The following is a 72,089-nucleotide window of genomic DNA, read 5'->3' as shown; positions in this document are numbered from 1 at the left end:
AAGGCCAGTGAGGTGTGGGGATGGCCAACAAGCCATTCCCTGCCCTCAGAAGCAAAAACACAAGTGTTTGGGGTACAACCAAGCACAAAACAAACAGGTCGAGAGGTCTTGAGGCAAGTCGCGCGATCGAAACCTCCGAGAACTCAAGACGAACACAAACATGGATGATCACTGAGTGTTCAAACGATGACGTCCAAGTCTTGAGGACGGTCAAAAATGGGGTGTCTACAGTTGCCCCTCTTTGACAGAACTCGAAAGTCATAACAATGACGGGAGTGAATGTCAAAGCCCAGAGACGACCCATTTTTGACAAGGCCAAAGACTTAGACAAAGCATACAAGCTAGCAAGATATGTGCCCGTAGGCAGGGGCAAGATGCAAAAAACATGCATGATGCCGAACATAACTTATGATCATCCAAAGGGAGCTGTAACGAAGCAAATACATACAATAAATGCAATAGTTTAAGCAGGCGGATACAAATCTAACTACATTACATGTAGAAAAGGTGAAAGAGAATTATTCAATTCTCACTACGTCTCACGCGGAGAATACAATACCTGCGTGGTTCGTCTGGTCGTGCCAGCTTCAAATGAACCGTACATACAATATCATGCCTCAAAAAGAAAGAAAACTTAACAAGTACAGTATTGTTAGAAACATGCATAGCAATGCAAGTGAGAAGTGCGCGACAACGCAGGTGAAGTGTGCATAACAATGCAATGCACTAACAAGCGCAGGTAGGGTGTGCGCAAAATAGCGCGACGCGCAAAATAACGCAAAATAACTCGATTGAAACGCATGCAAAATGCAATGAGGTGCACAAAACAGTGCGATGTGCAAAATAGCGCGATTGAAATGCATGCAAAATGCAATGAGATGCACAGAATAGTGCAATGCGCAAAATAGCGCGATTGAAATGCATACAAAATGCAAGTAATGTGCACAAAACAGTGCGATGAGGTGCGCAAGATAGCGCGATAAAATGCATGCAAAATGCAAGTAATGTGCACAAAACAGTCCGATGAGGGGAGAAAGGGGGTTATTAAGGGTTAGTTACGTCCACACGCGGCACGCGAATGGAGAAAAAGGGTAGATACGTCCACACGCGGCACACGAGTGGAGAAAAGTTAGATACGTCCACACACGGCACGCGAATGGAGAAAAGTTAGATACATCCACACGCGGCACGGGAGTGGAGAAAAGTTAGAGACGTCCACACGCAGCACGCGAGTGGAGAAAAGTTAGATACGTCCACACGTGGCACGGGAGTGGAGAAAAGTTAGAGACGTCCACACGCGGCACGCGAGTGGAGAAAACTTAGATACGTCCACGTGCGGCACGCGAGTGGAGAAAAGTTAGAGTCGGAACATGTTCCGAATGCTCTTAACCAAAGAGGGAGAAACATAGGGACGTGTCCCGGTGTTTCGGAAAGAGAGAGAAACATACAGACGTATCCCAGTGTTTCGGAATAAGAGCGAAATATAGGGACGTATCCTGATGTTTCGAAATAAGAGCGTGCATAACAATGCAAGTGAGAGGGGTGCAAGACAATGAACATGAAATATGCAACAATGCGAGAGATTGACATGCATGATATTGCAAATGGAAGGTGCATGACAATGCGAGTTGTTCGAAATACATGACAATGCAAACAAGAGATGCATGACAATGCACGTTATTGAAATGCATAACAATGCATATACTGAATTGCATGATAATGCAGAAGAGACATGCATGACAATGCATGATAAGGCAATGCATGACAATGCAAGAACGAGAATGTATGACAATGCATGAACTGAAATGTAGATGAAAGATACATGACAAAGCGTGTGATTGGAATGCATGACATTGCATGATTTATTGAAATGCATGACAATGCAAATGAGACACGCATGACAATGCATGGACGAGAATGCATGTCATTGCATGAACTGAAATGTAGATGAAAGATGCACGACAATGCGTGTGTTTGAAATGCATGACAATGCATACTATTGGGATGCACGACAATGTAAATGAGACACGCACGACAATGCATGGACGGGAATGCATGACAATGCATGAACTGAAATGTAGATGAAAGATGCATGACAATGCGTGTGATTTGAAATGCATGACACTGCATGATTTATTGAAATGCATGACAATGCATACTATTGGGATGCACGACAATGCAAATGAGACACGAATGCGCGACAACGCATGTTTTTTTTTTTTTTTTGAAACGCATGACAATGCCAATGAACTCAAATGCGTGACAACGCACGCTTTTTTTTTGAAACGCATGACAATGCAAATGAACTCAAATGTGTGACAATGCACTTTTTTTTTTTGTTGAAATGCATGACAATGAAAATGAACTCAAATGCGTGACAACGCACGTGTTTTTTTTTGTTGTTGAAATGCATGACAATGCAAATGAACTCAAATGAGTGACAACGCACGTTTCCTTTTTTGAAATGCATGACAATGCAAATGAAGTCAAATGCGTGACAACGCACGTCTTTTTTTTTTGAAATGCATGACAATGCAAACGAACAGTGCATAACAATGCAAGTTGTGCGTGTTACAACGCGTGTAGACGTGCATAACGATGCAACCTATGTATGTTTATCATAAACAAGGCAAGACATTGTAATACAACGCATGTAAAGTAATTTCCGAATCTCTCAAGAGACAAAAGGATACAAAAAAAAGGATACATCTCGTACGTATCAAGTGCCACGCACAGAAGACACGGTTCGAGGTCAACATGGAGACCGGTTAAGCTTTGAAAATGCACTTTCTTGCACTGTTTTGAATAATGAAGGTCTATAACCACATAAATGACCCAAATAAGGGTGTAGGAGATGCACCAGCCACCGGGGAAGACCACCGGCCATGCATCGGCCACGAAATAAGGTCACCGGCCAAATATTTAGCCGACTGGCTAACAATTTGGCCGGCCGGCCAAAAATTGCTATATCAGGGCAGTTTTGTCCTTTGGCAACGGTTCTTTAAATATGGGGTTCCAAACCCCATATTTTCACTTCTCATAAGCTCGAAAATCTCTCCCCTCTCTCTCTAGGTGATTTTCTAACCCTCGGTCAGAGTTTTTACCATGTTTTAGAGCCCTTTTCGTCGTTCGATTCGCGAACAGCTCGTCGTTTCGCACGTTTTGAATCGAACAAATCTTAGTTTCGGCGTACTTTTCTCGATTTCCACCACTTGGGGTTTGTTTCCCCCAAGTTTACCTCGATCTTTGTGCCTTTTCCACACTCCGACCTTTCTGTCCATTTTTCACCCTCTCGGGGTTGACTTTTGGGTTGACTTTTCACATTGCCCGATTTTCACACTTTCGGCCATTTTTGCACTCTCTTTGAGATGGAAGACGACATACCACAGGGTGGGGCTCCCCCGGAGATGGATGTGGATCCCGAGGTTGAGCTCTTACCTCTTCATATACGGCCGTTCGATTCGGCGGCCTACAGGCCGGCGATACATGTACTTCCCCCTGTCAGCCTTCGCCACTTCCGGAGCCATGCACGAGGCGCGCCACCGGAGCTTTTGTTGCACGAGCCAGAGTCTCACCTGTCCTTCGGTGCTTCTGAGGTACACTCTTCTTTGTTTCATTTTCTGCAATGTGGAACACATAACTGCGATAGTCGATTATGTTCTTTAACTACTTAACTCATGCACACTAGTACATTACATGCTATATTTGATTGCAAGCACATCCGCACCCGATATCTGTTTGAATCTGAACACGTGTACACACGCTGTATTTTCCACTGAACCACTCAAACACACTGACACATCACATGCTGTAGTTCACTGTGAGGACACTCGCACCCGATAGCTGTTTGAATCTGAACACGTGTACACACGCTGTATTCTCATCAATTCTGAGTGCATTCAACACTGTGTTTGTAACACAGCTTCGCAACTGTTTATTTTGATCACAGGGAGATTCCCATGCCTTCTGGGGGTATGGGAACACTGCCGCCAGAGGTTGGTACATGGAGCTACCTGACGCGGTTCATCGCATCGTTGACCGAGCTGGTTTTGGGACTTTTTGCATGGGACTGTCGCGCCTCACTGCGAGTAGGCCCCTCCTTGCTGCTCTGGTGGAGAGGTGGTGGGATACCACCGACTCCTTCCATCTTTCTGCCACCGGGGAGATGACGATGACTCCCTTTGACTTCCCCATGCTCACAGGCATCGGAGTGGGGGGTCATCTGATCCCCTTTGATACCGACATGGACGAGTGGGATGCCGCTCAACTCTACTTGCTTGGCACTCAGCCACCTCTCGCTTGGGCAGGGTTCGTGCGATATTCATGGTTCGAGGATCATTTCTGGATCCAAGCGCCTACTACCCGGGAGGAGGAGGGGCAGTACGCTCGTGGTTTTATTATGTTCTTGCTGGGGACCACACTCTTCGCCGACCGGGCGAACACTATCGCCCTCTATTTGCTGAGCGCGCTTGTGGATGTGACACAGATCCGCTGCTACGACTGGGGTGGCACGGGCTTGGACACTCTTTACGTGTACATGAGCTCATCTTCTTGCCTCAGCGGGCAGCTGCTTGGAGGCTATTGGCGAGCCTGGGAGGTACGCATTCCCTTCCTGTCTTTTCAATTCTGCCTTTCATTATCTGTACACCATACACACTGCATACACGCAATCTGTTCTACACTGGCTGTACATTGCACACATTGCACAACACACCGCACACATCGCACAATACACTGCACACTGTTCTCTGATTTCTGCTTTTATCTGTATACTGCTTTATCTGATAAGCCTACTCATGTCTGCTCCGTTATGTTCTGTAGTTGTGGGTGCATGCCTACTTCCCTAGGTGTGCCCCAGTACCAGATGAAGAGATGCTCCTTGGCATCCCATTTTCTCACCGCTTCGACGTGAGGTGCGAGCGGAGACCACGGGAGTCCCTCATGTTCTTCCGCCGCTACTTTGATACCATCACTGCAGCCGAGGTATGTCAAACATTACAGTTTATTTAAGCTTCGCTTTACATTGTTCTTTCAATATCAGTAGGTAACAAACCGTGTTTTATTTGCAGATCACCTGGCAGCCTTGGGCTCTGTTGCCTGACGCAGTTCGGGACCGGTATGCCGATGCTCGGGAGACTGCCTGATTCAGAGTTTTGCTAGAGGACCCAGTCTGCCATGCTTGGTACTTGGGTGAGCGCTTCTTGCGGCAGACCCTTGGCTTACCAGAGCAGGTAGTTCCAGCACCTCCTCCTACGATTATGAGGCAGACCGAAAGGTACACCCCGCAGGAGATGGCCGATTTTACAATTGGTTGGGACTCGGAGGGCTTTAGAGATGAGGGCATCTACACTGAGTTTATCCAGGCCTATCTGATGCCGCCTCTGAGTAGTGCTCGTCGAGCTGAGAGGGAAAGGCCTACGGTGCCAGCAGCTGGAGCAGGAGTACCGAGGGCACCGAGGGCACCTCCGGCTCGAGACAGGAGTGGGTCTCGGAGAGGGTAGGGAGCTAGGTGGCCTGAGCTGCCTACTATGATGGCATGCCGAGGGCAGGGTAGGGAGACTTACCAGATCCCCATCGCTCCCCCTCCGCCCGATCACGAGCTAGTCGGATTCTACGGTTTGCCTCCGGTATGTATTACTGCATTTTGTATCTTGTACAGTCATTTCATTTCATTTCTCTTGATGTTCTGCAGAATACTGATGTTTCTAACACTCTTGCAGACTTCTGCCGAGTACACTCGCCAGTCTTTGGAGTTAACTGCTTCCATGATGGGGATGTTACAGCGGTGCCTCAACCTGCTGGCTATTTACAGTATCCCGGTAAGCCCTTTCAACGACAATCTCAACCTGTGCATAATCTGTTCCACACATAATCTGATGCATCGCACTGTCAACATGGCACTTGATACGCGGCCCTCACGACTTTGATACACTATAACCCACGGATTGTTCACAGCATTGCTCACGGCATTCATGCACTACACCCAGTCACTACATCCTATACTGACACACTGTCCACAGCATTCATACCATGTACTCATACACTGCATTCTGTACTGACGTACTGTTCGCAACATTCATACACTGTACTCATACAGTGCATTTTGTATTCATACTCTGCTTTGCGTAGTATAACTGATGTATTTACCATTTGTCCTTTTCAGCCCCCATTCCAGATATCGGCTGCAGGGGGTGCTCCAGCAGGACCATCCGTGTCTGCCCAAAGAGGAAGGAGAGCAGGACGAGGGACCACAACACCCCCCGCACTAAAACGGGGCGCACTCATGTTGGGAGAAGATCACGGGCACCGATTCCAGATGATGATGAGTCCGAGACGGAGGCAGAGGCAGAGGCAGAGTCGTCCGAGGATGAGACTGGAGATGACTCGGGCTCGGGCTCAGATGGTGGAGCCGGCGACGATGCTCCTGGACCTTCGTCCAGGAAGAGGATGAGGACAGAGTCTCATGCCTGAGACCAGTTGACGTTGATCCAGACTTTTGCTGCTTTTCTTCTTCTTGTTTTATTTTCCTTTTACCTAGTAGTTTGAGCACTTTGTACTGCGCCAGGTAGCTTTTATTTTCCTCAAAACTATGTACTTCAAAAGAGGATAGAATGAAACAAGCTTTTTGTTCAAAAAAGGGTTGTATTTGCACATTTCAATCATCGCATCGCATCACTTTACACAACAATGTAAATGAAATTGAACTTTTGCCTGAAAATTAAACACTTGTATCGTAATAACCAGGTAGTGAACCGACTAATAACAAAGCAACTTATACAACATATTGCTCATTCTGAACACATGACTCATAACACAGCACTGAGTTCATTCGGCATACAGCTCATACACACAGCTCATACAACGTACTGCTCATTCTGAACAAACATTTCAATCCGAACAGACGGGATGCAAAGATGGGATTGGCAGAAGTTAAAGCACACTCAGATGCTCCAAATGTGGAAGAACAAACGTGGAGAACGACACAGCACTTTGAGCACAAAACGATTCATTTTGAAAATCGAGAAATGAATTCTGAATCGGGTATTGAGCCTACGACTGAACACAGCGAAAAAAAAGGACTCAACAACAGAAAACAAAAGGTATACAACCTAAAAACAAACACAGACACCTAAAACGACTCAAGACAAGGATTGAGACAAACAAAACAAAAGACACGACACTCGGACGTGTTACAAAGACGAGAGGCCTCTCAATTCACGAGGAGCCAGTTTCTCCGGGTATTGTTTCCCACCCTTTCTCATTTGTGATTCTCACATCACTCGGCCCTCAGGCTCTGTTTTTCTGAAAAAGCCCTTTTCTCACTTTTTCTCAATGCACATCTCTCTATTCTTCAATCTCTCATTCTTTTATCCCTCCCTTGGGTGGTTTGATGGATAAACAAGAAGTTGTGGTTCATGCCCAACATTACCATCTGTGACTATTTCTTCCGGTGATGTCTAGTCAGTGTCACGGATAAGGGAGTGGAGTATCTTGATCCATTCCAATTCGTGCTTCGCGTTTGGCTTGACACCACGCTGCTCAGAGGATACGAGAGCTTTCGGCCCTTTTCTGTTAGCTTCCGCTGTGCCTTCTTTGGCAGGTGGAGTGCCCTTTCTGGCAAGTATGTTGACAATGGGGGAAAAACAGAACACCTGACTCAACTGTGCCCCTAGTTCATCATTCTGACCATTTTTTGTTTTGGTTCTCTATTAAAAATTTTGACCAATATGAAAGTTAGATTAACATGCTTGTTCAATTTTCTGATTTAAAATCATGCAAGTTAGGTTATGAGCACTGAAAATTTTTCTTTTTCGGTCCAAGAAAATTGTCCGGTTTCGGAAAAATGGAATAATTTTCGAGAGAATTAGTCAGCCTTAGTAAAAATTCTCAAAAACTATTTTTGCAAACGGCCACAACTCAACGAGCACGGAACCTACTCTCAACATGCGCAACCTCGAATCGGAAGCAATGGAAAATTGCCCCTTGTCTGAAGGACACTGCACGGCAACGGAAAGTTGCCCCTTGTTTGAATATCATCGCAGCACACTGCATGGCAACGGAAAGTTGCCCCTTGTTTGGATAGCACCGCAGCGCATTGTAATCAGCCTTCAGAATGACGATCACAACCGAACTCTCGAATATAGAGAAAACAAAGATGATCAAAACCATTGCATGGTCACAGTCGATTTGGAAGTGTTTATGGCTGGACTTCAAAATGAAGTTGCCTACGTATCCCAAACATGGGAATCAAGCCTTACGTAGTTCGGGTTTAAGGTACACTCGGGTATTAACCTCTCCTTTTGCGTTCTAACTTTTGCCAAGGCCGCCCTTTCTGGGTTTTCAACCTTGCGAGCTTTGTTCTTCTTTTCTTTTCAATTCTTTTCATTTTTTTCTTCTTTTTCATCTTTTTTATCTTTTCTTTTCTTCTTTTTTTTTCATTTTCTTTTTCTTTTTCTTGCTCTAACTTTTGCCTGGGTCGCCCTTCCGGGTTTTCGGCCCAGCGAGCCTCTCAAGGGTAAAAGTGTACCTTTGTCCATGTCAAATGGTTTTGAGATCTCAAAGCCATCTGAACCCAGGAGAGTGGCTGCTATTTGCTGATGATGTTGGAGTCCATCCAATGGGGGCTGAATTTGCCCCTAGTGTTGTGGATAGCAACTCGGTTGTTCTCCGGCGGTGTTTTCTTCTTTCCTCCCTTCTGGGATTTGGCATTCTTGCCGATCTTCGTCTTGGACTCTTCGAGTGCATTATCTGACGTCTTTTGCCCCCTGTTCGAGAGGTGCTTCTGATCTGGCCATACAAGCCTCACATTGCGGTTGACCGTTGATCATTCTGAATACAAGTCCAATTTTTTGAAAGCAAAAGGGGGGTCGAGTCTCGAGGCTGAGAGTGATCCTAAGCTGTACGATCTCAAGAGTGATTCCACACAGGTCTTCGCAGGACCGCGCAAAACATAGTTTTTTTTTTAAAAAAAAAATTTAAGAAAGCGACTAATCGCTCGCGCTGAAGACAGTGTAGAACCAATCTGGATCAAGCCAGGATCTTTTTCAGTACTCACGTTAACAAACATGATCTCATTCATCAAGGGCTTATCATGCCTCTCTTTCTCTCAAGTTGATCAAATTTTGCAAATCCCGAGGAATTCCTTCCTCTTCATTTTCATCACAGTGTTCAAAAATTTTGAAAAACTTAGGTCAATGCAATGACTTCAAGGTACAGAAGAGTAGGTGAAGCGTACTGCCGTTTCATTCTAAACTTGCTGGCACAACAGGCTCAAAGCAGCAATAGGCACAAAAACATGATAGTCACAGCTATTTCGTTCAAATTTCCTGATTGCAACTGGCTCCACAGCAGAGATAGACTCAGAAGAAAGCAAAAGGTCAAACACAAAATAAGCAAATGATGTTCGAGGTAACACCCCCGGGACCACCCGACTTCTATATAATAGGACTGACTCGATACAACAAGGCAGACCCGATTGTCATAGTACAAAAGACTGACTATATACAAGACAACAAAACTGACTGAATACCCAGTCAGAAAACAAAAAACTAGCATTCGCAAATGTTCAAAAATAGTGCGTGCCATACGCCACATTTGAAGTAAACTGGACGCCATCTGCAGGTGGACCTACCCTTGATCACATACTTGTATTATCGTCGAAATCCACCGATCCAGTGCTGACAAACTTTGCTGAGCTCAGCGGGAGGATGACTTCATTGTCAATCAAATCTTGCACTTCGTGGTGATGGCGGAAGAAATTGTCGGTGTTGTGACCGGTTTACTGGTGGTACGCGTAGTACTGAGTAGCATCATGTGAGAGAGGAAGGTTACTTGGGAGAGGTCAAAGCTTGAGGGGTTTAAGATACCCCTTTTCAGCCAGGATTTAATGTGCTTTAGACAAAGGCATGTAGAGGGCATGGAAGACCCTGCGACCTCGAGGTTGATACTTCAAGGTTTGTGGATTTTTGCTGGATGTACTAGCAAAGGGATCGGCAGGCGCTGCCTTGGTTCTCTGATCTTTTTCGGGCGTAGGGTTAGGATTGGCAGGAACAGTTCCGGTGCGACGGTCCTTATCCCGATTTTCCCTCTGGCTTGAACTATTCTCGGTCTGAGTGGGGAAGATGACATCCACAGTCTTAGCCAAAACCACGAGTACTTGTTGCTTATTCAGCCCCTCGGCTTTTAGAGCCTCAACAGCTTGCTGAAGTTGTTCGCAAGGATCAGCGTCCACCTTCATCTTGTTCTTTCCACTAGCCTCAGCTTGGTGGGAGGTTTGGATTGTTGCTTCAGTGCGAAGCCTCGTTGTCATTGATACGTCATTGCCGGAGTTTGAGACAGCTTCAGGTTGGCTGAGCTCAATTACAATTCGCCCCAGTAGCGGGGGCTCCTGTGGCATGAAGTTCCCAGCATACGATGTGGCTGATGGCGAAGCCGACATTCCATAGGCGAAGTCAGCCACAGACCTTTGGAGGTCGCCGATCATTCCCATCAACCCAAACGTGGTGGGCTCACGAGTTTGAAACAACTGGGCTGTCCAGATCGGGTGCGCGACAGGCGACCTAGGCGGATGCGGTATTTCAACATTGGTCTCATCCTGTAAGATGATTCCTCGGTCTAATGCGGCTGTCATAACCACAATTTCCTCTGAATTTTATGTCATCATAAGTCTGCTGAACTAAACGGAGATGATGTAACCGGTGACTAACAGAGCAGGTGAACCGGCAAGCCTTGACTAGTCTTGCCTCAACAAAGGAGAACTCTGGCTGCTCTAAACTGAATCTATGAACTAAAAGAGAAAAGAGGCAACATCTCAGCCCAATTTTACTAGAACAGACATAAGTTTAGCTGAATAATTGGATTCGACCACTGATCACTGTTCCCCAAAATTACTATCCCAAATCTGAATCTGATACTCGTAGATATAACTGATTCTCAAAACACTGATGCCCGCAAGCTTGATGCCCCGACTTGCAGACTGATATGTGTATTCCTTGTAGAGGTCAACTCTAAAGCACATAACAAATAAGTGAGAGTAAAAACACCCCTATGGAGGCGTAGGGTTTCCCTGTCCTATTTTGCCAGGAGCTAGGTTTTCACTACGCACGCAGCGGTTTCAAACAACCTATAATCGGGTAAGTAACCTGTCCTAGTTTGGAACGGTCACTACAGTTTCCGATATGCACTAGGTCGAATGGTCACAAAGGGTGCCCCGATAAAAACTGGGGTTTGTGTCTCCATCGTAGCAGAGCCCGTCACCGATCAGCCTTATGGCACGCAGCCTCCAGCAAACTGTTCAGGAATAGCAGATGGCAAACACGATGTCCTAGGTGCACCAATGCACATGCAATGCAAAGAAACACATGAGTGTAGTCAAAACAAGATATCATGAGTTCGAGTCAAGTTCTCCAACTCCCCAGCAGAGTCGCCAGAAGCTGTGGACACGCCCCGAGGGCTTCATGCTTTTCCACAGTTCGGACTCATTATCACGGTCCTATATCTAATCTCACGAAGTGCAATGCAAGACCGATGAATCATCAAAGAGTATAAATCCGACAAATCGTTTTGAAAAACAGATTTTTAGAAAGAAGTGCCAAACATGGACTGCTTTGCCAGATACAAAGTCGCCACCTAAATATTTATTTTGGGGGATTTAGGAAACCCTGACTCTTTGCCTAAGGCCATGTGTCCGTCATCACCAAAGTTGCCTCGGCTCGAGAACTTGGGTACGATTGGGGAAGGTCATCTATGAGCACCCCCACTCGCCCAATCCGAAGATCGGCCTCTACTAACCATGATATCGAGTTTTGAAAACATATGTGTTCTTATTTTGATTAATTAGCTAATCTTACTATGTGATGCGCACAACACACAAGTATAGACTAGGTCGCCTAATTTGGAACAAAACATCGCATATCCGTTCGTTTAGAAAATGGTTTGAGGTTTGCTACTCGCGAGTAGGCTAAAACACAGATTTCAATGAATTGTTCCAATTCAAGCAATCCAACCTTCACCCACAGGCATTCAGGTAGTTAAATCACATAAGCAATTAGCCTCATGGTAAACATGCTTTCATGTTAACACTTACACACATGCAAGATGCTAAAGCATAAATACTCACAGTGTACTCCAAGCCAAAACAAGAACATATTAGTAATCAAAATGTATGATCCAAGTCCATGTTAAGATGGCTAATGCATCGCAGGCAAAATGCAACTAGAATAGGCTCGGCTAATCTAAAGTGGCATATGAGATGCGACAATTTGATACACATATTCAAATTTGAATTGAAATACTATACAGTTAGTATGATGCGCCGAGACCGGTGCATGCAATACAGATGAATGATACAAACATGCATAGCATAAAGATGCTAATTGAAACGTGCCCTAGAACTAACCATCGTAAGCAGTTAAGTAAAAGGGAGAAAGACGTGGGGTTGGAAGACATTCACACACGCACGTACGCTTATTACACAATTGCGCCCTCTCAAGGGAGGGACCGAATAAATAATACAAATCAACTAACTAATCAACTAACAAGCTAATTAATTAATTACACAATACTTAGCTAATTAATCTAATTAATTAAGCTAAGAAAGCTGGAAAAAGGCCTCGGGAAGAGGGATAAATGCGTGCACGCTCGGCTCCGCTTGGAAATCCATCGACATACTCTTGCTGCCTCTATTTATACTGCTTTGCACCTCTGAACAACTTTGCAAGTATCAAGGATGCTTCTGAATCACTTCTTGAGCATTGTGGGATGTCACTGGCTAAAATTCAAGGCCACCGGCCAAGAGGAACTGGTCACTGACCATTTGTGGGGACCTTGGCTAAAAATTCATCGCCGACCGGCATTAAAGATGGTCGACCGACCATCTATTCCTGCAGAATCCTGTTTTGCTGCAGCAGAGGACAGACAGAACATGGCGATGCATTTTCAAAGCAATGTTTGCACCACCACCCTCCTTATTATGTTTGAGACTCAAAGGAGTATGGTTCTCGACCCTCGGGCCATTAATCGCACATTTCAATGCATGGTGGCCCAAGGTGCCAAGTGTGCATTTTAATGTCAAATGAAATGCGCACAAAACACATAAAGGACCCTAACCTCTATCATGGTTTATCAAGAGGCAAGGGAATGCACACTCAATGCGATGCAACTTAAGCATTCAAGCAAGCACGCAAAGAAACCAAGCATGCAACAACATGTGAGGCAAGCATGCAACTAATATGCAATAGGCGTACAACCTAAACATGTAAACTAGTATGGCATGCAACAAAATGCAATGGGGTTAGCATGCAACAACATGTAATATACTAAGTATGCAACAAGCATGTTATGGGCCAAGTACACAACAAGGCACAATTGAACTAGCACGCTACAAAATGCGATTCATCAAGTATGCAACAAGTATGTGACAACATACAAGGCAAGCATGCAAGAAATGCGGGGATGGACTTAAACCAAAATGGATAGCTCTCGAATAAGTCCAAATCAGTGGCCAAAATGCTAAGGGATAAGGGACAAAACCACATATAAACATGCATGCCAATGGCCCATCACTTTAAGCACCAAAGGGCAACCTTTAAGCACACTTAAAAGGAATGAAAAGCATGCAAATGTGACAACATTACATGCTCTGAAATGAAGCTATGAGTGACGCCAAATCACATAAACAAGTCAAACATGGCATGCTCAAGATTGAAGCCTAAGACTAGTCAAGGGACTTGAACCAAAACTACACAAAACAAAGAGCATTTGGCAAGTATGACCCAAAACAGTCCTAAATCATGGCAAAGTAAGTCTAAAACATGCAATGACCAAAGCCGAAACAAGCTAAAACAATGGGGAAAAATCATGAGCCATACAAGGCAATCAAAGAGATGTTACACTACACCTAATACAACCAAACATGGCACAATTTAAGCAACCCAAAACAGAGTTAGGACATGTCAAAATGAGCCCAAAAACCCACTTAGATGGTTTCCCAATGACCTAAGCACGATGGCATACGCAATGACACTTTCATGAGCATAAAACACAAACTCTTTAAGACATTAAAGGAGTGATAAGTGTAAGTTTATAAGCATGAAATATGGATTGAAATAACATTCTAAGTGATGCCAAACCACTGAAATGATCCAAATAGAGCATGCTAGCAACTTGGACACTAAAAGCTAACAAGCTAGATTGCATCGTGGCTATACAAAACAATGCAAGCACGACTAAAACAATGAAAAATAGAGCTTAAGCATGCTACAATAAGGCTAAAAGCTTCATGGAGTTGAGCCAAAATCATGCTAGAAACACATGTTACAACATGATGCATATTAAGGCCAAATCATGGGATTACAAGACAAGTGTATGAAGCATACATGGCATGTCTAAACCAACTCAAAACAGAGGTGTATCATGGCAAAACAAAGCCTAATACATGCTGAAATGAAGCTAAAACAAACTAAACACACATGCTACCACAAAAGCCATTTATGCAAGCATTAAAGACAACAAGGAGAGAGGATGACCCTCTCTTTTTTTAGGACCTCAAAACCACCTCTCCACCACTGAAAATCCTCTGGATTTCATTGGTAGAGAGGTCATACAAAGACCAAAACAATGGCCAAAAGGCATGGCCTAAAAGAAGGCCTAACAAGGCCTTAGAGGGGGAGACAACCCCAAACCTCAAAGTGACCTTAAACAGAGTTCTAAAGAATATAAAATTAGAACTTTTATCAGTTATAGACGAAGCTTAAAACAATAAGCAAGATAGGCTAGAAGCTTGTGCAAAAATGGGGAATAGAAAAGGTAGGTTCTCACCTTTGATGAACCTCTTCAAGAACACCACTCTAGCACCTTTCTTTGGTCAAAACTAGTCTAAGAACCCTAACAAAAACTTCCTAAGGCCTCAACAACCCAAGGATGGTGGAATGCTAGGTGTTCTAGTCCAAAAATAAGACAAAAACTCACTTTTGGGTACAAAATAAGATCAAATAAGGGAGTATAGATACAAAACTATATCTCACTCTATAACCCTAATTTTTCTGAACCCTGGAGGGGGGAGGAGGGGCTCCCTCTTTATAGAGGCTCAAATCCTCAAGCTTCCAAGAGAAGCTAAACAAGAGGCAAATCGCTCCACACAAGTGTACGGAGGGGAATAATTGTGCATGCCAGCTGTGCCAGCTGGCACTAAATATCTGCATAAAGCAGATGAACAGGGGTCGGCCAATAGAAATGGTCGATTGACCAACAAAAATGGCCAGCCGACCAAAAACATTGCTGACCAACCAAACAAGTTGGCCGGTAGTAATAAAACAGGGCCGGTGGCCTCAAGCCAAGGCCGGTGAGGTGTGGGGATGGCCAACAAGCCATTCCCTGCCCTCAGCAGCAAAAACACAAGTGTTTGGTGTACAACCAAGCACAAAACAAACAAGTCGAGAGGTCTTGAGGCAAGGCGCGCGACCGAAACCTTCGAGAACTCAAGACAAACACGAACATGGATGATCACCGAGTGTTCAAATGATGACGTCCAAGTCTTGAGGACGGTCAAAATGGGGTGTCTACAATAACCAAGCTCCACCTCCCAAACGCATCAATATGATCCAAACTGGGGTTGTGCTATATGACCTTAGTATATATATCGCCCCTTCTCACCTACCCAAGCCGGAGGTGTTCATTCTTGACAACACTGACTTGTGCGTGTTGGATATCTCCCAAACCCAACCTAAAATTGTGGTGGTAGCTGTCAAAGATAAAAGTGGGTCGACTGCGGAGGCAGACGAGAATGCAAATACAGAGCCTGAGAGGTCTGCAAGCTTCATGTACAACCCGAGCGGTTACATTACATCAGCAAGCCAGGCTAGGCCGAATGTGGAATTGCCAATGGGGGCAAGGATTTATGTAGTCTGGGAGGATGGACTCAATCGGGGGCTAGATGACTTAGCAGATCTGGAGGAGGACATCGCGAACCTTCAATTCTTCGATGAACAAGACTCGAGAGACATGACAGTCAACTGGTTTGATTCGAATAGGGCAGCGGAGTCCACTGGGTGGCTTGACGACCAGCCAGATGTTTTTGAACAACCTCAGCTAGAACAGGGTCTGTCAAGGACGGGGACATCAACTCTGGCTAGAAGGGCCGGGAATCTGGATGTATCGCCGGAGAGCGCCGGTGTTAAGAATTTCGCTTAGGATCCGAGCAATTTGAATATAGGAGATGTTGAACATCAAGCTGCATTGAAGCAATCTGAGCGGGAAAGGATCGAGGATTCTGGGAGGGCCAAAAAGGCCAAGGGCCCTGCGGGGACAGAACATGCTGTGTGCACAGGAGCAGAGCATACTGTGGGCACAGGAATAGAAGGTGCTGTGGGCACCAGAATAGTTGTGACAGAGCCAGACAAGTGTCTGTCGGCTACCGATGGCATGTGGTGGGAAGATGACGATCTATGTCTGGCCCACACAGATGAAGACTGGGGGAGTAACCAGCCGGATGATACCAGGTACATTGGCGAAGTTGATCACATGACTAGGAGCGGGCGGTATTTCAAGCCCCCGCACTTAGATCAACCAGAAGCGTCCGAAAAGGACTGGGAGGTAGACAAGCAGAAGGATAAATTGCTCGAAGAGGAGGCTGTGCTGACACAGCTGAAGAAGATACAGGCAGACATCTCCATTTGGGGACTGCTTATGGCTTCACGAGTCCATAGACAAGCTGTCCTTTCTGCGCCAAACTTTCAACAGATACCATGCCTGAGCAGCTAGTAGGATTGGTTTTTCCAAGAGGAGCTTCCCCGATGTTGACCTTTTCTAACAAGGAACTGCTGCCTAAGGGCGCAAACCATAACAAACTGCTCTACATCTTTGTGGAATGTAGAGACAAGTGGGTACCGGTAGTTCTTGTCGACACGGGATCCACCATTAGCGTGTGCCCGTCAAGGATGGCATATGCAATCGGGTTGAAGCCTGTGGACTTTGAGCCAACTGCCCAGGTGATACAGGCATATGACAATACAAGCAGAGAAGTGATGGGAACTGTACAGATTCACACTCAGGTTGGTCCAGGACATCACGAGATTGACTTTCATGTCTTGGACATTCCCGCGACCTTTAATCTACTCTTAGGGCGTCCATGGCTGCACCAAGTAAAGGCGGTTTCTTTCACCCTACAACAGATGTTAAAATACCCCCACGGGAAAGGGGTGGCCATTGTTTTTGGGAATTCATCAATCCATCCGCCGCCAGAAGTGTCTACACAGGTTTTGGAAATCGAGCATGGCACGGAGGATGTGTTCCTATCAGGATTCACCCTAGCCGAGGCCCGGGTCGTACAGAACATCTTAGCTATTGATGGAGGGGTGTATGTCAGCACTCAGTCAGTATACCTCATGAAAAAACTCCAGCACATCCTTGTGATGGGACTAGGAAGAAGTGGCCGGAAGGGCATTGCAGTATCGGCCGAAGTGCCGCACAACCCACATACTTTTGGTTTGGGTTATCTGCCCACCAAAGAGGATTGGGTGAGGAAAGGCAAGGACATGGCTGGGAGAGCCAAAGCTAAGCAAGCAGGGAAGCATTTTGAGTTGATGCACTGACCCATTCAGGGTACCATGAACGGACGCTTTGTCCGGGAGGGGGAAGACTTTCCATTCTGCGGCTTCCCAGAGCCATGGCTGAACACCGAGAAGAGACGCCTGCCGGGTTTTGAGATATTCTTTGATTTACAATTGTCTGGAGATAATGTTGTCGAAGAGCAAACAGACCCACCAACTGAGGTTGAGCAGTGTAAGGAAATAGATTCCGAGAGCACCGATATTAAAATGGGGGTAGCACTGGCTAGTCTACTATCAGATCCTCTGATCGTCCATGAGTGCTTGGGGGATGATCTCTTAGCATCTATGATTGGAAATGAAGTGGCTGCGAGCCCATCTGCAAACATTTTGGATGCGTCCATCGCACCCTCCCTTGTCTGGCAGTATGAGGAGGGATTCTTATCGAGCAACACCGAGTCAGATAGTGAGCCGAAATCTGATTCCACCGAGTCTGTAGGGTCAGAATCAGGTTCCAGCTCGTCTGAGTCCGAATCCAGTATTCCTGGGGGTGACAACTCGGATGCCACAGTCCTGTCTAGGTCGTCTTTTTCTTTTTCCTTTGAGTCTGTTGTAACAGAGGAATCAAGCGACTTGGAAGTGATTAATGAGAATGAAGTGGCTGTAGCTTTTGAGTATTTTTCTGTGCCTTTGATTTCAGGACTTTCAAAATTTTGATGAAAACGACGAGGAAGAAATTCCTCCGGTTTTACAACGATTAATTGATCAAGAGCAGTAGAGATTTGTTAAACCCTTGGTTGATGAAATCACTATCGTAAATATTGGTGCTGAGAAGGACCCACGGCTGGTCCAGAAGAAGGATGGTAGAATTTGAGTATGCGTGGATTTCAGGGATTTGAATAAAGCCAGTCTGAAGGACGATTTTCCTCTACCGTATATCGACGACTTAGTGGACTTTACTGCGGGGCATGCATTGCTCTCATTCATGGATGGCTTTTCAGGCTACAACCAGATTGTAATGGCACCTGAAGACCGAGAGAAGACTGCTTTACCACCCTGTGGGGGACCTACTGTTATAGGGTGATGCTGTTTGGGCTGAAGAATGCAGGGGCTACATATCAACGGGCTGCGACCACGATTTTGCATGATATGATCCACAAAGAGGTTGAGGTATACGTGGACGACACGATTGTTAAATCCAAGGAAATAGACGACCACTACACTGCCTTGGAGAAATTCTTTCAACGGATCAGGGAATATCGGTTGCGGCTGAATCCTCAAAAATGTACGTTCGGTGTTACAACAAGGAAAATGCTGGGGTTCTTGATTACACAGAGAGGTATCGAAGTCAACCCTTCCAAAATCAAGGCCATCTTAGAAATGCCACCATCGAGGACTAAAAAGAAGGTGCAAGGCTTTCTGGGTAAAGTGCAATTCATAAGACGCTTTATTGTTAAATTAACCTTGACTTGTGAACCACTCTTTGGTCTCTTGAAGAAAGGAAAGAAATTCCAATGGGACGGCCGATGCTAAGCTGCTTTTGAACAGATCAAGCAATACTTACAGAATCCACCCGTGTTGTCACCACCTGAGCCGGGGAAACAGTTGATTTTGTACCTTTTAGTGACTGAAACTACAATGGGCTGCATTCTTGCATAGGAGTCTGAGGAAAAAGTAGAGAGAGCTATCTACTACCTTAGCAAGAAGATGCTGGATTACGAGACCCGTTACACTCCGCTGGAAAAGGCTTTCTTAGCCTTGGTATGGACTACTAGGAAGCTGCAGCCCTACTTTTTAGCTCACTCTGTAATGTTGGTTTCAAGATTAGATCCCATCAAATATCTCTTCGAGAAACCGACACTTACGGGTAGGCGAGCTCGTTGGTTGCTTCTGCTTTTCGAATTCGATCTGAAGTATGTAACGCGCAAGTTAGTGAAGGGGAGAGCGGTAGCAGAGTTCCTAGGTGATCACCTAGTGGAAAGGGATGAAGCAGTTGAGTACCTATTCCCAGATGAGGCCATTCTGCATATCGAAGAAGAATTTTGGACGATGTACTTTGACGGAGCGTCAAACCAATACGGGTATGGGATAGGGGTGTTGCTGATAGCACCCGATAATTCTCGTATTCCTCTAGCATTCAAACTCCGATTCAAAGTCTCGAACAATGAGGCAAAGTATGAAGCGTGTATTGCTGGACTAGAAGCAGCACTGGAACTAGGGGCAAAACGGTTGGACGTCATTGGGGACTCGAACCTTGTTGTATCTCAAGCAAAAGGAGATTGGAAAGTCAAAGAAGAAAAGATGAGAATCTACCACCAGACTTTGGACTTGCTGATTCCTCGGTTTGAGAAGCTGAACTTCGCTCATCTACTAAGAGAGAACAATAGGCTCGCAGATTCACTAGCAACTCTATCCTCTGTGATAGACATCCCTTTTGGAGTCCGGATGCGTCCGATCATCATTGACCAAAAGTTTGCGCCGACCTACGAGTCGATTGCTACCATAGAAGAGGTTCAAGATGAGAACCCTTGGTATTACGATGTCTGGAACTTCTTGGAGAAAGAAGCGTATCCACCAGGGGCAAATGCTAAAGACAAGAGGGCAATCCGAAGAATGGCTGCTCAGTTCATCATCTGCGGAGGAAAACTGTATAAGAGAGGTTATTTGGGGATGCATAAGCTGTGTGTTGATGCTAAAGAATCAAAGCGCTTGATGGAAGCCATCCATGGAGGAGAATGCAGAGCACACATGAACGGGGTGATGCTGGCCCAGAAAATCCTCAGACAAGGTTACTACTGGTCCACCATGGAGGAGGATTGTATCAGCTTTGTTCGGCGATGATACAAATGTCAGATCCATGCAAACCGCATGAACATCCCGCCGTCGAAGCTATACAATATGACTTCGCCATGGCCATTTTCAGTTTGGGGAATCGATGTGATCGGGGCTGTCACTCCGAAAGGGTCCAGTGGGCATGAGTTCATTCTGGTCGCGATAGACAATTTTACAAAGTGAGTTGAGGCCCAATCTTATGCGCTGTTGAAGGCTTCACATGTTGCGAAGTTCATCAGGAACAACATCATCTGTCGCTATGGGGTCCCGAACGAGATCATTTCAGATAATGGTTCCTACTTGAAGAAGGAAGTGATCGACTTGTTGGAAAAATACAATGTGGGTTTTCACAAGTCATTTAAGTATCGGCCGCAGACCAACGGAGCAGTTGAGGCTGCCAACAAGAATATCAAGTGTATTTTACAGAAGATGGTGGAAACCTACCGGGACTGGCTAGATAAGCTGCCATTTGCTCTGTGGGGTTACCGGATGTCAATTAGAACTTCTACTGGAGCGACTCCGTATTCAAAGGTTTATGGGATGGAGGCCGTTCTACCTATCAAAATTGAAGTTTCGTCATTACGAGTACTGGCTGAGTGTCAGATAACTGAGCCAGATTAGCAGCAGAGCAGATTCGAGGAACTCATGCTCTTTGATGAGAGAATGCTGAAAGCACTGTACCATGTTCAAGGTTATCAACGACGAATTTCCAGGGCTTTCAACAAGAAGGTTAAGTCCGGAAATTTGAAGGAAGGAGATTTGGTGCCCAAAGACAACCAAGCTCCCATCCACGACCCCAGGGGCAAGTTCAGACCCAATTGGACTGGTCTCTACATCATTAAGTCTATTTGGTCAGGTGGAGCTGTCGTTCTAATGGACCTAGATGGCCTAGAGTTCTCACAGCCGATCAACATGGGCAAGTTGAAGAAATATTTTCCCTGAGAGGCTCGCTAGGCTGAAAACCCGAAAGGGCGACCTAGGCAAAAGTTAGAGCACATAAAATTTGAAATTATAAAAACTGAGCTCGCAAGGTTGAAAACCTGCAAAGGGCGGCTTGGCAAAAGTTAGAGCATAAAAGGTGAGGGTTAATACACGAGTGAACCTGAGCCAAGCTACGTAAGGCTTGATTCCCATCTTTGGGATACGTAGGCAACTTCATTCTGAAGTCCAGCCATAAACACTTCCTCGATCAACTTTGTCCATGTGATCATGTTCGGTCATCTTTGTCAATTCTGCGTTCAAGAGCTCGGTTGGACTTTGTCCATGTGATCATGTTCGTTCATCTTTGTCAATTTGAAATTATAAAAACTGAGCTCGCAAGGTTGAAAACCTGCAAAGGGCGGCTTGGCAAAAGTTAGAGCATAAAAGGTGAGGGTTAATACACGAGTGAACCTGAGCCAAGCTACGTAAGGCTTGATTCCCATCTTTGGGATACGTAGGCAACTTCATTCTGAAGTCCAGCCATAAACACTTCCTCGATCAACTTTGTCCATGTGATCATGTTCGGTCATCTTTGTCAATTCTGCGTTCAAGAGCTCGGTTGTAATCTTTGGTGCAGTGCTACTCAGACTAGGGGCAACTTTCCAGTTGCTGGGATCCGGGGTTGTACATCTCAGTGACAGATCTCAGGCGTGTCCAGTTTTGATCCACATCGAAAATGGTTTTGAAAAGTTTTAATAAAAGTTGATTTTGCTCAAATTAATCTTTTACAACTTAGACCATTTTGGACCAAACGGGAAATTTTTAGCACCCACAACTTTCAATTTTATTGATTTCAATACAGAGTTCGCCTGCTCTTGCATACAAATTGAAGTTGCTTTTCATTACATTCATTAAGAAAACTTAAAAGTTCTGATTAAGGCAAACAAATCTGGGGCATAGTCAGGTGTTCTCGCGTCCCCTCCCAGAGCTGGTCGAAGCCTCTGATGCCAAAGTGGGCCCTATTTGTGCCTCTTCATTGACCCAATCTATGCATTCATCAGAAAGTGTGTAACTGAAAGTGGGAGTAGGGGCCAGAAGCTCTCTCGTCCTCCATGCCGCGGCATGCCGAGCTAGCTGTGCGCCTCGGACCAGAAATGTAGCTGCGTACTCTATCCCCTCTGCCGGGAAAATTTGATCATGGCCGAGTTGGCGCTGGAACTGGAAAGAAAAGTATAACACACAGTGTGTCAGGCCAATCAACTGAATCCCGGTCTGCCGGGACATGCTGTAGTTCATTACCGGTACATTGAGCCAAGGACAACGCCAAGTAATACGGTCTGCGGACAAACTGCACATCCAGTCGAGCCACCATCTCTCATCAAGGGCATCGACCAGATGTCGTCAGAAGAAATAGCCGCAAGCTAAATACGTTGGGCATGAGTCCACAACCTGCAACTTATCCATCAACCACACTTGGGGAGGGATGAAAAATGAGAGATTAAAGAATAGAGAGATGTACGATGAGAGAAAAGTGAGAAAAGGGTGTTGAGAGAAAAATCGAGCACGAGGGCCGAGTGATGTGAGCAATATATATGTGAGATATTGTGGGAAACATTACCTGCAGCAGTAGTGGACTCCCTGCGAATCTGATCGTCTCCCGGCGATGGAAAGCGTCCAAGCCCATCAATGTCTTGGCTAGTGTCATGGCAATGCAGCTTTTGCCCTCTTTTAAGCCTTGGGTAACTTCGATCAAACGAGTGTTAAACCCTCCCGAGCCTGGGGCAAGCAAGAAATGGGACAGCATGCACAAGCAAAGTGCATGTTGCCGAAAGCCCTGCCAATGATGGTCACCACGGTCACCGACATCGGAAAACTGACGAATCAAACTCGGAATGTCTAGCATTCCGTCACAAATCAATGACCAAGCGTCATGCATAGTGAGCCCACACATTCGTCCTAAGGCTTAGGCGTGGCCGAAGCGAAGCTGGGGCAAGACTTCTTCGTTGCACTCGGATTCCATCAAAGCTTGGAAGTCTTCAAAGGTAGGACACATCCCTTGCCCGCCAAAACTAAAGACATGCGTTACTGGGTTTCAAAACCTTGCCGCGGCATGGAGAAATGGAAGGTGTAGTGGAGTGCCACTCAGCGTGAATAGTGCATTAATGCCGAAGCCTCGGAAGTTCAACTTTTCTGAGCCATCTAAGGTGGCAATCCAAGTTGTGGGATTTCGGATGAGAAATGCCTCTATTTTGATGTAAAACAATGTTGAAATGAGGAAAACTACGAAGCTGAGGCTTTTGTAGAGGATATGGTGGTGAGTGGAAAGCAGGTGTCAACATTTTGGAGGTGCTTGCCATTTTTCGCCGATTGGCCAAAATTAGTGCCGACCGACCATCCCTTTTGGCCGATCGGCTAAAAGTTGTGGCCAATGGCCATTTCACATGGTCGGTGGGCTTTCCCTTTGGCCGATGGCCTTCCTTCTTGTTCCTTGAGCTGATTATGTATGGAATATGCTGAGAACTTGTAACTGATTCCACTTCCAATGCCTTTCGGTGAAGATTTTGTGAAGTCGCACCTGTTACTGCAATTTGTTTATCGAATTGTTGTACATTTGCTTATCGAGTTGTATTTCACATTCTTTAAGTCTTTGCTCTGCTTATCGAGTTGTATTTACACTTGGTTAGCTTATCTAGTTCTTTGTTTCGCATTATCGAGTTGTTTTTGTCGTTACTCGATTCACTACCTGGTTATTACGATGCAGATGCTTAATTTTCAAACAAAAGTTCAAATCTCATTTACATTGTTGTGTAATGCGATGCGATGCATAAAATGTACAACTGTAACACTTTTTGAACAAAACATTTGTTCATTTCATCATGTCTTTTGCAAAAAGTACATAGTTTTGAGAAAGTAAAACCTGCCTGAGGTAGTACAATGTGCTCAAACTACCAGTAAAAAGAAAAATAAAGCAAAACAAAAAAAAAAGAGAGAGAAGTAAAGCAACAAAGTGTCAGAACAAAGCAAAAAAGAAGAAAAGCAGCAAGTGTCTGGATCAGTATCAGTCATCTCGAACACGGGAGTCCGTCCTGGTCCTCTTCCTAGACAAAGGTCCAGGATCACCGCCACCATCTCCATAGTCAGAGTCCGAGCCATCTTCAGCCTCGCCCTGGGACGACGCCGCCTCCTCGTCAGAATCGTCGGGGGAAGGCTCTCGTGAACTGCTCTCAGCACGGGTGTGCCTATGTCTGCCTCGGCTGTGGATAGTCATCATCCGCCTGGCTCCCCCTCCTCCTCGAGCAGGAACAGATGGTCTAGCTGGAGCACCTCCCGCAGCCGAAATCTGGAATGGGACCTGGAAAGGACAAATAGCAAATGCATCAATCATGCTACGCAAAACAGCATGTAAATGCTATGAGCAGTGTATCAGTACAGAATGCAATGTATGAGTACAGTGTATGAATTCTGTGAGCAACGCTGTGAACAGTATGTGGGTTACAGTTTATCAGTGTCGTGAGTGCTTTGAATCAAGTGTCGTGTTGATAGTGTGATGCATCAGATTATGTACGAAGCTGATCGTGCAGAGTTTGAGACTGCAGTTAAAAGAACTTACCGGGATATTGTAGATGATCAACAAGTCAATGCACCACGGCCGCATCCCTACCGCTGAGGCTGTCAACTCTAGGGATTGGCGAGTGTACTCGACGGAAGCCTGCAAAAGGGTTGAAGTTATTAGTATTCTGCAGGACATCAAATGAATTGAAATGACTGTACAGAATGCAAAGTGTGGTAGTACATACCGGGGTCGAGCCATAGACTTCGACAAGCTCATAATCAGTCGGAGGAGGAGTGAAGGGAATCTAATAAGTCTCCCCCCCTGTCCTCAGCATGTGATCGTCGTAGGCAATGCTGGCCACTTAGCTCCCTACCCTCTCCAAGATCCACTCCTGCCACGAGCTGGAGGTACCAGAGGTACTGGAGGAGCCGGAGGTGCCCCCGCTCCCACTGCTGGCGTTGCTGGCCTCTCTCGCTCAGCTCGACGAGCACTAGTCAAAGGCCGCATGAGATAAGCCTGAATGAACTCGGCGTAATCGCCCTCATCTCTAAAGCCCTTAGAGTACCAGCCGATCGTATAATCCATCATCTCCTCAAAGGTATACCTCTCAGTATGTCTCACATGGGTGGGAGGCGGCCTCGAGACTACCTGCTCCGGTAAGCTGAGGGTCTGCCGCAAGAAACGCTCACCCATGTAGCAGGCGCGGCAGACTGGGCCCTCTAGCAGAACTCTGAAACGGGCAGTCTCTCGAGCATCGGCATATCGCTCCCGAACTGCGTCAGGCAACGGGGCCCAAGGCTGTCAGGTGATCTATAAACAAAACACAGTTTGTTATCTACTGATATTGAGAGTACAAAATAAAGCGAAGCTTAAATAAACTGAAATGTTTGACATACCTCGACTGCGGTGATGGTGTCAAAATAGCGACGAAAGAACATGAAGGACTCTCGTGGCCTCCGCTCGCATCTCACATCGAAGTGGTGAGAAAATGGAACACCGAGGGACATCTCCTCATCCGGCACTAGAGCAAGCCTAAAAAAGTAGGCATACACCCACAACTACAGAATGCAACAGAACAGATATGAGTATACTTATCAGACAGAGCAGTATGCAGATAAAGCAAAGTGCGGTACGTACAGTGTACAAACAATGTAAAGCAGATTGTGTGCGCGCAGTGTGTGTAATGTACAGGTAATGAAAAATAGAATTGAAAAGACAGAAAAGGGAACATGTACCTTCCAGGCTCGCCAATAGCCTCCAAGCAACTGCCCGTTGAGGCGGGAGAATGAGCTCGTATATCTGTAAAGAGTGGCCAAGCCCGCTGTAGACACCCCATTTTTGACCGACCTTAAGACTCAGACATCACCGATTGAGCACTCGGTGACATTGCATATCGTGCTCGTTCAGAAGTCTCAGAGTCGCGGCCGTAAGCCCTGCCTCCGGACTTCCGAACCCTCTTCTGTGCCTTGCCTCGGTTTGCGAACCAGACTCGGTTTTCTCTGTTTCTTTTCCTGAGGGGAGGGAGAGGTCCCATAGACCATCTCTCAATGGCCGTGGGCTACATTTTGTGGCTGTAGGCCATTTTGCCCATTTCGGAGCCCGGTTTCCGGTTTTTCGGGACCGTTGGCCGTGTGCCTCGGTTCGGGACCGCCTAACCATCTCCGTTTGCCCCGGTTTTTGGCATACTTCTTATTTTCTCCCTTTTGAGGGACACTGTGGTCCGAGAGACCAACTTCGTGGTCGAACACCACTCCCGGTGCCCAACGGTCAGTTTTCGGGGCCCCGGACTGCGCGTTTCGGCCCCCGAACCTTCGTTTTGCATCGGTTTGGGCTCATTTTTGGTGGAGACCTTATTTTTACTGTTAGCAAGCTTGTAGGAGGGTTGAAGGCCATCAATTTTTCTGAAAAGCCAACTTCTTTTTGGTCAAAAGTGGGTCAGCATGAATCCGGGAAGGAGAAAAATCTGCGCGGCTTCACCGAAACGGGCGTAACTCTTTGCACAAGAGGAATTAAGATATGAGGCCACCACCATTGGAAAGCTTACTTCCGGGGCTTCATTTTCCACTCAAGAATCTCCCAAGTCCAAGTCTGGGGGGGGGAGATGTGGTTGGTTGAAGTCTGGTTGGACCGAATTTGCGCGGCTTCACGGAAAAGGGCATAACGTTTTCTACAGGAGGAATTTTAATTCAAGGTTTGCGCCATTGGAAAGCTAACTTATGGGGCTTCATCCTAGGGGGTGGCCGGGCATTTTTTTCCCTTTGACCTATCCGGCCGGCCACTTTTTCTGGCCAGCCGGCCACTTACCTGGTGGTTGACCGTTTTCTCCCTTTTAAACTGGCCGGCCATGATCCTCTCAACATCCACTTTACAGTTGTATAGCTGTTTCCCCAGAAAATATCCCAATCCGGGGGATATTTTGTGGGGGAAAACTTGCCTAATTTTCCCCCACCTTTGCCCCTCCTCTACTCCCCTTTTTTTGTCCATATAATCAGCAGGCAACATAGAGTTAAGGGGTTAGAAAATTTTCTCTTCAAGCTTGAATACAAGAATCCCTCTTCATCTCTCTCATTTCCTTGAAAAACTTCCAAGTCCTACATCACCATTCCTTCTACACCACCACCCCCCACCCTTCCATCCTCCATTCCAGAAGATTGAAGGTGTTCTCCAAGGCCTAAGGAGCCACAAACTCAAGCCAAGAGGCAACCAAAGTCAAGTCTTCAAGGGTAAGTTCACTTTCCCTCTTTTCTAGCTCATTTTTGCAACATTTCTTAGCCTCTCTTTCTTGTATATTTGAGCTCTGACCAAAACTGAAAAGGTCATTTTTTTGAGCCCTTTTTCACTTTTTCTTAAGGGCTCAACCCTGTTTGAGCCCCCAATGTTGCACTTGCTTCAATATCCTCCTTGAATGTCATTTTTTTGTATGCTTTGGAAGCCCATTATGCTTTCATTTTTAGGCATTTTACAGAACTAAAAACAGGCTTATTTTGAGCCCCTCTTCAACATTGAAGAAGGGATCAACCCTGTTTGGGACCTCCATGCTACACTTGCCTTTATATTCCCTCTTTGGTCCCCATTTTTGCATGTTTTGGTAGCCTATCATGCTTCGGTTTTTTGGCCTTTTTACAGTACTAAAAATAGTCTTATTTTGGCCCATTCTTCATATTTCATTAAGGGTCTTTGGCTGTTTGATGAATATTTTGTATACTTTGTGTTATAGCCACTTTTGGGTCTCATTTTGCATTGCATTTCTAGCATGTTTGTATACTGTTTTGGGGTTTTTACAGTTCTGTGAATAGTCATATTTTTGGTCCATCTTCAATGTTGTAGAAGGGAATTTTTCAGTTTGGGCTTTGCATATACCACTTGCCTCTTTGGCCACCTTTTGGCCCTTTTTCTTGCATAAGAGCTTAGCCATATCTATGTTTGTTTTTAGGGTTTTTACAGTTCTGTAAAGTGGCTTATTTTTTGCCCCTCTTCAATGTTGTTGAAGGGCCCTAACCTATTTGGAGTTAACAGCCCTGAGTTGCTTCATAATCTCATGTTTAGGGCCATTTTTGCATGCCATTGTTGCCCTATCTTTGCTTGCTGTTTGGCCATGATTTGTACTGTAAAAATGCTTATTTTGAGGCTTCCTTGCTTCTATATTTTCATCTCATGTACCAATTATGCATGCTTTGTATAGCTGTAGTTCATTCTATGTGCCTAATTTTGCATTTCGGGAGAGATCCCATGCATCGAGTGTGTTTTCGCCTCATTTCGGGGCTGTTTTCCCCCACATTTCATTGCTGAAAATCCATTAGCATGCCTGCATATGCCATTTCCATGCCATTGCATTGCATATACCATTGCCTCGGTTTGCGTGCCCGTGTGCACGCATTTCGAGGCACTTCATTTTCATCCATCGGCCTCTTATGTGAGTGCGGCTGAGGCTCTCTCATGTTAGTATAAGTCCATGTTGTATTTTATATGCCATTTCCATGCCATTGCATTGCATATACCATTGCCTCGATTTGCGTGCCCGTGTGCACGCATTTCGAGGCACTTCATTTTAATCCATCGGCCTCTTTTGTGAGTGCGGCTGAGGCTCTCTCATGTTAGTATAAGTCCATGTTGCATTCTATATGCCATTTCCATGCCATTGCATTGCGTATGTCATCGCCTCGGTTTGCGTGCCCGTGTGCACGCATTTCGAGGCACTTCATTTTCATCCATCGGCCTCTTATGTGGGTACGGCTGAGGCTCTCTCATGTTAGTATAAGTCCATGTTGCATTTTATATGCCATTTTCATGCCATTGCATTGCATATACCATTGCCTCGGTTTGCGTGCCCGTGTGCACGCATTTCGAGGCACTTCATTTTCATCCACCGGCCTCTTATGTGAGTGTAGCTGAGGCTCTCTCATGTTAGTGTAAGCCCATATCACATTTCCATGTCATTTGCATTGCGTATGTCATTTCTTCGGTTTGCGTGCCCGTGTGCACGCATTTCGAGACATCTCATTTTCATAGAATTGTGCATGCTAGGCTGTATCTTAGTTGCATTTCATGCATGTCACGCATATTGCATCATGTCACGCATATTGCATATTGCATGTCACGCATATTGCATCGCGCGAGGGCATAACTGTAATAAGTGTGCGTGTGTGTGTTGTATGTCTTCCAACCCCACGTCTTTCTCCCTTTTATTTATCTGCTTATGATAGTTAGATTAGGGCATGTTTAAATTAGCATACAGTATGACAGCATGTTTGCATCATTCATCTGTATTACACGCACCGGGCTCGGCGCATCATACTAACTGCATTGTACTTTCAATTCCAAATTGAATACATGATAGTTGTAGCATTTCATATACCATTTTAGAATAGCCGAGCCTACTATAGTTGCATTTTGCATGTGTTGCATTAGGCATTTCTGTATACTTAGGATCATGCATGATTTCTAATGTAAATTTTGTTTTGGCTTGGAGTACTCCGTAAGTTTTATGCTTTAGCATCCTTGCACGCGTGTGAGTGACCACCATGAATAGCATGCTTACCATGAGGCTATATGCTTATGTGATATAACTGCCTGAATGCCTGTGGGTGAAGGTTGGGTTACTTAAATTGGAATAAAACATCAAATGTTTCAAGCCTACCTGCGGGTAGCAAACCATTTTCAAAAAGCGAACATAAAATGTTTTGTTCCAATTCAGGCGATCCAGTCTATACTTGTATGCTGTGTGCATCACATAGTAACCTAGGCTAATAACCGGAATAAGAACTCACAATGTTTTCAAAAATAGATATCATGGTTAGTAGAGGCCGATCTTTGATCGGGTGAGCGGGGGTGCTCACGAAGTGACCTTCCCCAATCGTACCCAAGTTCCCGAGCCGAGGCAACTTTGGTGATGACGGACACGTGGCCTTTGGCACCGAGTCAGGGTTTCCTAAATTTCCCATTAAAAAAAAAAAAACATTTAGGTGGCGACTCTGTATCTGGCAAAGCAGTCCATGTTTGGCACTTCTTTCAAAAATCTGTTTTTCTCAAAACGATTTGCCGGATTTGTACTCTTTGGTTCAGACTTAGAACCGTGATCAATTTGAGAGTCCTGAGCTGTAGTGACCCCAAAATGAACAGAACGAGAGCTCGTTCCTCCCGGGGCGTTCGTGGACGTCTACACCCGCGCCACCCCAGTCATAGCGGCGGATCCGTGTCACGTCCACTAAAGCGCTCAGCAGGCAGAGGGCGACGATGTTCGCCCGGTTGGTGAAGAGTGTGGTCCCCAGCAGGAACATAATGAAGCCACGGGCATACTACTCCTCCTCCTCCCGAGTAGTAGGCGCCTGGATCCGGAAGTGATCCTCGAACCATGAGTACCTCACGAATCCTGCTTGGGCAAAGGGTGGCTGAGTGCCGAGTAAGTATAGCTGAGCGGCGTCCCACTCGTCCATATCTGTGTCAAAGGGGATCGAATCACCCCCTACTCCGATGCCTGTGAGCATGGAGAAGTCAAAAGGAGTCATTGTCATCTCCCCGGTGGCAGAAAGGTGGAAGGAGTCGGTGGTGTCCCACCACCTCTCCACCAGAGCAGCAAGAAGGGGCCTACTCGCAGTGAGGCAAGAGAGTCCCATGCAGAAGGTCCCAAAAGCCGGCCCGGTCGACAATATGACGGACCGCATCGGGTAGCTCCATGTACCAACCTCGGGCAGCAGTGTTCCCATACCCTCGGAAGGCATGGAAATCTCCCTGTGTTCAAATAAACAGTTGCGAAGCAGTGTTAGAAATACAGTGTTAAATGCGCTCGGAGTTGATAAAAATGCAGTGTGTGTGCATGTGTCCGAGTCTACACAAATATCGGGTGTGGGTGTGCTCACAGTGAACTACAGCATATGATGCATCAGTATGTTTGAATTGTTCAGTTGAGAATGCAGCGTGTGTGCATGTACTCAGATTTAAACAGATATTGGATGCGGGTGTGCTCACAGTGAACTACGGCATTTGATGTATCAGTGTGTTTGAATTGTTCAGTTGAGAATGCAGTGTGTGTGCATATGTTCAGATTTAAACAGATACCGGGTGTGGGTGTGCTCACGGTGAAATACAACATGTGATGTATCAGTACATCTGAGTTAAACAGTTAAAGAATAGAATCGACTATTGCAGTTATATGTTCTACATTGCAGAAAGTGAAATAGAGGAAGAATATACCTTAGTGGCACCGTAAGACAGATGTGACTCTAGCTCGCATAGTAGAAACTCTAGTGGAACGCCTCATGTATCACACCCCAAACCCGCCCCTAGAAGTTTGGGCATGACCACTTCAGAAATGGACACTTAATCTGGTATATATATATATATCATATGGGGCCTTGACGGAAGCACAAAACATACAAGAATACAAAATTAAGCAAATCCCATTGAGCTATTTCTAACATGCCAGGATCTCATACATTACATGCACCATAAGAGGTTGATAGAATCCAAACAAAAATATTTCTTGACAGTACATATATACATACACATATACAGACCAAGCCCTGTAGTCGGGCATGTAACAAAAACTATTGGAGTTATACACAATCAACCTTGGAAGGGTAGCCAAGAAATAAGCCAATTATCTTAGTAGACTTCACAAAATGGGTGGCCTTGTGAGTGCTTGGACACACGAAGGTTGTCAAAAGGAACCGGGCATCATAGGTTAGGATTGACCACCTGGTTGGTTGCTTACAGAAACAGACACAACAGAGAGTGAGCCGGGCTCAGTGAATAGTAATACATAATGAAGCAATGCTCAACTTGAAACATGACATATATCAATATCTGTGTAAATGCAGAGGTTACAAAGTTAGCCTGATTCTGTATTCACCTTATAACGGCCTTAGGCCCAATCTTGAACATAAGAGCTTGATATATCACATTCTTAATTCATAACGGCTTAAAGCCCTTAAACATGGTGGCATATTGCCCTTGAACATAGTGGCACAAGGCCCTTAAACATGGTGGCATATTGCCCTTGAACATAGTGGCACAAGGCCCTTAAACATGGTGGCACAAGGCCCTTGTAACTTGTTGGCATTGAAGCCCTTGAACGTGGCATAAAGCCCTTGTAAGTATACTTATACGAACTCAAGAGGTGTCTCACACGGATTCTAGAGGTGGCTCACGTCGTAGCACTTAGTTCCGTGTAGCACTTTGTTTCATATCGTAATAGCTTTGATTGAGTGGCCGTAGGCCCAGAGTCTTATAGAATAAAGGTATTTTATCTTTCCCATTCCTTTCTTTTACATACTTGGAACATGCTTGAACATTACCATACATACATGAATCATATATACTTGAAACATTAATTTTAGTTGCGTACTTGAGACATTATCATAGCCGTGTAAACGAAATGCTAATGGAAATCATTAGCCATATGTAAAGAAGATAATAATACTACTACTCACAGTGTTGTGATGATGTGCTTGTTCCTCCCGGAGTGTGCCCTGCACACATTCAACCTTTACAATTTAGTTCCCTTTCCATATCAGATTACTTTCTGTTTCGTTTTATTTTGAAGGAATTAATACATATTAAAAGGCATCAAATACATGTTTCGACCACATTAGAGGGTTCTACACGCAAAACGGGGCAAACAGTATTTTCCAGCATGAGTCGCACGTGCGGCTATGAGCCCCGCACGTGCGGCCCTGAGGTCCCGCACATGCCTTTTTAGCAGAACAAAAGCCCCAAAATTTGCCCTTCTCCCGCACGTGCGGCCACAACCCCCGCACGTGCGGCAGCACTTCCCGCACGTGCGGCCATGACTCCCGCACGTGCGGCGATTCAGCACTTCCAGTCCGAAATTTGCTAAAAAATTCCATTCTTTTAGGAGTATGTTCAAGACCTTAAAATAGCTCTTTTTATTACTAAATCATGGTTAAAAAAAACATGAAATTCAAGGTACAATATACAACATTCTCCAGCTTGAATTAAATCCATGCACACAACTCAATTCAATGGACCAAAAGTTGAAATTCATAAACACTCTTCCATATCTTGAGGTTCTTAGCTTCTCATGCACATGACATAACATGGATACACAAAATCATGTTCTACACTCAAGTTCAAAGTAAGAAGATAGAATATAACTTCTCCATGTTCAATTTTAATTGAATCAAACAACCAAGGAATATGGAATCATCATTCCAACCCCTAAGTGACATGATCAAGAGGGTATTTCACACATCCTAAGAAGAAGAGTTATGGGAGTCAATTGGGATAGTCTTATACATACCTTGTACTTAATCTTCCACAAATTCCCAACCTTTTTGATGATCTCCTCCCTCTACCCTTCAATTCTCTCACTCCTCATCTTCCCTTAGGAGAGATATGATTCCTAAGTCTTATGAGTCATAAGACTCTTATAAGCATGTATACTTATATAGAAAGCTTGAATAGGGACAAAAATGAATCGCTTAAGCATCCCCAAATTGAAATTTCACAGAAGTGCTTAATATTACTTAAAAATTATGCTGATTATATATGTGAAATCAATTCCAGATAATTAAGCCTCTAAGGCTTCCAATTTCTGATCTAAACATTCTCATGTAACAGATACTTTTCTTATTGAACAGATAGACATCTTTAATCATATGGTTTACTTACTTAATTTAAATTTCCCATAGGATTCCACAGTAAGCTTTCAAAATCACAAAATAGGATCCGAAAATACAACAAAGAACATGTACGAGGGTCGGGTTATTACACTCTCCCCCCTTAAATAAGTTTGGTCCTCCAAACTTGTTTTTACCTTAGGGTAGGAACAGATGTGGATATTGATGTTGCATTTCCTCTTCTCTTTCCCAAGTTGCGTCAGTTCTGTAATGTTCTTGCCATTCCATTTTTACCATTGGGATTTTTCGGTTTCGTAATTGTTTCACTTGCCGATCCAAAATGCGGATTGGTTTCTCCTCATAAGTTAACTTATCATCTAGTTCAATTTGGTGATGATCAATAATATGAGACGGATCCGCAAGATACCCCCGAAGCATAGAGACATGAAACACATTATGTACTTGACTCATATGTGGCGGGAGGGCAACCCGATAAGCTACCAGACCCACCTTTTCTAGAATTTGAAAGGGACCAACGTAGCGGGGCGTTAACTTACCCCTTTTCCCGAATCTTGGATGGCCTTTCATCGGAGTAACTTTTATAAAGACGTGACTGCCCACTTCGAATTCCAAATCTCTCCGTCGGTTATCCGCATAACTCTTTTGTCTACTTTGAGCCGTTTTTAATCTTTCTCGAATAATTTTAACTTTTTCAGTTGTCAGCTGAACAATTTCAGGCCCTAGCAAGGATTTATCTCCAACTTCAGCCCAACATACGGGAGAACGACACGGTCGTCCATACAAAGCTTCATAGGGTGCCATTGCAATACTTGAGTGGTAACTATTGTTATATGCGAACTCTACCAGTGGTAAATGGGTTTCCCAACTTTCTTGAAACTCTAGCACACACATCCGGAGCATATCTTCCAGAGTTTGTATTGTTCTCTTGGATTGACCATCAGTCTGAGGATGGAAAGCTGTGCTGAATTTTAATTCTGTACCCATGGCTTCTTGCAAACTTTGCCAGAATCTGGAAACGAACTTTGGATCCCTATCCGATACAATTGAGACCGGTACACCATGCAATCTTACAATTTCATTCACATAAAGGACCGCCAGTTTATCTGCATTGTACTGAGTCTTCACTGGCAGAAAGTGGACAGACTTAGTTAATCGGTCGACAATGACCCATATAGAATTCATACCTCGAGGTGTCCGTGGTAATCCCACAACAAAATCCATGGTTAGATGTTCCCACTTCCATTCCGGGATAGGAAGGGGTTGTAATAATCCTGCTGGCCTTTGATGCTCCGCTTTCACTTGCTGACACTGCAAACACTTAGAGACGAATTCTGCAATCTCCTTTTTCATGCTTGGCCACCAAAAATTTTGTTTCAGATCCCGGTACATTTTAGTACTTCCCGGATGCATGGAAAATCTTGAGGCGTGCGCTTCCTCCAACAATTTCCGTTTAAGTTCCAACACATTGGGGACACATATTCGATTTTGAAATTTGAGTACCGAATCCACTAAACTGAACCCCGATTTTGGTTTTGTCTCTAACTCATCACATACCTTCTTTAGAATGTCATCCTCCATTTGATGTGACTTGATCTCCTCAAGTAAAGTCGGTTGAGCCATTACCACTGCTAGGACTGTTTCCTGTCCATGTATTTTAAACTCCATACTCATTTTATCCAGTTCATTTACCAATTCCCTTTGCTCCGTAAACAGGTCGGCCAAATCTCCCATATTCTTCCGACTAAGAGCATCTGCAACCGTGTTGGCCTTACCAGGATGATAATGGATCTGTAAATCATAGTCTTTAATTAACTCTAACCACCGACGCTGCCGCATGTTCAATTTCTTCTGGGTAAAAAGGTACTTAAGGCTTTGGTGGTCGGTGTAAACTTCACAGGTAGTACCATACAAATAGTGCCGCCATATCTTTAAAGCAAAAACCACCGCCGCGAGTTCAAGATCATGCGTGGGATAATTCTTTTCATGGGGCTTAAGCTGTCGTGAAGCATAGGCAATGACCCTTCCACCTTGCATAAGCACACACCCTAATCCCTTATGGGACGCATCACTGTAAATTACAAACCCTTCGGTGCCAGACGGTAAAGCCAGAACTGGAGCTGTGGTTAATTTCCTCTTCAATTCTTGGAAAGCAGATTCCCGCTCTTTTGACCATTCAAATGTAACTCCCTTTCGAGTCAATTGTGTAAGTGGCCCAGCAATTTTGGAAAAATCTTGAACAAATCTCCGGTAATAGCCAGCTAACCCCATAAAGCTACGCACTTCGGTCACATTGGTAGGAGTCGGCCATTTCACTATCGCCTCAATTTTGTGTGGATCAACAGAAACTCCTTCCTTTGTGATAATATGCCCCAGAAATGCCACCTCGAGTAGCCAGAATTCACATTTCTTTAGCTTTGCATACAATTTCCTTTCCCGGAGGGTTTGGAGAATTAAACGAAGATGGGCCTCATGAGCTTCCGTATTCTTTGAATAAATGAGGATATCGTCAATAAAGACCACCACAAATTCATCCAAATAAGACTTAAAGACGCGGTTCATCAAATCCATAAAGGCTGCCGGGGCATTAGTAACTCCAAAGGGCATGACCAAAAATTCGTAATGACCGTACCGAGTCCGAAAAGCTGTCTTCTCTACATCATCAGCCTTGACTTTTAATTGATGGTATCCAGACCGTAGATCAATCTTAGAAAAGACCTATGCCCCTTGAAGCTGATCAAATAGGTCATCGATTCTTGGCAATGGATACTTATTCTTGATTGTGACTTTATTAAGCTCTCTGTAATCAATACAAAGCCGGAGTGTTCCATCCTTCTTCTTTACGAACAAAACCGGGGCACCCCACGGGGATACACTCAGACGGATAAATCCTTTGTCCAGTAAATCTTGCAACTGCATTTTCAATTCTTTCATCTCAACTGGCGACATTCTATACGGAGTCTTAGAAATGGGTTGAGTTCCCGGTGCTACTTCAATTGTAAACTCAATTTCACGGTCTATTAACTGTCCTGGTAATTCTTCTGGAAAAACGTCCGGAAATTCACAGAAAACTGGGATCGTATCGGTATTCCCATTCTCCGGTTGCCCCTCTAGGACACTGCATAAATACCCCTGACACCCTTTCTGAATTAATTTACAAGCCCTTGCTGCAGAAATTAAATAAGGTGGAGAAGTCACTCCATGTCCCTGAAAGGTAGACTCTGATTGTCCCGGAGGGTGGAAACTGATTTGTTTAGTCAAACAATCTATAGTTGCACCATATTCACCTAACCAGTCCATTCCCAGAATAATATCAAAATAGGCCATATCAAGAGGTAACAGATTGGCATACACCCGGATATCCCCAAGTTGGAGTTCACAAGCAGCATATACAGAAGTACAAATCATAGGGCCTCCCAAAGGTGAAGATACACACAACATATAAGACAGTTTTTCTTCAGTTTTATCTAAATTAGGAGCAAATAGTTTCGACACAAAAGAGTGGGTGGAGCCAGAATCAAATAATACATGAGCGAAATGACCGTGAACGATAAATGTACCTGATACCACTGTTGCCGCATTGTGCACATCTCCCGGAACCAATGCGAATACTCTGCCTTGTCTCGTAGTGTCTTTATTATTAGTGGGTTTAACAGTTGTCTTGGTGTTGGAAGTTGGTGCAGACCCTGCTGAACTTGTAGTGGTTCTATTATTACTTTGTTGATTTCTTTGAGGGTAATCCTTGATCAAATGACCCGTCTTACCACACTGAAAACAGGCTCCAGACTTCCGATAGCACGTTCCACGATGCTTCTTCCCACATTCCAGGCAAGTCGGTATCGAATCCTGACTAGGGGTAGAAGTGTTTGAATTCCCTAAAGTCTGCTTCTTGTTTGGTGGAGTAGGTGATCCCTTCGACCATTGAGTATTTTGTCTCTTCCCTTTCCATTCCGATAGTCGGCTCTGAGTAGCGAGATTTCCTTCCGCTATAACGGCTCTCTCCAACACATCAACGTAAGTAGGTAGCTTCAACATGTTGACCTTATCCAGGATAGCGCTCCGCAATCCCCCTTCAAATTTGCGCGCCTTCTTATAATCTGTGTCCACCATATGAGGTGCGAACCGAGCTAACTCCGCAAATTGGGCTTCATATTCGGCGACGGTTTTGTTCCCTTGCCTGAGAGTTTCAAATTCTGTTACCTTCTTATCCCGCATACTTTGAGGGAAGTACTTGTCGTAAAAAAATTCTAAGAATCTATCCCATGTCAACCCTTGGTGTACGGTTCTCGTAAGCATCCACCATCTGCGTGCCTCATCCTCAAGAGTAAAGGTAGCCAATTGCACCTTCTGAGCTTCTGTGCAGGGAAAAACCTCAAATAACTTCTCTATTCCCAACACCCACGCCTCTGCTTTCATTGGTTCTATTCCTCCTTTGAAGGATGGCGGTTTCATCTTTTTAAACTCCTTAGTAAGGGTGATAGTCCGGTCTTCAGCATGGAAATCTTGTACTGCCAGTGGAGGTACCGGTGGTGGAGGTCGTTGTTGTGGCTGTTGTTGTTGTTGCCGTAGGGTCTCTGCCATTTCCATAATCATTCTCTCCATTCTATCCAGCCGTGCAGAAGTAACATCTTCTGTCTCTTCTGTCCTTGTCCTCACCATTGCCTACACAATAAGCATTTATACATAATAAACATATCTCAAAAGTGTTAGCATTATCAGAGTAGACTTAACGTTGCCATCGCTCTTTCATATACTTTCAGAATGTCATGCAAGATGCCTAAAGCTTTTCTAGACACCCTAAAGCTCAATGGATCCGTGTGTGAGATAGCAACTCGTGCTCTGATACCACTTATCACGCCCCAAACCCGCCCCTAGAAGTTTGGGCATGACCACTTCAGAAACGGACACTTAATCTGGTATATATATATATATCATATGGGGCCTTGACGGAAGCACAAAACATACAAGAATACAAAATTAAGCAAATCCCATTGAGCTATTTCTAACATGCCAGGATCTCATACATTACATGCACCATAAGAGGTTGATAGAATCCAAACAAAAATATTTCTTGACAGTATATATATACATACACATATACAGACCCAGCCCTGTAGTCGGGCATGTAACAAAAACTATTGGAGTTATACACAATCAAGCTTGGAAGGGTAGCCAAGAAATAAGCCAATTATCTTAGTAGACTTCACAAAATGGGTGGCCTTGTGAGTGCTTGGACACACGAAGGTTGTCAAAAGGAACCGGGCATCATAGGTTAGGATTGACCACCTGGTTGGTTGCCTACAGAAACAGACACAATAGAGAGTGAGCCGGGCTCAGTGAATAGTAATACATAATGAAGCAATGCTCAACTTGAAACATGACATATATCAATATCTGTGTAAATGTAGAGGTTACAAAGTTAGCCTGATTCTGTATTCACCTTATAATGGCCTTAGGCCCAATCTTGAACATAAGAGCTTGATATATCACATTCTTAATTCATAACGGCTTAAAGCCCTTAAACATGGTGGCATATTGCCCTTGAACATAGTGGCACAAGGCCCTTAAACATGGTGGCACAAGGCCCTTGTAACTTGTTGGCATTGAAGCCCTTGAACGTGGCATAAAGCCCTTGTAAGTATACTTATACGAACTCAAGAGGTGTCTCACACGGATTCTAGAGGTGGCTCACGTCGTAGCACTTAGTTCCGTGTAGCACTTTGTTTCATATCGTAATAGCTTTGATTGAGTGGCCGTAGGCCCAGAGTCTTATAGAATAAAGGTATTTTATCTTTCCCATTCCTTTCTTTTACATACTTGGAACATGCTTGAACATTACCATACATACATGAATCATATATACTTGAAACATTAATTTTAGTTGCGTACTTGAGACATTATCATAGCCGTGTAAACGAAATGCTAATGGAAATCATTAGCCATATGTAAAGAAGATAATAATACTACTACTCACAGTGTTGTGATGATGTGCTTGTTCCTCCCGGAGTGTGCCCTGCACACATTCAACCTTTACAATTTAGTTCCCTTTCCATATCAGATTACTTTCTGTTTCGTTTTATTTCGAAGGAATTAATACATATTAAAAGGCATCAAATACATGTTTCGACCACATTAGAGGGTTCTACACGCAAAACGGGGCAAACAGTATTTTCCAGCATGAGCCGCACGTGCGGCTATGAGCCCCGCACGTGCGGCAGTTGGCCCCGCACGTGCCTTTTTAGCAGAACAAAAGCCCCAAAATTTGCCCTTCTCCCGCACGTGCGGCCACAACCCCCGCACGTGCGGCAGCACTTCCCGCACGTGCGGCCATGACTCCCGCACGTGCGGCGATTCAGCACTTCCAGTCCGAAATTTGCTAAAAAATTCCATTCTTTTAGGAGTGTGTTCAAGACCTTAAAATAGCTATTTTTATTACTAAATCATGGTTAAAAAAAACATGAAATTCAAGGTACAATATACAACATTCTCTAGCTTGAATTAAATCCATGCACACAACTCAATTCAATGGACCAAAAGTTGAAATTCATAAACACTCTTCCATATCTTGAGGTTCTTAGCTTCTCATGCACATGACATAACATGGATACACAAAATCATGTTCTACACTCAAGTTCAAAGTAAGAGGATAGAATATAACTTCTCCATGTTCAATTTTAATTGAATCAAACAACCAAGGAATATGGAATCATCATTCCAACCCCTAAGTGACATGATCAAGAGGGTATTTCACACATCCTAAGAAGAAGAGTTATGGGAGTCAATTGGGATAGTCTTATACATACCTTGTACTTAATCTTCCACAAATTCCCAACCTTTTTGATGATCTCCTCCCTCTACCCTTCAATTCTCTCACTCCTCATCTTCCCTTAGGAGAGATATGATTCCTAAGTCTTATGAGTCATAAGACTCTTATAAGCATGTATACTTATATAGAAAGCTTGAATAGGGACAAAAATGAATCGCTTAAGCATCCCCAAATTGAAATTTCACAGAAGTGCTTAATATTACTTAAAAATTATGCTGATCATATATGTGAAATCAATTCCAGATAATTAAGCCTCTAAGGCTTCCAATTTCTGATCTAAACATTCTCATGTAACAGATACTTTTCTTATTGAACAAATAGACATCTTTAATCATATGGTTTACTTACTTAATTTAAATTTCCTATAGGATTCCACAGTAAGCTTTCAAAATCACAAAATAGGATCCGAAAATACAACAAAGAACATGTACGAGGGTCGGGTTATTACATCATGCATAGCTCCGGTAGTGGCGGAGGCTGTCAGGAGGGAGCACATGTATCGCCGGCATGTAGCTCGCCAGATCAAATGGTCAGACGTGAAGAGGTAGAAGCTCGACCTCGGGGTCCACGTCCATCTCTGGAGGACTCCCACCCTGTGGAATGTCGTCAGCCATCTCAGAAAGAGTACGAAAATGGCCGAAAATGTGTAAAACAAGCAAAAATGCCAAAAGTCAACTGAAAAGTTAACCCCGAGAGGGTGGAAAATAGGAGAAAAGGTCAGAGTGTGGGAAAAGGCACGAAGATCGAGGAAAACTTGGGAAAAACAAGCCCCAAGTGGTGGAAACCAAGGAAAAGTCACCGAAACTGAGTTTTGTTCGGTTCAAAGTGTGCGAAACGAGAAGGGTTTCACGAATCAAACGACGAAAAGGGCCCGAAAACCAAGGAAAAACGAGGATCGAAGGTCAGGAAATCACCTAGAGAGAGAGGAGGGATTTTCGAACTAAGAGGAAGTGAAAATATAGGGTTTGAGGCCCTATATTTAAAGACCTATGGCTAAATGTCAAAACTGCCCCGACACAGCCATTTTTGGCCTGTTGGCCAAATTGTTGGCCGGTCGGCTAAATATTTGGCCAATTGTCTCATTTGATGGCCAATGGATGGCCGGTGGCCTCCCCTTGTGGCCGATACACCTCCTATACCCTTGATTGGGTCAAATATGATGTTTGGGACCTCCATTCCTCAAGACAGTGCAAGAAAGTGCATTTTTTAAATCGGCCTCCATTTTGGCCTTGGACCGTGCCTTCTGTGTGAGATGCTCGAATACGCGCAAGGTGTGTCCTTCTTCGTATCCTTTTGTATCTTGCGAGTTTCGCAAATCGCTTTAAATGTGTTGCATTACAATGTATTGTCGTGATAAGCGCGTAGTGGTTATACTTTCTTTCGTTCTTGCATTTAACATGCTTCATCTTACTTTGTAGTTTCAATCCTTTCATACTATACACATTGTACACGTTGTCGCGTGTGCTTTACTTATATGTGTTCAGGTTCCTCTTACTTCACACATTGTACACGTTGTCGCGTGTACTTTACTTACATGTATTCAAGTTCCTCTTATTTTCACACATTGTACACGTTGTCGCGTGTACTTTACTTACATGTGTTCAAGTTCCTCTTATTTCACACATTGTACACGTTGTCGCGTGTGCTTTACTTATATGTGTTCAAGTTCCTCTTATTTCACACATTGTACACGTTGTTGCGTGCATGTGTTCAAGTTCCTCTTATTTCACACATTGTACACGTTGTCGTGTGTACTTTACTTACATGCGTTCAAGTTCCTCTTACTTCCCACATTGTACACGTTATCACGTGTGCTTTACTTACATGTGTACATTTCATTCCTTGCTATACACATTGCTCGCGTTGTCGCGAGTGCTTTACTTTCATGTGTTTATGCTTATTTCCACGTTGTTACACATTGTACACGTTGTCACGTGTGCTTTACTTACATGTGTACATTTCATTCCATGCTATACACATTGCTCGCATTGTCGCGTGTGCTTTACTTACATGTGTTTATGCTTATTTCCATGTTGTTACACATTGTACACGTTGTCGCGTGTGCTTTACTTACATGTATACATTTCATTCCTTGCTGTACACATTGCTCGCGCTGTTGCGTGTGCCTTACTTACATGTGTTTATGCTTATTTCCATGTTGTTATACACATTATATACGTTGTCGCGTATGCTTTACTTGCATGTGTACATTGTTTCTCTTGCTTCACACATTGTATGTGTTGTTGCGCGTGCTTTTCTTACATGTGTTTGTGTCCTTTTTGCATTGATATGCTTGTTTCAAATTGCATTGTTAAGCATCCCGCGGTTTGCATTGTCATGCATGCCTTCCTAGCATTGTTATGCTTGTTTCAAATTGCATTGTTATGCATCCTACTTGGCTTGCGTTGTCACGCATGCCCTCCTTACATTGACATACTCCCTTCCGCATTGTCATGCGTCACACTTAGGTTGCGTCATCATGCACCCCTTCACCCGCGTTGCCGCGCATTTTTCACTTGCATTGCTATGCATGTTTCTAACAATATTGTACCTGTTAAGTTTTCTTTCCTTTTCAGGCATGATATTGTATGCACGGTTCATTTGAAGCTGGCGAGACCAGACGAACCGCATGGTATTGTATTCTCTGCGTGAGACGTAGCGAGAATTGTATAATTCTCTTACATCCTTTTTGCATGTAATGTAGTTAGATTGGTATATGCCTGCTTAAAACTATTGCATGTTTTGCTTCGTTACAGCTTTCTTTGCATGATCATAAGTTATGCTCGGCTTTGTGCATTGTTCTTGCATCTTGCCCCTACTTTCGGGCACATATCTTTATCTGTATTCTATATGCTTTGTCTAAGTCTTCGGCCTTGTCAAAAATGGTTCGCCTCTGGGCTTTGACATTCACTCCCGTCATTGTTATGACTTTCGAGTTCTGTCAAAGAGGGGCAACTGTAGACACCCTATTTTTGACCGTCCTCAAGACTTGGACGTCATCGTTTCAACACTCGATGATCATCCATGTTTGTGTTCGTTTTGAGTTCTCGGAAATCTCGGTTGCGCACCTGTAGACGCGCCCGTGGGCCTCATGCTACAGTTCGGACTCAGATTGTCATGGTTCTTATTCTGGTCTCACCATGTGCGATATGCGATTGATAAATCACCAAAGAATCCAAATCCGGCAAATCGTTTTGAAAAACAGATTTTTAGGAAGAAGTGCCAAACACGGACTGCTTTGCCAGATACAGAGTCGCCACCTAAATGTTTTATTTTTGGAAAATTTAGGAAACCCTGACTTGTTGCCTAAGGCCACATGTCCGTTATCACCAAAGTTGCCTCGGCTCGAGAACTTGGGTATGATTGGGAAAGGTCAGCTATGAGCACCCCCGCTCACCCGATCAAAGATCGGCCTCTACTAACCATGATATCTAGTTTTGAAAACATTATGCGTTCTTATTCCGATTAATTAGCTAATCTTACTATGTGATGCGCACAACATAAAAGTATAGACTAGATCATCTAATTTGGAACAAAGCATTACATATCCGTTTGTTCGGAAAATGGTTTGAAATTTACTACTCGAAAGTAGGCTAAAATACGGATTTCAACGAGTTGTTCCAACTCAAGCAATCCAACCTTCACCTACAGGCATTCAGGAAGTAATATTACATAAGCGCATAGCCACATAGTAAGCATGCTATCATGGCAACACTTACACTCATGCAAGGATGCTAAAACATAAATGCTTACCGAGTACTCCAAGCCAAAACAGAAAGTAGTTAACAATCATATGCATGATCCTAGTTCATGTTAAGATGGCTAATGCAACACATGCAAGATGCAACCACAATAAGCTCGGCTATTCTAAGATGGCATATGACGATGCTACAACTAACACGTATTCAACTTGGAATTGAAATACAATGCAGTTAGTATGATGCGTCGAGCCCGGCGCATGTAATACTGATGAATGAATGCACACATGCATAGCATAAGGTATGCTAAATTAAATATGCCCTAGTACTAACCATCAAAAGCAGGTAAGTAAAAAAAGTGGGGGTTGGAAGACATGCACACGCACACCCACACTTATTACACATTCACCCTCGCTCGGAGGGACCAAAAGAATAATACAAATTAATTAACCCACAAGCTAATTAATTATTACAGACCACTTAACTAGTTAAGCAAATTAACTAACCTAAGAAAGCAATAAAACAGCCTCGTGGAAGAGGGTCCAATGCATGCGTGCTCAGGTTTGCTCGAAAATCCGTCACCATGCACAAGCTGCCTCTGTTTACCCTGCTCTACTCTTCTGAAAATTACACCAGTCCCAAGGAACACTCTCTGAACACTGTGGACCATCACCGACCAAGGGGAAACATCACTGACCATGGTAGAAGGGTCATCGACCATTGATATGGCTCTCGGCCTTAAATGTTTGGTCGGTCGGCAATAGAGATGGTTGGTCGACCATGTATGCCTGCAGAATCCTGTTTTGACAGCAGCAGAGGGCAAACATGGCATGGTAATGCATTTCAAGCAAATGTGGGCACCACCACACTCCTTATCATGTTTATGACTCAAAGGAGTTTGGGACTCGACCCTCGGGCCACCAATCGCGCATTTCAATGCGTGATGGCCAAAGAGGCCAAGGTGTGCATTTTAATGTCAAATGTAATGCACAGAAAACAAACAAGGGACCCAACCTCTATCATGATGATTCAAGAGGCAAGGCATGCATGCAAAATGCAACCTAGGCATGTGACCTAAGTATGCAACATGAACATGTGGACAAACATGCAATAGGCACACAACTTAAGCAAACAAGCATGCAAGGCATGGAACAACTATGCTAATGACAAGCATACAAGATACAATATGGACATGTAAGTATGCAAGACATGTGACAACATGTTAAGCAACTTAACCAAGAGAATGCATGCCAAATGCAAAGTGTTTCAAGCATGCAACAACATGCGATAGGCCAGGCATGCAACAACACACAAGGTGAGCATGCAACAACATGCAAAGGATGGTCTTAAACTAGTTTGGACAGCTCTCAAATAAGCCCAAAACAGTGGCCAAATGCCAAGGAAATAAAGGGCAAATGCACATACAAACATGCATGCAAACATGGTCCACCACTTAGGCACAAAGAGGGGACTTTTAAGCACACTTAACATGGACAAATAGCATACATGATAAGCTTTGAAAACATGTAGGAGATGATGCCAAATCAACCTACCAATGCAAGCAAGGCATGCAACCAAGCCCAAGGACTTAAACTATGGTCAAGTGACACATGAAGCAAATGACTAAAGTGAATCAAAACAATCCTAAATCATGCCAAAGTAAGCCCCAAAAACCACTTAGATGGCATCTAAATGATCTAATCCTAGAAGCATACACAATGGCACAAACATGGAGCATGAAACACCAACCTTTTAAAGCATTAAAAGAGCATCAAATGCAAGCATACAAGCATGCTATAAGGACTGAAATGACATGATAAGTGGTTCCAAACCACTGAAACAAAGCAAGTAAAGCATGCTAGAGGGGTCAACACTCAAGGCCTACAAGGGAGATTGCATGGTAGCTATACAAAGCAAGTCATGGATGGCCTAAACAACCAAAAACATAGCTCAAGGACATCAAAACATGCATAAAAGCTTCACAAAGCTAAGCCAAAACAAGTAAGCATAGTGGTCTAAATGCTAGGTGCATGTTAAGGCAATTTCATGGCATTACAAGACAAGTGTGCAAAACATGCATGGTGTGTCTAAACCAATTAGAAACAGTGCTATATCATGGCAAAATAAGCACAAATAACACTTAAGACATGGCCAACCTGAACTCAAGAAAGGTGCTCACACATGAGGCTAAAATGGCAAGTTTTGAAGACAACATGGAGAGGGGATGGCCCTCCCTCTCCTTCTTAGGACCTCAAAGCACCACCCGCACCACTGAAATCCCTCTAGATTTCAGTGGTGAGGAGGCCCAAACAAGGTGGTTCCGGAGCTCACCAAAATAGCACAAATTGGGGGCCAAACAAGGCCTAAGAGGGGTCAAACAACCCCAAACACCAAAATAACCTTAAACAACTATTTTAAGTACTTAAAATCAGAACTTTTATATGTTATAAGTTAAGCTTAAAAACAGCTGCAAGGATGGCTAAAAGCCTATGCAAAAATGGGGAATAAAGAGCAAAGTTCTTACCCTTGAAGACCCCTTTCAAGAACTGAGCTCCAGCCACTTCCTCAAGCTTGAATCCACTCAAAAACTCTTAAAATCACTCCTTAGTACCTCAGTAGCTAAAGGAAAGTGTAACACAAGGTGTTTGTGCACAAAAGTAAGGACAAACACACACAAATACACAAAGAGAGGAAGATATAGAGATAGAATAGATACACAACCCTAACCCTAATCTCAGACCCTCCCTTGAACTTCTGGAACCCTTGAGGAGGGAGGAGAGGGCCTCCTCTTATAGAGATTCACTCTTGGAAAGCTTACAAAACAAGCTAAGCATGAGTGAAATGGAGGGGGTGCAAAGTGGGTACCAGCTATCACAATTGGCACAAAATATCTACCAAAAGCAGATGCACAATGGTCGGCCAGCCAAAAATGACAAATTGACCAAATAAATGGTCGACCCACCACAAAGAGTGCCGACCGACCAAACATTTGGCCGATGGAAACAAAACAATGGCCGGTGGCCTCAAGCCATGGTCGGTGAGATGTGGGGATGGCCAACAAGCCATTCCCTGCTCCTCAAAAGCAAAACACAAGTGTTTGGTGCAAAACCAAACACAAAATAGGCAAGTCGAGAGGTCTTGAGGTAAGGCGCGTGGCCGAGACCTCCGAGAACTCAAGACGAACACAAACATGGATGATCACCGAGTGTTCAAACGGTGATGTCCAAGTCTTGAGGACGGTCAAAAATGGGGTGTCTACAGTTGCCCCTCTTTGATAGAACTCGAAAGTCATAACAATGACGAGAGTTAGTGTCAAAGCGCAGAGACGACCCATTTTTGACAAGGCCAAAGACTTAGACAAACATGCAAGACAATAAAGGTATGCGCCCGAAGGCGGAGGCAAAATGCAACTGACAATGCAAGAAGCCGAACATAACTCATGATCATGCAAGGAAAACTGTAACGAGGCATAACATGCAACAGTTTTAAGCAAGAACCAAGCTACATTACAATGCAGAAAGGATGTAAGAGAATTATTCAATTCTCGATACGTCTCACACGGAGAATACAATACCTGTGCGGCTCGTCTGGTTGCACCAGCTTCAAATGAACCGTCCATACAATATCGTGCCTGAAAGAGAAAGAAAACTTAACCGGTACGATATCGTTAGCAATATGCATAACAATGCAATCTAAAACTGCGTGACAACACAAGCGAAGGAGTGCATGACAATGCAACTCATGTGACAACGCATAACAATGCGGAATGGATGTAAAATGATAATGCAATATATACAAAACTATGTTTAAACAATGAAGATGATATGCAATGCAATTGAAACATGATCAAACCATAAGCAGTTCAAAACCACACAAATATCATAAAGATGATAGAGATGCAAAATCCGTCTACCATAGAAAAGGTGCCGACACCTTCAAACCACAATACCAGCAGTGGAATAGGCGCGTACACATGCAGAACTATGAGTGTGTAGACGGAACACAAGATACAAGTAATTGGGTGGGATGATATAAGTAGGGAATGACCCGCTGAGGAAAGACTATGATCCTAAATGCTGGATGCAAAACACTACACTGCAATGCAATGCAATGCAATGAATGAAATGGATATGGCGCGCGACCAAAACATATCTTGCCTAGGAAAGGCATGGACACAAACAAACCACGTTTAACACAGAAACGGTGTCGTCACCCCCAACACTAGGTGCGTACACATAATATCATAACTATGCTTCAACGCGAAAAGTATGGGCACATACCAAACCAAGCTCAACAGGGAAAGGCGCAAGCCATAGATGGAGGTGATGTAGTGAATGCATGCAACTACAATGCAATACAATGAATGCATGACAATGCACTATTTACAATGAAACCTACATACTAAATAATGCAGTAGGGAAATGCATGACAATGCAAAGTAAGGAAGAATGCACTACAATGCATGTAAGGAAAGATGCATGACAATGCAAGCTATATACAATGTAATATTTACTAGCTAAAATGCAATGGATGCAGTGGATAAGGCCTGCGGCCAAACCGTATCTTGCCTAGGAAAGGCATGGACACATACAGGCCACGTTTAACACGGAAACGGTGCCGTCACCCACAACACTAGGTGCGTACACATAATATCCTAACCGTGCTTCAACGCGAAGAGTACGGGCACATACCAGACCAAGCTCAACATGGAAAGGCGCAAGCCGTAAATAGAGGTAATGCAATAAATGCATGCAAGCTACAATGCAATATATACAATATGCAATGGAATGTAATATTTACAATGGATAAGGCACGCGGCCAAACCGTATCTTGCCTAGGAAAGGCATGGACACATACAGACCACGTTTAACACGGAAACGGTGCCGTCACCCACAACACTAGGTGCGTACACATAATATCATAACTGTGCTTCAACGCGAAGAGTACGGGCACATACCAGACCAAGCTCAACATGGAAAGGCGTAAGCCGTAAATGGAGGTGCTGCAATAAATGAATGCAAGCTACAATGCAATATATACAATATGCAATGGAATGTAATATTTACAATGGATAAGGCACGCGGCCAAACCGTATCTTGCCTAGGAAAGGCATGGACACATACAGACCACGTTTAACACGGAAACGGTGCTGTCACCCACAACACTAGGTGCATACACATAATATCATAACCGTGCGTCAACGCGAAGAGTACGGGCACATACCAGACCAGGCTCAACATGGAAAGACGCAAGCCATAAATGGATGTGATGCAATGAATGCATGCAAGCTACAATGCAATATATACAATATGCAATGGAATGTATGTAACTGCAATGTTTACAGTGAGATGCATGACATATGCACTATATACAGTGTAATGCATGATATATGCACTATTTACAATGTATGCATGACATATGCACTATTTACAGTGTAATGCATGACATATGCATGTTTGTTTTTGTTTTTTTTTTTTTTTTTTTTGAAATGCATGATAATGCAGATGAAATTGAACACGCAACAACGCATGTCTTTTGAAATGCATGACAATGCACATGAGCAGCGCATAACAATGCGAGTGAGGGATGCATGACAATGCAACCTAGGATAAAACCCGCGAAGAGTCGTTCGGGCACGACAAACACCAAAGGACTCGCACCTTCAGAGGATTTAAGGTCTCCTAGACCGATATTAAAATGCATAACACTGCAAGTAAGATAAGCATGACAATGCATGATAGAGAAAATGTATGACAATGCAACTAGAATGTGCATGACGATGCAAGGGGACTCAAATGCACGACAATGCATGTTCTCTTTGAAATGCATGACAAATGCATGTGAGGTACGCATGATGATGCGTGACAAGGACCATGCATGACAATGCCTGTAAAGTGCTCATGACGATGCGGCCCAAGATGAAACCTACCAAAAGTCATTCGGGCACGACAAACACCAAAGGACTTGCACCTTCAGAGGATTTAAGGTCTCCTAGACCGATATTAAAATGCATAACAATGCAAGTAAGATAAGCATGACAATGCATGATAGAGAAAATGCATGACAATGCAACTAGAATGTGCATGACGATGTAAGGGGACTCAAATGCGCGACAACGCATGTTCTCTTTGAAATGCATGACAAATGCATGTGAGGTACGCATGATGATGCGTGACAAGGACCATGCATGACAATGCCTGTAAGGTGCGCATGATGATGCGGCCCAAGATGAAACCTACCAAAAGTCGTTCGGGCATGACAAACACCAAAGGACTTGCACCTTCAGAGGATTTAAGGTCTCCTAGACCGACAGGATTTAAGGTCTCCTAGACCGAAGGGACGTGCATAACAATGAAAGTCGTGCGCGTTACAAGGTGTGTATGCATGCATAACGATGCAGCCTATGTATGCTAACCGTTAACAAGGTAAAACATTGTAATGCGACGCATTCAAAGTAGTTACTGAATCTCGTAAGATATCAAAGGATACGAAAAGGATACACCTCGCACGTATTCAAGTGCTATGCACAGAAGACAGTGCACAGAGACCGGTTCAGCTTCGAAAATGCATTTTCTTGCACTGTGTTGAGCAATGAAGGCCCCAAACCACATCAAAGACCCAAACAAAGGTGTAGAAGGTTCACCGGCCATCGAGGGAGGTCACCGGCCATACACCGGCCACAAAACAAGGACATCGGCCAAATATTTGGCCGACCGGCCAAATATGCCTGAATCGGGGCAATTTGGTCAATTCGGCACAGGTCTTTAAATATAGGGCTTCTAGCCCTATATTTCTCACATCCTCTTGCTTGAAAAATCCTCTCCTCTCTCTCTAGGTTATTTCCCAACCTTCATTTCCCCATTTTCCTCGATTTTTGGGCCCGTTTCAACGTTTGATTCGCGAAACCCTCGTTGTTTCGAACATTTTGAACCGAACAAATCTTTATTTCGGTGTCTTTTTCTCGATTTTCACCACTCGGGGTTTGTTTCCCTCGAGTTTTCCTTGATCTCTGTGCCCTTTCCGCACGCCGACCTTTTCGGCCATTTTTCACCCTCCCGGGGTTGACTTTTCAGTTGACTTTTAGTATTTTTGCCCGGTTTTCACTTTTTCGGCCATTTTCACGCTACCCTTGAGATGGCAGACAATATTCCAGGCGGTGGGGCTCCCCCGGAGATGGATGTGGACCCAGAGGCCGAGCTCTTGCCTCTTCACATCCAACTGTTCGATCCGGCGGCCTACAGACCGGTGATTCACGTGCTACCTCCTGATGGTCTTCGCCAGTTCAGGACTTTTGATAGGGGCGTGCCACGAGAGCTTCTTCTGCGAGAGCTAGAGTCACATCTGTCTTACAGCGCTTTTGAGGTACAGTCTTCCCTCTGTTTTATTTTTCGCAATGTAGAACAAAACTGTAATAGTTGATTCTGTTCTTTAACTGCTTAACCCGGATACACCGATATATTACACACTGTAATTCATCTGTGAGCACACTGATACCCGATATCTGTTTGAACCTAAAAACGTGCACACACGCTGTATTTACGCTAAACCACTCAAACACACTGATACATCATATGCTGTAGTTCACTTCGAGCACACCGGCACTCGATGCCTGTTGGAATCTGAAAACGTGCACACACACTGTATTGGCATCAATTTTGACTGTTCTTCAAAACTGTACATTTAATATTACTTCGCAACTATTTGCTTTTAAATACAGGGGGATTCCCATGCCTTCCGGGGGTATGGGAATGTTGCCGCCAAAGGATGGTATATGGAGCTACCGGACGAGGTCCGCCATATTGTTGACCAGGCCGGCTTCGACACTTTCTGCAGGGGATTGTCGTGCCTTACCACGAGCAAGCCTCTTCTTGCCGCTCTGGTGGAGAGGTGGTGGGACACTACCAATTCCTTCCACTTTTTCGCCATGGGAGACATGACGATGACTCCCTTCGACTTCTCGATGCTCACCGGCATTGGGGTAGGAGGTGATCTGATCCCCTTCGATACAGACATGGATGAGTGGGAGGCCGCTCAGATGTACTTGCTTTGCAATCTACCGCATCTTGCCCGTCCAGGATTTGTCAGATATTCGTGGTTCGAGGACCACTTCAGGATTCAGCCAACCTTAGCTGAGGAGGCGCCGATGGATCAGGAGGAGGCGGAGCAGTATGCACGCGGCTTCCTTATGTTCTTGCAGGGGACGACCCTCTTCGCCGACCGGGCGAACACTATGCCCCTCCGTCTGCTGAGTGCTTTAATGGACGTCACGAAGATCCGTCGCTATGACTGGGGTGGTGCCGTCTTGGCCACACTGTACGGCTACATGAGTTCATCCTCTTGCCTGAGCGGGCAGTTGCTCGGAGGCTACTGGCGGGCTTGGGAGGTACATTCTCTTTCTTTGTTTTACATTTCTTCTCTACATTATCTGTACTCTGTACACTGCACACACAGCGGTCTGCCTCACGCTCACTGTATACTGCACACACGGCACACATATAATCTGCTTTACACTGACTGTATACTGTACAATACTTCACATAATGCACAATCTGATGCCAACTGACCATACACCGCACATACTGCAAGCATGCAATCTGCTTTACACTGGCTGTATATTGCGCACACTGTGCACTCTGCACAATACACTGCACAATACACGGTTCTGCAATTTCTGCTTTATCCTGCATTCTGCTTCATCTGCATTCTGTTTTATCTGATAAGCATACTGATATTTGTTCTGCAGTTGTGGGTCTATGCCTACTTCCCGAGGCTTGCTCCAATGCCAGATGAGGAGAACCCCCTCGGCGTTCCATTCTCCTGCCGCTTTGACGTGAGATGTGCACGGAGACCCCGGGAGTTGTTTATATTCTTCCACCGCTACTTCGACACCATCACCGCTACAGAGGTATTTTAGAATTTGCAGTTCATTTAAGCTTTGCTTTACATTATTCTTTCGATAACAGTAGACAACAAACTGCATATCATTTACAGATCACCTGGCAGCCTTGGGCTCCATTGCCAGCCGCAGTTCGGTAGCGGTATGTAGGTGCTGAGGAGTTCGCCCGATTCAGGCTTCTGTTGGAGGGCCCGATTTGTCGGGCTTGGTACCTAGGCGAGCGCTTCCTGCGCCAGACCTTAGGTTTACCAGAGCAGATAGTTCTAGGTCCGCCTCCTATCGCCATGAGGCAGACAGAGAGATACCCCCCACATGAGATGGCCGATTACACGATCGGATGGAAGGCAGAGGGCTTTAGAGGCGAGGGCGACTATGCAGAGTACGTCTAGACCTACATCATGTGACCTCTGAGCAGTGGCCATCGAGCTGAGAGAGAGAGGCCTGCGGCGCCAGCGGCTGGAGCGGGAGCGGGAGCGGAAGTAGGGGTAGGAGCACCTAGGATGGCTCGGACCTGTGGCAGGAGTGGGTCCCGGAGAGGACGGGGGCCTAGTTGGCCAGCACTGCCCACGACGATGACATGCAAAGGGCTGGGTGGGGAGACTTACCAGATCCCCATCGCTCCCCCTCCGGCTGATCACGAGCTAGTCGGTTTCTACGACTTGCCTCCGGTAAGTATTATTGCATTTTGTGTTTTGCATCATTATTTCATTTCATTTCGTTTTATATTCTGCAGAATACTGATACTTCTAACACTTTTGCAGGCTTCCTCCGAGTACACTCGCCAGTCTTTGGAGTTGACCACCTCCGTGATGGGGATGTTCCAGCAGAGCCTCGACCTGCTGGCTATCTATGGTATCCCGGTAAGCTCTCTTTCAACCACAATCTCAAACTGTGCATAATCTGTTTCACGCATAATCTAATGCATCGCACTACCACCATGGCATTTGATACACGGCCCTCACGGCATTTGATACACTGTAACCCACATACTGTTCACAGCATTACTCACGGTATTCATACACTGCACTCAGTCACTGCATTCTGTATTCATACACTGCTCACGGTATTCATACTCCCATACACTGTACTCACACACTGCACTCTGTACTGATACACTGCTTAGAGTATTCATACACCGTACTCACACACTGTATTCTGTATTCTGTATTCATACACCGTACTCATACACTGCATTCTGTACTAATACACTGCTCACAACATTCATACTCTGCTTTTGCGTAGCATACTGATGCGTTTGCCATTTGTGCTTTTCAGCCTCCATTCCAGATTCCTACTGCAGGAGGTGCTCTAGCTGGGCCTTATGTTCCTACCCAAGGAGGAAGGCGAGGTGGCACAGTATTCCCCTGCACCAAAGTGGGGCACACTCACGTTGGGAGTAGCTCTCGAGCACCGATCCCAGATGATGACGAGTCCGAGGCAGAGACGAAGGCGGAGGCAACTGAGGAGGAGACCAGAGATGATTCGGACTCGAGCTCAGACGATGGTGCTGAAGATGATGCTCCTGGACCTTCATCCAGGAAGAGGACGAGGACAAACTCTCAGGCCTGAGATGATCAATGCTGATCCAGATTTTGCTGCTTTTCTTCTTTTTGTTTTACTGTTTCTTTTTTGCTGGCAGCTTGAGTACCTTGTACTGCCGCAAGCAGGTTTTATTTTCTTCTAAACTTTGTACTTGAAAAGATGATGAAATGAAACAAACTTTTTGTCTAAAAAAGTCTTACATCTGTGTATTCATACATCGCATCGCATTGCATCATATTACATCTCAACGTAAATGAGATTGATCTTTTGTCTAAAAATCAAACACTTGTATTGTAATAACCAAGTAGTGAACCAGCTAATGACAAAACAACTCGTATAACCTACTGCTCATTCTGAACACACAGCCCATAACACAGTGCTTGCTTTACTCTGCATACAGCCTATACACATAGTTCATACAACGCACTGCTTATTCTGAACACACAGCCCATTCTGAAAACTGCTCATTTTGAACTCATAGCCCACAGCAGCATATTGCTCATTCTGAATACACGGTTCATTCTGAACTCTGCAGAAGTTGAAACACACTCAGATGCTCCAAAATTTATTGCTTCGCAATCTGGAACCCAAAAGCTTCAGATAGGTTCAGGTTTTTCTGTTCACACTTATCGGGGGTGGACCCTACAGTTTTATGAGAGAACCAAATTATGTTTTGCACAAATGTGGGGAATGGCACAGCACTCTGAGCACAAAACAATTTGAGGAAAGGGTTTTCAACCGAGTATTGAGCCTATGACTGAACACAGCGAAAAGGACTCAACAGAGAAAACAAAAAGGCACTCAACCTAAACAAATCGAGTAACACTCGAGACGACTCAAGAAAAAAATCGAGACAGTCAAAACAAAAGACATGACACACAGACGTGTTATAAAAGACAAGAGACCTTTTAGTTTGCGAGGAGCCAGTTTCTCCGGGTATTGTTTCCCACCCTCTTCTCATTTGTGATTCTCACATCACTCGGCCCTCAGGCTCGGTTTTTCTCTCAAAAACCCTTTTTTGCTCACTTTTCTCTCAACTTACACCTCTCTATTCTTCACTCTCTCATTTTTCATCCTTCCCCAGATATGGTCGGTGAATAAACAAGAGGTTGTGGGTTCATGCCCAACACTGTTAGCTCGCAGCTATTTCCTCCGGTGACGTTTAGTCGACGTTCCTGATAAGGGAGTGGAGTATCTTGATCCATTCTGGTTCGTGCTTCGCACTTGGCTCGATACCTCGTTGCTCGGAGGTTGAGAGGGCCTTCAGCCCTTTAATGACAACTTTAGCTGTGCCCTTCCTGGCAGGTATGCTGGCGATGGGGAAAAGACAGGAAGCCTGACTCAACTATGTCCCTAGTTCATCATTTTGACCATTTTTTGTTTTTGGCTTTCTACTAAAACAATTTTGACCAAAATAAGAGTTAGATTAGCATGTTTGTTCAATTTTGATTTGAAATCATGCAAGTCAGGCTACGAGCACTGAAAATTTTCCCTTTTTTTGGGGGGGGGGTCCAAGAAAATGGTCCAGTTTTGGAAAAGATGGAATAATTTTTGAGAAAATAGTCAACCTAAGTAAAAAAATTCTCAAAAACTATTTTTGCAAGCGGTCACTGCTCAATGAGCACGGAACTTACTCTCGAGATGCACAACCTCGGATCGGAGGCAATGGAAAATTGCCCCTCGTTCCAAAGGGCACAGCACAGTAACGGAAAGTTGCCCTTGGTTTGGATGGCGACTCATGGCAACGGAAAGTTGCCCCTTGTCTGGATAACGCCGCAGCATACTGTAGTCAGTCTTCATTAGTGATTATCGCAACCGAACTCTCGGATACAGAGAAAACGAAGATGGTCAAAACCAATATATGGACACAGTCACTTTGAAAGTGTTGGTGGCTGGACTTCAGGATGAAGTTGCCTACGTATCCCAAACATGAGAATCAAGCCTTACGTAGTTCCGGTTGTGTCACAACCGAACTATCAGATTCAAAAAAGGCAAGGATGATCAAAACCAATACATGGAGACACTTGATTTGGAAGTGTTTGTGGCTGGACTTCAGGATAAAGTTGCCTACGTATCCCAAACATGGGAATCAAGCCTTACGTAGTTCCGGTTAAGGTACACTCGGGTATTTAACCACTCATTCTGCGCTCTAACTTTTGCCAAGGGCACCCTTCCGGGTTTTCAACCTTGCGAGCTCTGTTCTTCTTTTCTTTTTAATTCCCCCTTTTTTTTTGTTTTTTTGTCTTTTCTTTTTCAAATCTTTTCATTCTCTTTTTTTGGATTTTTTTGTATTCTTTTCTTTTTTTTTTTTTTTCTTGCTCTAACTTTTGCCTGGGTCGCCCTTCTGAGTTTTCGGCCCAGCGAGCCTCTCAAAGGGTAAAAATGTAACAAGTCCATGCCAAATGGTTTTAGGATCTCAAAGCCATCCGTATCCGGGAGGGTGGCTGTTGTATCGACTTGTAGAAGGATCCATCTTCGGTTTTTCGAGCAAATCGGACATTTTTGCCCCGAGTTCGAGGGGTGCGTCTGTTCTAGCTTCGCAAGCTTCTTTTGATGAGGTCCGATCTTCTTGATCTGACTTTCTTGGCCTCTTGTTCGAGGGCTGCTTCAAATTTGGCCACGCAGGCCTCATGTTGTAGTTGACCGTTGAACATTCTGAACTAAGGTCCAAGGTTTGAAAACAAGGGCTCGAATCTTGAGGCTGCAAGCGATCTTAAGCTGCACAATCTCAAGAGCGATTCCACACAGGTCTTCGCAGGACTGTGTAAAATATTTTCTTTTTGAAATTTTTTTTAAGAAAACGACAAATCGCTCGCGCTGAAGATAGTGCGGAACCAATCTGGATCAAGCCAGGGTCCTTCTCAGTACTCACGTTAACAAACATGATCTCAATCATTAAGGGCTTAGCACGCCTCTCTTTCTCTCAAATGATCAAAGTTTTTCAAATCCCGAGGAATTCCTTCCTCTTCGTTTTCATCACCACAGTGTTAAAAAAAAGTTTTGAAAAACTTAGGTCAATGTAATGAACTCGAGGTGCAGAAGAGTATGTGAGATGCTCCGCCGTTTCATTCAAATGCTCTGGCGCAACTAGCTCAAAGTAGCAATAAGCATGGAAACATGATAGCCGTAGCTATTTCATTCAGATTTCCTGGTTGCAACTGGCTCCACAGCAGAGACAGACTCAAAAGAAAGCAAAAGGATAATTACAAAATAAAATAATGATATCCGAGGCAACAATCCTGGAATCACCTAATTTCTATACAATGGGACTGACTCAACACAACAAGACAAACCCTTAAGCAAAAAAAAAGACTGACTCAAGACAATGAGACAGACCCAAAACAAAACAAAGAACTGACTCGACACCCAAGCCAGAAACTACAAAATTAGCATTCGCAGATGCTCAACACAGTGCATGCCAAACGCCATATCTGAAATAAACCGAGCGCCGCCCGCAGGTGGTCCAACCCCTGATCACATACTTGCAGTATCCTCGAAGTCCAACAACTCAGCGGTGACAGACTTTGCTGAGGTGGGTGGAAGGATGACCTCATTGTCAATCAAATCTTGCACTTCGTGGTGAAGGCGAAAACAACCGTCGGTGTTGTGACCGGTTTGCTAGTGGTACGCGCAGTACAAGGCAGCATCATGTGTGAGAGGGAGATTCTTCAGGAGAGGTCAAGGCTCGAGGGGTTTAAGGTGCCCCCTTTCAGCAAGGATCTGGAGCACCTTAGACAAAGGCATGTAAAGGGCACGGAAGACTCTGCGCCCTCGGGGCAGGTACTTTGAAGTTTGAGGATTCTTGCTAGATGCACTAGCGAAAGGGTCGGTAGGCACTGCCTTGGCTTTCTGATCTTTTTCGGATGCAGAATTAGGAGTGGAAGGAACTATTCTGGCATGACGGGGCCTATCCCAATTTTCCACCTGGCTTGAACAGCCTTCAGCTGGAGTGGAGAAAGCATCATCCACAGTTTTAGTCATAACTGCGAATATTTGTTGCTTATTCATCCCCCCGACTTTCAAAGCCTCGACTGGCCACAGCAGTTGTTCAACGGGATCAGCATATGTTCCCACTTTGTTCTTACCTTTAGCCTCAGCCTGATCGAGGGTTTGGGTTGCTATATCAGAGCGAAACCCAGTTATTGTTGGCACGTCACGGTCATAGCTTGGGATAGCCTCAGGTTGGCTGAGCTCGATCGCAATTCGCCCCAATAACGAGGACTCCTGTGGTACAAAATTCCCGGCATAAGGTGCATTTGGTGGCGGAGCCGACATTCCGTAAGCGAGATCAACCACAGACCTCTAAAGGTCACCAATCATTCCTATCAACTCAAATGTGGTGGGCTCACGAGCTTGAAACAACTGGGGTGTCCAGATCGGGTGTGCGACAGGCGACCTGGACGGATGCGGTATATCAACATTGGTCTCATCCTGCAAGATGATTCCTTAGTTTAATGCAGCTGCCATAACCACGATTTCCTCTGAACTTTGGGTCATCATAAGTCTGCTGAACTGAACGGAGATGATGCAACCGATGACGAACGGATCCGATATCTACCTTGCCTCAGCGAATGAGAGCACCAAATCTCTAAACCCAAATCTCTGAACTGTAAGGAAAAACAAGCAGCATTTCAGCCCAAACGGAACAGACACAAGCGTAGCTAAATAACTGTACTCTACTACTGATCACTGTTCCCTAAAATCACTGCCCCCAAAACTGAATCCGATACCCGCAGATATAACTGATTCTCAGAAACACTAATACTGATGCCCACAAGCTTGATACTAAAACTCGCAATGTGATATGTGCGTTCCTGTAGAGATACACTCTAAAAGCATATAGCAACCAAAGTAGAGCCAAAACACCCCTATATTGGGGTAGGGTTTCCCTGTCCTATTTTTGTCAGGAACTAGGGTTTCACTACGCACGCAGTGGTTTCAAACAACCTATAATCGGGTAGCAACCTATCTTAGCTTGGAATGGTCACTATGGATTCCGAATATGCACTAGGTCGAATGGTCAAAAAGGGTGCCTCGGTAACAACCGGGGTTTGTGTTCCCATCGTGGCAGAGCCCGTAATCAGTCAGCCTTATGGTACGCTTCTCGAAGCAAGCCTCCGGCAAACCGTTCAAGAATAGTAGACGACAAACACTGTGACTTAGGCGTACCAATGCAAATGCAATGCAAAGAAACACATAAGCGTAATCAAAACAAGATATCATGAGTTCGAGTCAAGTTCTCTAGCTCCCCAGCAGAGTTGTCAGAAACTGTAGACGCGCCCGTGGGCCTCATGCTACAGTTCGGACTCAGATTGTCATGGTTCTTAATCTAATCTCACAATGTGCAATATGAGATTGATAAATCACCAAAGAGTCCAAATCCGGCAAATCGTTTTGAAAAACAAATTTTTAGGAAGAAGTGCCAAACATGGACTGCTTTGCCAGATACAGAGTCGCCACCTAAATGTTTTATTTTTGGAAAATTTAGGAAACCCTGACTTGTTACCTAAGGCCACATGTCCGTCATCACCAAAGTTGCCTCAGCTCGAGAACTTGGGTACGATTGGGAAAGGTCAGCTATGAGCACCCCCGCTCGCCCGATCAAAGATCGGCCTCTGCTAACCATGATATCTAGTTTTGAAAATATTATGCGTTCTTATTCCGATTAATTAGCTAATCTTACTATGTGATGCACACAACACAAAAGTATAGACTAGATCGCCTAATTTGAAACAAAGCATTGCATATCCGTTTGTTTAGAAAATGATTTGAAATTTGCTACTCGCAAGTAGGCTAAAATACGAATTTCAACGAGTTGTTCCAACTCAAGCAATCCAACCTTCACCCACAGGCATTCGGGAAGTAATATCACATAAGCGTATAGCCACATGGGAAGCATGCTATCATGGCAACACTTACACTCATGCAAGGATGCTAAAACAAAAATGCTTACTGAGTACTCCAAGCCAAAACAGAAAGTAGTTAATAATCATATGCATGATCCTAGTTCATGTTAAGATGGCTAATGTAACACATGCAAGATGCTACCACAGTAGGCTCGGCTATTCTAAGATGGCATATGACGATGCTACAACTAGCACGTATTCAACTTGGAATTGAAATACAATGCAGTTAGTATGATGCACCGAGCCCGGTGCATGCAATACTGATGAATGAATGCACGCATGCATAGCATAAGGTATGCTAAATTAAATATGCCCTAGTACTAACCATCAAAAGCAGGTAAGTAAAAGGGAGAAAGAAGTGGGGGGTTGGAAGACATGCACACGCACACCCACACTTATTACACATTCGCCCTCGCTCGGAGGGACCAAAAGAATAATACAAATTAATTAACCTACAAGCTAATTAATTATTACAAACTACTTAACTAGTTAAGCAAATTAACTAACCTAAGAAAGCAATAAAACAGCCTCGGGAAGAGGGTCCAATGCATGCGTGCTCGGGTTTGCTCGAAAATCTGTCACCATGCACAAGCTGCCTCTGTTTACCCTGCTCTGCTCTTCTGAAAATTACACAAGTCCCAAGGAACACTCTCTGAACACTGTGGACCATCACTGACCAAGGGAAAACATCACCGACCATGGTAGAAGGGTCATCGACCATTGATATGGCTCTCGGCCTCAAATGTTTGGCTGGTCGGCAATAGAGATGGTTGGCCGACCATGTGTGCCTGCAGAATCCTGTTTTGATAGCAGCAGAGGGTAAACATGGTATGGCAATGCATTTCAAGCAAATGTGTGCACCACCACACTCCTTATCATGTTTATGACTCAAAGGAGTTTGGGACTCGACCCTCGAGCCACCAATCGCGTATTTCAATGCGTGATGGCCAAATAGGCCAAGGTGTGCATTTTAATGTCAAATGTAATGCACACAAAACAAACAAGGGACCCAACCTCTATCACGGTGATTCAAGAGGCAAGGCATGCATGCAAAATGCAACCTAGGCATGTGACCTAAGTATGCAACATGAACATGTGGACAAACATCCAATAGGCACACAACTTAAGCAAACAAGCATGCAAGGCATTGAACAACTATGCTAATGACAAGCATACAAGATGCAATGTGGACATGTAAGTATGCAAGACATGTGACAACATGTTATACGACTTAACCAAGGGAATGCATGCCAAATGCAAAGTGTTTCAAGCATGCAACAACACACAAGGTGAGCATGCAACAACATGCAAAGGATAGTCTTAAACTAGTTTGGGCAGCTCTCAAATAAGCCCAAAACAGTGGTCAAATGCCAAGGAAATGAAGGGCAAATGCACATACAAACATGCATGCAAACATGGTCCAACACTTAGGCACAAAGAGGGGACTTTTAAGCACACTTAACATGGACAAATAGCATACATGATACGCTTTGAAAACATGTAGGAGATGATGCCAAAACAACCTACCAATGCAAGCAAGGCATGCAACCAAGCCCAAGGACTTAAACTATGGTCCAGTGACACATGAAGAAAATGACTAAAGCGAATCAAAACAGTCCAACATCATGCCAAAGTAAGCCCCAAAAACCACTTAGATGGCATCTAAATGATCTAATCCTAGAAGCATACACAATGGCACAAACACGGAGCATGAAACACCAACCTTTTAAAGCATTAAAAGTGCATCAAATGACCTTCCCCAATCGTACCCAAGTTCTCAATCCATCCGCCGCCAAAGGTGTCTACACCGGTTCTGGAAATCGATCATGGCACGAAGGATGTGTTCCTGTTAGGATTTACCCTAGCCGAGGCCCGGGTCGTGCAGAACATTTTGGCTATTGATGAGGGGTTATATGTCAGCGCACAATCAGTGTACCTCATGAACAAGCTCCAGCATATCCCTGGGATGGGACTAGGAAAAAGTGGCTGGTAGGGCATTACAGTATCGGCCGAAGTGTCGCATAACCCGCATACCTTTGGTTTAGTTTATCTGCCTACCAAAGAGGACTGGGTAAGGAAAGGCAAAAAGATGGCCAGAAGAGCCAGGGCTAAGCAGACCGGGAAGCATTATGAGTTGATGCATCGGCCTATTCAGGGCACCCTAAACGGACGCTTCGTCCGGGAAGGGGAAGACTTTCCATTCTGCGGCTTCCCAGAGCCATGGCTAAAGGCAGAGAAGAGGCGCCTGCCAGGATTTGAGATCTTCTTTAACTTGTAGTTGTCCGAGGATGATGTTGCCGAAGAGCAGACAGACCCACCAGCTGAGGTTGAGCAGTGTAAGGAAGAGGATTCCGAGAGCACCGAGATTGAAATCGGGGTAGCACTGGCTTGTCCACTTTCAGATTCTCCGATCGTACATGAGTGCTTGGGGGATAACTCAGTGTCCATGATTGGGAATGAAGCGACTGTGAGCCCATTTCGAACATTCTGGATGCATCCATCGCACCCTCCCTCGTCTGGCAATACGAGGAGGGATTCTTATCGAGCAGCACCGGGTCAGGTAGTAAGCCGGAATCTGATTCCACCGAGTCTGTGGAGTCAGAATCAGGTTCCAGCTCGTTTGAGTATGAGTCCGGTATTCCTGGGGGTGACAACCCGGATGCCACAATCCTGTCTAAGTCGTCTTTTTCTTTTTCCTTTGAGTCTGTTGTAACAGAGAAATCAGGCGACTTGGAAGTGATTAATGAGAATGGAATGGCTGTGGCCTTCTAGTACTTTTATGTGCCTTTGATTTATTGTATTAATCAGGACTTTCAAAATTTTGATGAAAACGACGAGGAAGAAATTCCTCCGGTTTTGAAATATTTGCTAGATAAAGAGCAGGAGAGGTTTGTAAAATCGCTAGTTAATGAAATCACTACCGTAAATGTTGGTACTGAGAAGGACCCGCGGCTGGTCCAGATCAGGTCCACGTTGTCTTCGGAGAAGCGCGAGTGCTTAGTCATTTTATTAAAAGATTTCAAAGATGTTTTTGTGTGGTCCTACGAAGACATGCCTAGAATCGATCCTGAGATTGTACAGCACCGGATCCCTCTTGACCAAGAGGCCCGACCCGTTAAGCAGAAACTCAGAAGGATCCGCCCGGACTGGGCCCTCAAGATCAAAGAAGAGGTCACCAAGCAAATTGACGCAGGGTTCCTACTGGTATCTGAATACCCAACTTAGTTGGCCAATATAGTTCCAGTGCCAAAGAAGGATGGAATAATTCAAGTATGTGTGGACTTCAGGGATTTGAACAAAGCCAGTTCGAAGGACGACTTTCCTCTGCCACATATCGACAAATTAGCGGACTTCACTGCGGGGCATACGTTGCTCTCATCCATGGATTGGGTTTCAGGCTACAATCAGATTCTGATGGCACTCAAAGACCAGGAGAAGACTGCTTTCACCACCCCGTGGGGAACCTATGGTTATAGGGTGATGCCGTTTGGGCTGAAGAGTACTAGAGCTACATATCAACGGGCCGCGACCACAATTTTGCATGATATGATCCATAAAGAGGTTTGAGGTGTACGTGGACGACACGATTGTCAAGTCCAAGGAAAGAGAGGGCCACTACACCACCTTGCAAAAATTCTTTCAACGGATCAAAGAGTATCGGTTGCGGCTGAATCCTCAAAAGTGTACGTTTGGTGTTACAGCAGGGAAAATACTGGGGTTCTTGATCACACAGAGAGGTATCGAGGTTGATCCTTCTAAAATCAAGGTCAACTTAGAAATGCCACCACCAAGGACTGAAAAGGAGGTACGAGGCTATCTGGATAAAGTGCAATTCATAAGACGGTTTATTGCAAAATTAACCTTGACTTGTGAACCACTCTTTGGTCTCCTGAAGAAAGGAAAGAAGTTCCAATGGGACGGCCGATGCCAAGCTGCTTTTGAACAGATCAAGCAATATTTATAGAACCCACCTGTGTTGTCACCGCCTGAGCCGGGGAAACCGTTGATCTTGTATCTTTCAGTGACTGAAACTACAATGGGCTGCATGCTTGCACAGGAGTCTGAGGACTAGGTGGAGAGAGCTATCTACTACCTAAGCAAGAAAACGCTGGATTACGAGACCCGCTACACTCCGCTGGAGAAGGCTTTCCTGGCCTTGGTATTGGCTACTAGGAAGCTGCGGCACTACCTGTTAGCTCACTCTGTAATACTGGTTTCGAGATTAGATCCCATCAAATATCTCTTCGAGAAACCGGAACTTACGAGTAAGCTAGCCCGTTGGTTGCTTCTGCTTTCCGAATTCGATTTGAAATACGTGACGCGTAAGTTAGTAAAAGGGAGAGCGGTAGCGGAGTTCCTAGCCGATCACCCAGTGGAAGAGGATGAAGCAGTCGAGTATCTGCTCCCAGACGAGGCCATTCTACATGTTGAAGAAGAGACCTGGACGATGTACTTTGACGAAGCGTCAAACCAATACGAGTATGGGATAGGGGTGTTACTGATAGCACCCGACAATTCCCTCATACCTTTAGCATTCAAACTCAGGTTCAAAGTATTGAACAATGAGGCAGAGTACGAGGCATGTATTGTCGGACTAGAAGCCGCCCTAGAACTAGGGGCAAAACGGTTGGACGTCATCGGGTACTCGAACCTTGTTGTATCTCAAGCTAAAGGAGATTGGAAAGTTAAAGAAGAACAGATGAGAATCTACCACCAAACCTTGGACGTGCTGATTGCTCGGTTTGAGAAGCTGAACTTCGCTCATCTGTTAAGAGAGAATAACAGGTTCGCAGATTCATTAGCAACCCTATCTTCTATGATAGACATCCCTTTCGGAGTCCGGATGCGTCCGATCATCATTGAACAGAAATTTGTGCCAGCCTACGAGCTGATTGCTGCCATAGATGAGGTACAAGATGAGAACCCCTAGTATTACGATGTTTGGAACTTCTTGGAAAAAGAGGTGTATCCACCAGGGGCAAATGCCAAAGATAAGAGGGCAATTCCAAGAATGGCTGCTCAGTTCATCGTCTGTGGGGGTAAACTGTACAAGAGAGGTCATCTCGGGATGCATAAACTATGTGTTGATACTGGAGAGTCCAAGCGCCTGATGGAGGCCATCCATGGAGGAGAGTGCGGAGCGCACATGAACGGGGTGATGCTAGCCCGAAAGATCCTTACACAGGGTTATTACTGGTCCACCATGGAAGAGGATTGTATTAGCTTTGTCTGGCGTTGCCACAAATGTCAGATCCATGCAAACCGCATAAACATCCCGCCATCGAAGCTGTACAACATGACCTCGCCATGGACGTTTTCAGTTTGGGGGATTGATGTGAACGGGGCTGTCACTCCGAAGGGGTCCAATGGGCATGAGTTCATTCTGGTCGCGATAAACTATTTCATAAACTGGGTTAAGGCCCAGTCTTATGCGGTGTTGAAGGCTTCGCATGTCGCAAAGTTCATCAAGAACAACATCGTCTATCGCTACGGGGTCCCGAACGAGATCATTTCAGATAATGGTTCCCACTTCAAGAAGGAAATGATCGACTTGTTGGAGAAGTACAACGTGGCCTTTCATAACTCATCTACATATCGGCCGCAAACCAACGGAGCAGTTGAGGCCGCCAACAAGAACATCAAGCACATTTTGCAGAAGATGGTGGAAACCTACCGGGACTAGCCGGATCCATTTGCTCCATGGGGCTACCGGACATCAATTCGAACTTCTACTGGAGCGACTCCATATTCCTTGGTTTACGGGATGGAGGTCGTTCTGCCTATCGAAGTTGAGGTTCTGTCATTGCGAGTATTGGCTAAGTGTCAGATAGCTGAGGCAGATTGGCAGCAAAGCAGGTTCGAAGAACTCATTCTCTTTGACGAGAGGAGGCTGAAAGTACTGTACCATGTTCAGGATTATAAACGATGAATTGCCAGGGTTTTCAACAAGAAGGTTAAGTCCAAGAATTTGATAGAAGGAGATTTGGTGCTCAAAGACAACCGAGCTCCCATCCGTGACCCTAGGGGCAAGTTCAGACCTAATTGGACTGGTCCTTACATCATCAAGTTAATCTAGTCAGGTGGAGCTGTCGTTCTGATGGACCTAGATAGCCTAGAGTTCTCCTAACTGATCAACATGGACAAGTTGAAGAAACACTATCCCTGAGTGGCTCGCTAGGTTGAAAACCCGAAAGGGTGACCTAGGCAAAAGTTAGAGCACAGAAAATTTGAAATTATAAAAACTGAGCTCGCAAGGTTTAAAACCCAGAAGGGCGGCCTTGGCAAAAGTTAGAGTGCAAAAGGAGAGAGTTAATACACGAGTGAACCTGAGCCGAACTACGTAAGGCTTGATTCCCATCTTCGAGATATGAAGGCAACTTCATTCTGAAGTCTAGCCATAAACACTTCCAAATCAACTTTGTCCGTGTGATCATGTGTGGTCATCTTTGTCTATTATGCATTCAAGAGCTCGGTTGTGATCACCAGTGCAGTGCTATTCAGACTAGGGGCAACTTTCCAGTTGCCAGAATCCGGGGTTGTGCATCTCAGTGACAAATCTCAGACGTGTCCAGTTCTGATCCATATCAAAAATGGTTTGGAAAAGTTTTCATAAAAGTTGATTTTGCTCAAATTAATCTTTTTACAACTTAGACCATTTTTGGACCAAACGAAAAATTTTCAGTACCCACAACCTTGAATTACATTGATTTCAATACAGTGTTCTCCTACTCTTGAATACAAATTGAAGTTACTTTTCATTACATTCATAAAGAAAACTTGAAAGTACTGATTAAAGCAAATAAATTCGGGGCATAGTCAGGTGTTCCTACGTCCCCTCCCAGAGCTTGTGGAAGCCTCTGATGCCAAAGTGGACCCGATCTGCGCCTCCTCGTCAAGCCAAGCTATGAACTTATTAGAGAGGGTGCAACTGAAAAGGGGAACGGGGGCTAGAAGCTCTCTCGTCCTCCATGCTATCGCATACTGAGCTAGCTGTGCACCTCGGACCGGAAATGCAGCAGGGTACTCTGTTCCCTCTCCGGGCAAGTCTGATCATGCCCGAACTGGCGCCGGAATCGGAATGGGAAGTACAAGACAAAGTGTGTCAGGCTGATCAACTGAATCCCGGGCTAGCGGGTCATGCTATAGCTCATCGCTGGTAAATTGAGCCAGGGGCAACGCCAAGCAATGTCGAGAGCGGACAAACCGTGCATCCATTCGCACCACCATCCCTCATCCGGGGCATCGACTAGACGTTATCGGAAGAAATAGATGCGAGCTGAATATGCTGGGCATGAGTCCACAACCTTCAATTTATCCATCAACCATATCAGGGGAGGGATGAAAAATGAGAGATTAAAGAATAGAGAGGTGTAGTTTGAGAGAAAAAGTGAGAAAAATGGTTTTGAGAGAAAAATCAAACATGAGGGCCGAGTGATGTGAGCAATATATATAAGATAAGGTAGGAAACATTACCTGCAACAGTAGTGGACTCCCCGCGAATCTAGTCGTCTCCTGGCGATGGAAAGCGTCCAAACCTATCAATGTCTCAGCAAGTGTCATGGCAATGCAGCACTTACCCTCTTTTAAGCCGTCGGCGACGTCAATCAAACGGATGCTAAACCCACCACAGCCTGGGGCAAGCAAGAAATAAGACAGCATGCACAAGCAAAGCGCATGTCGCCGATAACCTTGCCAGGGATGATCGCCGCGGTCACCAGCATCAGAAAATCGACGAATCAAGCTCGGAATGTCCAGCTCTCCGTCGCAAATCAATGACCGAGTGTCATGCAAAGTAAGGCCGCACATCCGTCCTAGGGCTTGGATGTAGCCGAAGTGGAATTAAGGCAAGATTTCTTCTTCGCGCTCAGATTCCATTAAAGCTTGGAAATCCTCAAAAGTAGGACATATCTCTTGTCTGCCAAAGCTGAAGACGTGCATCACCGGATTCCAAAACCTTACCGCGGCATGAAGGAATGGAAAATGCAGTGGGGTGCAACTCAACATGAATAGTGCATTTATGCCAAAGCCCCGGAAATTCAGCTTTTCCGAGTCATCCAAGTTGGCAATCCAATTTGTGAGATTTTGGACAAGAAATGCTCCCATTTAGTACAAAAATTGAGTTGAAATGGAGAAACTACGAAGTTGGGGCTTTTGTAGAGGATAAGGTGTTGAGTGGAAGACAAGTGTCAGCATTCTAGATGTGTTTGCCATTTTTGGCCGATCGGCCAAAAAGAGTGCCGACCGACCATCTTTTTTGTCCGATTGGCTAGTAATGATGGACGATGGCCATTTCTTGTGGCCGATGGCCTCTCACTTTGGCCGATGGCCTTTCCTCTTGTTCTCTAAGCTGTATATGTGTTGAACATGTTGAAAACTTGTGATTGGTTCCACTTTAAAGGCCTTTCGGTGATGGTTTTGCAAAATCACGCCTGTGTTACTTCAATTTGTTTATCGAGTTGATGTACTTTTGTTTATCGAGTTGTATTTTGTGTTCTTTAGTCCTTGTCTTGCTTATCAAGTTGTATTTACATTTGGTTAGCATGTCAAGTTCTTTGTTTTGCTTATCGAGTTGTTTTGTTGTCAGTCGGTTCACTACCTGATTAATGCAATTCGAATGTTTAGTTTTGAAAACAAAGCTTAATCTCATTTACATTGTTATGTAATATGATGCGATGCGATGCGAAGCTTAGAATGTACAAATGCAACACTTTTTCAACAAAACAGCTGTTTCATTTCATCACATTTTCTTTTGCAAAAGTACATAGTTTTGGAGAAAATAAAATCTGCTTGATTTAGTACAATGTGCAAAACTACTAGTAAAAAGAAAAATAAAGCAAAAAAAGAGAAAAGCAGCAAAATGTCTGGATCGGTGCCGGTAGCCTCAAGTGCGGGAGTCCGTCCTAGTCCTCTTCCTAGACGAAGGTCCAGGATCTCCACCGTCAGAGTTTGAGCCCGAGCCATCTCCAGCCTCATCCTCAGACGACTCTACCTCTGCATCAGACTCGTCGTCATCTGGGACAGGTGCTCGTGAGCTACTCCCAGAGTGAGTACGCCCGGCTCTGCTGCGGTGGTGTACTAAGATCCCTCGCCCTGCTCCCTCCGCTCCTCGGGCAGGTACTAAAGGTCCTGCTGGAGCACCCCCTACGGCCGGTATCTGGAATGGGGCCTGAAAGAACAGTTGGCAAACACATCAGTTATGCTATGCAAAGTCGAATATGAATACCGAACGCAATGTATGAGTACAGTGTATGGATGCCGTGAACAGTGTATGAATGCCATGAACAGTGTATGAATGCCGTGAGCAGCGTATCAGTGCCGTGAGTGGTATGTGAATGTAGTGTAGAAAGCGCCGTATTGATAATGTGATGTATCAAATCATGTATAGAACATATTATGTAAAGTTTTGGGATTAAGGTTAAAAGAATTTACCGGGATACTGTAAACGCTGAGCAAGTCCATGCTCCTCTGCAACATCCCTATCATTGAGGCTGACAGCTCGAATGCCTGTCCAGTGTATTCAATGGAAGCCTGCAAAAGTGTTGAAGTATTTAGTATTCTGCGGGATATCAAATGAAATCAAATGACTGTACAGAATACAAAGTATAGTACATACCGGGGTCAAGCCGCGAACTCCAACGAGCTCATGATCAGCTGGAGGAGGAGCGATGGGTATCTAATAAGTCTCCCCACCCTGTCCTCGGTATGTCGTGGTGGTGGGCAGCTCTGGCCACTCAGCTCCGCGTCCCCTCCGGGACCCACTCTGATCACGGGCCTGAGTCGCCGTCAGTGCTCCTGCTCCTCCTGCTGGAGCTGCAGGCCTTTCCCTCTTGGCTCGACGAGCACTAGCCAAAGGTCGCATAAGATAAGTCTAGATGAAGACGGTGTAGTTGCCCTCATCTCTGAACAAGTTTAAGTCCCAGCCAATCGTGTAATCAGTCATCTCCTCCGGGGTGTACCTCTCTGTATGCCTCATATGGGTAGGAGGTGGCCTCGGAACTATTTGCTCAGGTTAGCCGAGGGTCTGCCACAAAAAACGCTCTCCCAGGTACCAAGCCTGGCAAACCGAACCCTCCAGTAAGATCCTGAACCGGGCAGAGCACCCATGTACTAATCTCTCACTACCTCTGGCAACGCAGCCCAAGGTTGCCACATGATCTGTAAATGACAGGATATACAGTTTGTTTTTCGCTGTTGAAAATACAATGCGAAGCAAAGCTCAAATAAACTGTGCTGTTTGAAAAACCTCTGCAGCGGTAATGGTATCGAAGTATCTACGGAAGAATAGGAAAGACTCATGCGGCCTCCACTCGCACCTCACATCGAATCGGTGAGAATATGAGACAGCAAGGGGCATCTCTACCTCTGGCTTTGGAGCAAGCCTCGGAAAGTAGGCATACACCCACAACTACAGAGTGTAACAGGGCAACAATGAGTACGCTTATCAGTAAGGCAGTATGCAGAAAAAATAGAAATCAGAGAATGTTGTGCAGTGTATTGTGCAGTGTGTGCAGTGTACAGCCAGTGTAAAGTAGATTGCATGTATGCGGTGTGTGTGGTGTATAGATAGTGAAAAGCAGAACTGTAAAACAGAAAGGGAAGATGTACCTCCCAAGCCCGCCAGTAGCGTCCTAGCAGGTGTCCGCTGCGACGGGATGAAGAACTCATGTATCCGTAGAGTGTGGCTAAGCCTGCGCCACCCCAATCATAGCAACGGATCCTGGTCACGTCCACCAGTGCGCTCAGCAGGTAGAAGGCAACAGTGTTCGCCTGGTCGGCGAATAAGGTGGTGCCCAGCAAGAACATGATGAATCCTGGAGCTCCTCGCGGGTCATGGACGCCTATATCCGAAACTAGTCCTCAAACCAAGAATACCTCACAAACCCTGGCCGGGAGAGAGGTGGCTGAGTGCCGAGCAAGAATATCTGGGCAGCATCCCACTCGTCCATATCGGTGTCAAAAGGAATCGGATCACCCCCAACTCCAATGCTTGTGAGCATGGAGAAGTCAAAGGGAGTCATCGTCATCTCCCCCGCTGTGGAAAGGTAGAAGGAATCGGTGGTGTCCCACCACCGCTCCACCAGTGCACCTAGAAAGGGCCTACTCACACTGAGGCACGAGAGTCCCATGCAGAAAGTGCCGAAGCCGGCCTAATCGACGATATGGCGAACCGCGTCAGGAAACTCCATGTACCATCCTCAGGTAATGGTGTTCCCATACCCCTGCAAGGCATGGTAATCTCCCTGTGTTCAACACAAACAGATGCGAAGCAATGTCAGA

General features: G+C 44.8%; 1 protein-coding gene across 1 annotated transcript; it reads right to left on the bottom strand.

Annotated features, from left to right (window-relative positions):
- Window positions 1-36,954: 36,954 nt before the first annotated feature.
- LOC145812988 (uncharacterized) lies at window positions 36,955-38,360 on the bottom strand. Its single transcript, XM_082908244.1, has 2 exons — window positions 37,075-38,360; window positions 36,955-36,985 (listed from the first exon to the last, which is right to left on the bottom strand). The coding sequence occupies exons 1-2, from the start codon at window positions 38,358-38,360 to the stop codon at window positions 36,955-36,957; spliced, it is 1,317 nt and encodes a 438-aa protein (XP_082764370.1).
- Between the last annotated feature and the right edge of the window lie 33,729 nt (window positions 38,361-72,089).

The sequence above is a fragment of the Camellia sinensis genome, chromosome 15 (assembly GCF_055761805.1).
Source record: "Camellia sinensis isolate YWXY chromosome 15, ASM5576180v1, whole genome shotgun sequence".
Taxonomy (NCBI): Eukaryota; Viridiplantae; Streptophyta; class Magnoliopsida; order Ericales; family Theaceae; genus Camellia; species Camellia sinensis.
This window is presented reverse-complemented; position numbering and strand designations above follow the sequence as displayed.

Coding starts and splice junctions, on each gene's coding strand:
- LOC145812988 (XM_082908244.1), bottom strand. CDS start 38,360: ATGAAAGCAGAGGCGTGGGTGTTGGGAATAGAGAAGTTATTTGAGGTT. Junction 36,986..37,074: donor ATTCAGAAAGGGTGTCAGGG/GTATTTATGCAG, acceptor ACGTTTTTCCAG/AAGAATTACCAGGACAGTTA.